This window comes from Lynx rufus, unplaced genomic scaffold (genome assembly GCF_022079265.1).
Source record: "Lynx rufus isolate CCGP_SWC_20201006 ecotype Redwood Valley unplaced genomic scaffold, mLynRuf1.p SCAF_25, whole genome shotgun sequence".
In the NCBI taxonomy this organism is placed as follows: Eukaryota; Metazoa; Chordata; class Mammalia; order Carnivora; family Felidae; genus Lynx; species Lynx rufus.
In genome coordinates this window covers 6483639-6555244 of record NW_025814840.1, presented here as the reverse complement: position 1 = coordinate 6555244, position 71606 = coordinate 6483639, and the positions used below count along the sequence as shown (strand labels likewise).

The following is a 71606-nucleotide window of genomic DNA, read 5'->3' as shown; positions in this document are numbered from 1 at the left end:
TTTCTGAACATTGATTTTATATCCCATGACTTTAGTGAATTCATTTATCAGTTCTAGTAGTTTTTTAGTGGAATCTTTAGGGTTTCCTATATACAGAATCATGTCGTCTGCAAACAGTGAAAATTTTACTTCTACCTTACCAATTCAGATGCCTTTTCTTTCTTTTTCTTGTCTGATTGCTATGGCTAGGAATACCAGTACTATATTGAATAAAGGTGGTGAGAGTGGACATCCTTGTCTCGTTCCTGACCTTGGGAGAGAAAGCGTTCAGTTTTTCCCCATTGAAGATGATGTTTGCTGTGGGTTTTTCATAGATGGCCTTTATTGTCTTGAGGTATGTTTCCTCTAGACCTACTTTGTTGAGGGTTTTTATCCTGAATGGATTCTGTACTTTGTCAAATGCTTTTTTTGCATCTATTGAAATGGTCATATTTCTCTCATTGATGTGATATATCACGTTGACTGGTTTGTGAATATTGAACCACTTTTGCGTTCTGGGACTAAATCCCACTTGATCGTGGTGTATGATTTTTTTTTTTAACGTATTGTTGGATTCAGTTATTACTAGTATCTTGTTGAGGATTTTTGTATCTGTGTTCATCAGAGATATTGGCCTGTAGTTCTCTTTTGTTGTGATGTATTTATCTGGTTTTGGTATCAGGGTAATGCTGGCTTCATAGAATGAGTTTGGAAGTTTTCTTTCCTTTTCTGTTTTTTGGAATAGTTTGAGAAGAATTGGTATTAAGTCTTCTTTGAATGTTTGGTTAGAATTTGCATGTGAAGCCATCTGATCCTAGACTTTTGTTTGTTGGGAGTTTTTTGATTACTGATTCAATTCCATTGCTGGTAATTAGTCTGTTTGAATTTTCTATTTCTTCCTGCTTCTGTTTTGGTAGATTATATGTTTCTAGAAACTTATCCATTTCTTCCAGTTATCCAATTTGTTGGCATATAATTTTTCATAATATTCTCTTATAATCCTTTGTGTTTCTGTGGTGTCAGTTGTTATTTCTCCTCTTTCATTTGTGATTTTGTTTATTTGGGTTCTGTTTCTCTCTTCTTTTTTTTTGATGAGTTTGGCTAGAAGTTTATTAATTTTATAGATTTTTTCAAAGAACCAATTCTTGGTTTCATTGATTGTTCTATTGACATTTTAGTTCCTGTATCATTTATTTTTACTCTTATCTTTATTATTTCCTTCCTTTTGTGGGTTTGGGGTTTCCTTTGTTCTTTTTTTTTTTTATAGCTCTTCTAGGTATAATGTTAGGTTGTTTATTTGAGATTTTTCTTGCTTCTTGAGATTGGCCTGTATTGCTGTCAATTTCCCTATTAGAACCATTTTTGTTACATCTCAAAGATTTTGGACCGTTGTGTTTGCAATAGCATTGTTTCCATGTAATTTTGTATTTCTTCTTTGATTTTTCGGTTGACCCATTCATTGTTTAGTGCCATGTTATTTACCCTCTGTGTATTTGTGGTCCTTCCAGATTTCTTCTTGTGATTGATTTACAGATTCATAGCATTGTGGTCAGAAAAAATTCATGGTATTATTTCGATCTTTTTTAATTTGTCGAGACTTGTTTTGTGGCCTATTCTGGAGAATTTTCTGTGTGAACTTGAAAGGAATGTGTGTTCTGCTGTCTTAAGATGGAATGTTCTGAGTATATCTGTTAAATCCCTCTGTTCCAGTGAGTCTGTCCTTCAAAGTCACTATTTCCTTGTGGATTTTCTTTTTGGATAATATGTTCATTGATATAAGTGGGGTGTTAACTTCCCCTACTATTATTGTATTATTATTCATTATTTCCTTTATGTTTGTTATTAACTGTTCATGTATTTGGGTGCTCCCAGTTTGGGTATATAAATACCTATAATTGTTATATCTTCTTGTTGGATTGTCCAATTAAAATTGTCCTTCTTTGTCTCTTGTTACAGTCTTTGTTTTAAAGCCTATTTTGTCCAATGTAAATGTTGCCACTCCAGCTTTCTTTTGATATCCATTCACATTATAAATATTCTCCAACCCCTCACTTTCAATCTGCAGATGTCTTTAGGTCTGAAATGAATCTCTTGTAGGCAGCATATAGGTGAGTCTTGGGTTTTTTTTTTTTTAATCCATTCTGTCACTCTGTGTTTTTTTTAATATTAAAAAATTTTTTTAAATGTTTTTATTTATTTTTGAGTGAGAGAGACAGGGCGTGAATAGGGGAGGGGCAGAGATGGAGGGAAACACAGAATCTGAAGCGGGCTCCAGGCTTCGAGCCGTCAGCACAGAGCCCAATGCCAGACTCGAACTCACAAATCGGGAGACCATGACCCGAGCCGAAGTTGGCGGTTAACCAGGCACCCCTATCCTATGTCTTTTGATTGGAGATTTTAGTCCATTTATATTCAAAGTAATTATTGATAGACATGTATTTATTACCATTTTGTTACTTGTTTTGTGGTTGTTTCTATAGTTTTTCTCTGATCCTTCTCACTTTCTTTCAGGGTTTGTTGGCTTTCTTTAGTAATGTATTTTGGTTTCTTTCTCTGTTCTTTGCATATTGTTAGTACTTTTTGACTTGTGATTACCATTAGGTTTATATATAACATTTGCACAGAGCAGTCTATGTTAAGTCGATGGTCATTTAAGTTTGAACCCATTCTTTACTCCTGTCCTCTTCATGATTTAGGTATATGGTGTTGTATTTTGCTTCCTTTTATTTTATGTATTCCTTGTCTAAATTTTACAGAAATACTTATTTTTACTCTTCTCTTTTTTTACTTTTCATACCTTCACTTACATTCTTTCCTTTCCATTTAATGAGTCCTCTGTAATATTTCTTAAAGGGATGGTTTAGTGGTCGTGAACCTTAGTTTTTGTTTGTCTGAGAAACATTTTTTTTTTTAGGAACTCTTTATCTCTTCTATTCTGAATGATTGCCTTGCTGGATAGAGTATTCTCAGCTGCCCATTTTTCCTTTATAGCACTTTGAATATATCCTGCCACTCCCTTCTGGCCTGCAAAGCGCTAAGAAATCTGCTGATAAAATTGTGAGAGTTCTCTTGTATGTAACTGTCTTCTTTTCTCTCGCTGTTTTTAAAGTCTTTTCTTTATCATTTTTGCCATCTTAATTACCCTGTGTCTTGGGTTGATTTTTTTTTTTTTGGGGGGGGGATCTCTGTGTTTCCTGGATCTAGATATCGATTTCCTTCTCCAGATTAGGGAAGTTTTCAGCCATTATTTCTTCAAATTAGTTTTCTTCCCTCCTTTCTCTGTCTTCTTCTTCTGGGATCCCTAGAATATGGACAATGTGGTGTTTTTTTCCACAGGTACACCGTGTGGACAGGAGATGCTAAGCATCTGAGATTTATGTAGAGGGAATGAATTACATCAAAAGATGTTGTCACTTTGTCCCTGAAATGACGATAAATGTAACGGCAGCCTGCTTTCCCCCGATCCGGCTTCATCGTCGTGTATGGCAAACAGGTCAAATTTGTCACTGCCAAACGCAATAAATTCACACCCTGGTTTTGGAAAAAGATAAATCATCAGAGAATAATTTCCAAATACTCTGCAAAGGTTGTATAGCCCCACATTGTTTTTGTAAGTGTAGTAAAATAGGGACAATTTCAATTCCTATCTTATCTAAATTTCAAACCCTCTAGATGTTTAGAAAATAGCAAAGGACTCCCCTTCTTCCCAAGGCTGCGTGTGTCAAACTAATGGGGAGATCCTTCGAACCACCCGTGAAGAATATGCCGAGAAAATAACTGTGCTCTAAGGCTTAAACACGCAGAACCTACCATTCTTGGACATTTACATTCAGCCTAATTAACATAAGAACTTGTTCACATCAGGCTACTGAGTTAACAAAGCACTTAGCAAAATGTATGTCTACGTGAACCTTTCAGCTAGGTAGGTTTCTGTCAGCCTCCATTTTTCTAATAAGGAAAACAAAAGGGAGGGACTAAGGTCACTGCTCAAAAAGCCTCAATCTTCAGATTCCAAATTCCAGTCCTTCCCATATACTGGATCTTTTGCCTTTCTCTTTTGCCCTTTGTATTGAAGACACCACTGCAGTAAATTTGGGGAGACGAATCCTGCAGCCCCAAGGAGGGAGAGGTTATCTACCTTTTCCTGTGAGAAAAGCAGGACTGTCGATATTGCTGGAAATAAGGGCATGGTGAACCCCTTGGGGACGAGAGCCATGGTGCACCCTGTACCATACCGTCTTCCCCTTGTGCTCGGCCACTCTGTTCAGAGCTGGGACCTCCCTCATGGAAGGAACCTGGGCTTCCCATTGTAGTGAAGTATATCTATTAGTCTTCTTCTCAAACTCAACATATGACAGGTACAGAAGGGGTTTACTAAGAAGCAGCCTCTCCAGGGACGCCTGGTGGCTCAGTCAGTTAAGCGTGTGACTACGGCTCAGGTCACGATCTCACGGTTCACGAGTTTGAGCCCCACGTCGGGCTTTGTGCTGACAGCTCAGAGCCTGGAGCCTGCTTCTGATCCTGTGTCCCCCCTCTCTCTCTGTCCTTCCCCCACTTTCACTCTGTCTCTCTCTCAAAAATAAACATTAAAAAAATAATTAAACAAAACAAAAAAGAAGCAGTCTCTCTGGCTTGGAACAGAAGGAGCCTCCCTTCTGTTACTTAAGGTTTAAGGTCAAGATTCAACTGAGGCATATGGAAAGGTAAATCTATAAATAGTCAACTGATAATGGGACTGCTTTGGGGTTCAAAGGTATTTTTCAATTTCCTTTGCAAAACCTGTAAAGTGGTAAGACACCACCATGGCAGCTCTGTGTACTTAAAACTAATTTTTTTTTTCTGATCTAATGAAGAATTCATTATGTCAGACTACTCATCACTTTGAACTTAAAAAATGTTCCCAGAGGCAGCTTGGCATACACAGTGTTCAATGATTGGAATGCATATATTCTCCAAAGGGAGGTATGGTGCTCACTTTTGTGAGATTTAGCTTGGACACGTTCTTAGCTGGAGGTAACAGAATCTACTCCAGAGGAAAGGCATTTATTAGGGGTTAGAGATAACTTGCCGAATCTTGGCGAAGGCTCAAGGCAGAGAATTGGGGTTGAGCTTCCTGCAAAAACTCTCCAACTTAAATATAGACCTGAGCTGCTAAGGGATGGGCTGCTTTGGTCGTGGTCATGGAATAAGGAAGTGGCTGAAGCCACCACACTGCCAGCTCAAAGTCAGGCTGCCATGGTCCAAACCAGGAAAGCAGGTGTCCAATACAGAGCCCCTCTCCTCAAGTGGCTCAGTGCTGAATCAGAGTCTCGCATGAGTGCATCTGAAAGGCAGAAATGAACCTGTATCTGGAACCCAGGGCACATGAGTGTCTGGTGTTGGCATGCCAGCTGGGTTGAGTGAAGCCCTCTGCGATGCCTGCCACAGTGCTTCCCCCATTTCTCTTCTCTCCACTGGTGTATTAAAGAGCAAAGCTTATTTCCCATCCATCTAGCCTCCTACCTGTCCTTATCTATGACTCATCCATCCATCCGTCCATCCATCCATCCATCTGTCCAACCATCCAACCATCCATCCATCCATCCATCCATCCATCTGATTTTTGCGCTTCCATTATTATTATTATTATTATTATTATTATTATTATTATATTTTTAAAAATCTGTTTCAGGGATGCATGGGTGGCCCAGTTGGTTACGCGTCTGACTCTTGACTTCAGCTCAGGTTGTGATCTCATGTTTCATGGGTTAGAGCCCCGTGTTGGGCTCTGCACTGACAGTGTGGAGTCTGCTTGGGATTCTCTCTCTCCCTCTCTCTCTGCCTCTCCCCCCACTCACTCTCTTTCTCTCTCAAAAATAAATAAACTCTAAAAATCTGTTTCAGAATGGGTCTAAAAGATAAGGACTGTTTACAAAGGTATGACTACAATACCATGATCACGGTAACATTTTTAATAATAATCCCCTAATATCATCAAATATCTAGTCAGTGTTCAAATCTTCCCAAATGTCTCATCGTTTTCAAAGCCAGTTTGTTTGAAGTGGGTTCTAAATGATGAGGGTTTGGGTCTTACAGTGTAAGTTGGTGGGCATGTCTCTTCAGCCTCTTTTCATCCACAATTTCTTCTCCTTTGCTCCCCTCCCCTCCCCTGCCTTGGCCGCTCTCCTCCCCTGCTCTTCTGCTTCCCCACCTCTCTCTCTTTCTCTCCACTTCCAATTTCTTTGTTCAAGAAGCTGGGTCATTTGCCCTACAATCTTTTGCCATCTGGATCGTGCTTACTGTATCCCCACATTGTCCTCTGATAGTTGTTTGTCTTTCATATTTTCTACAAACAGACCCTCAGATCTAGAGGTGGATCCAGTTTAGGGTTACTTTTCGGTAAGAGTATTTGAGAAGTGAGGGTGCATGCATCGCTCAGAGGCTTGTGGTAGTCATTTGTCTCTCTCTTTGGTGACTTAAATCAGCATCCAGTTGGCGATCGTTGCCTGGTTCCATCCTTTCACTAGGGGTCTGCAAAGCATTTAGATTCTTGGTGTGTCATTCCTTCCTCGTTCATTGGCTCGGATTCTTCAAGTGTGAGAAACTCTCTCATCAACGATTTGGCTTTCCCAAGATACCTCTATATAGGAAGAGCAGAGTACATTCTTGATTTCTAGACCTCCCTCCCTTTTTCCTTCCCAGTTTTCAGAAAAACAAATTGGAATTCATTATTTTATTTTGTTAAAAAATTTTTTTAACGTTTATTTATTTTTGAGAGACAGAGCAGGAGCAGGGGAGGGGCAGAGAGCGAGGGAGGCAGAGAATCCAAAGCAGGCTCCAGGTTCTGAGCTGTCAGCACAGAGCCCGACGTGGGGCTTGAACTCACGAACCAGGAGATCATGACCTGAGCCGAAGTTGGATGCTTAACTGACTGAGCCACCCAGGTGACCCTGGAATTTGTTATTTAAAAATTTTTTTTTTCCGGGGCGCCTGGGTGGCGCAGTCGGTTAAGCGTCCGACTTCAGCCAGGTCACGCTCTCGCGGTCCGGGAGTTCGAGCCCCGCGTCAGGCTCTGGGCTGATGGCTCAGAGCCTGGAGCCTGTTTCCGATTCTGTGTCTCCCTCTCTCTCTGCTCCTCCCCCGTTCATGCTCTGTCTCTCTCTGTCCCAAAAATAAATAAACGTTGAAAAAAAAAAATTTAAAAAAAAAAAAAAATTTTTTTTTCAACGTTTTTTATTTATTTTTGGGACAGAGAAAGACAGAGCATGAACGGGGGAGGGGCAGAGAGAGAGGGAGACACAGAATCGGAAACAGGCTCCAGGCTCCGAGCCATCAGCCCAGAGCCTGACGCGGGGCTCGAACTCACGGACCACGAGATCGTGACCTGGCTGAAGTCGGACGCTTAACCGACTGCGCCACCCAGGCGCCCCTGGAATTTGTTATTTTAAATGCAGCATCTTTTAAAGGTAGTCAATGAGGTTTGGGTTTTTTTTTTTTTTAAGCATCATTATGACATCATGGATCTAGGCAAATTTGATTTGCTTCAATCTTCTGCAATTATCTTTTTAAAAAATTGATGTCCAGATTGATGCATTTGAGAGCGAAACTCTAGTTCTTTTTGACACAATTCTGATCATCTTGCTCATCATCTTGACTTCCTTGACTTCCTTGATGGTCTTGTTGTGACATCTGTTTAACTATCTCCGTGAGGGAAGGGACACATATATGACCTGAGCCAGGCCAGTCAGATGCTGTCTCTCAGGAACTGAGCCCTGAACAGACCTAGGAATGAAAACGTGTTGCAGGTTTCATTTGTGTGTTTCTTGCCCCAGACCTAGAACCAGCCATTTCTTCAAGGATTGCTTTTTTGTTTTTGTTTTCATCTTGTTTTGTTTTATTTGTTTGTTTTGTTTTGTCTTAAGCAAGAAACAGTATTTAGAGACCACAATCTGGATGTTCTATGAAATAACATATGTTTTCAAAAAGTAATTTATTCTTCAATTATCCCAAGAATCAAAGGATGGAAAAGGATGAGATGATTAGCATGGGGCATATCCTTGCAAAGAGGGTTTATTTAAAGGCCATCCAGACAGAAATAAATAGGAAGTACACATTACAATATTTGCAGTGATTTTTATCTTCCCCTCACCCCCAGGGGGTCTGGCTGTTTTTTTGGGTGCTTCAAGTCCCCTCAGCTCAACATGGCTCCTACCCTGGCCCTGCCATGGTGCTTGGCATCTTCTCGATTATTCTCACCCCTCCATGTTGAGAGATGGGTCTTCAAATGTCATCTGGGAGAAATGATACATGATGTAACACCCTGGTTACAATGATCTTACTGGACTAGACTGTGGGTCACCTCCTAAATCTCGGTGTGAATGAGCACAGCAGGGCTCCTTTCCTTGGGGAGGGAGGTGATGGGAGAGGACCGGCCGGGACGGTGGGTGCAGCCTGGAGGCCCTCCCACTGCAAGGGAGAAGGGAATGTGATGGCAGGTCACTAGGAGGTGTCCGTTGTTTTTACCTGCCTTGATTTCATTTTGGAGATCTATCCTTCCCTCTTTGGGGATGGTCTTGTTGTGACATCTGTTTAACTATCTCTGTGAGGGAAGGGACACGTATATGACCTGAGCCAGGCCAGTCAGATGCTGTCTCTCAGGAACTGAGCCCTGAACAGAGCAACATACAGACCTAGACAGCCGGAGTGCATCCATCTCGATGGTGAGGCCCTGGTTTTGTTTTTTTTGCTGGTTGGTTTTTTTGCCGTAACCATCTTTATTATCTAGATTGATTTTGACTGTAGCTCCTACAGTATTGGGATAAATTCCACATTTAAACATCAGGGAAAGAAGAAGAGAGACAGGCGAAGATGAAGCAGAAATGTGGTTCTGTGGGGAGCCACCCACGATGCCCCAGACCTCAGGACGGGGGCTGTGCTCAGTCCATTGCTTGTCTATTTGTTTTTCATTTCTTTTCTTTTTTCTTTGATTTAAATCCCAGTTAGTTAGCATATAGTATAGTAATGATTTCAGGAACAGAATGTAGTGATTCATCACTTACATACAACACCCAGGGCTCATCTCAACAGGTGCCCTCCTCAATGCCCATCACCCATCTAGCCCATCCCCCACCAACACCCCTCCAGGAACCCTCAGTTTGTTCTCTGTATTTCAGAATCTCTTATGACTTGTCCCCTCTCTGTTTTTATCTTATTTTTCCTTCCCTTTCCCTATGTTCATCTGTTTTGTTTCTTAAATTCCACATATGAGTGAAATCATATGATACTTGTCTTTCTCTGACTGACCAATTTCGCTTAGCGTAATACCTTCCAGTTCCATCCACGTAGTTGCAAATGGCAAGATGTCATTCTTTTTGATTGCCGAGTAATACTCTATTGTATATATATATACCACATTTTCTTTATCCATTCATCCATCGTTGGACATTTGGGCTCTTTCCATACTTTGGCTATTGTGGTTAGTGCTGCCATAAACATGGGGGCGCATGTGTCCCTTCGAAACAGCATACCTGTATCCCATGGATAAATGCCTAGTAGTGCAATTGCTGGGTCGTAGGGTAGTTCTATTTTTAGTTTTTTGAGGACCCTCCACACTGTTCTCCAGAGCGGCTGCACCAGTCGGCATTCCCATGATGGCGACGCTCTGTAAAGATTGTTCAGGACGTCCTGCCACCTGGATCTGCCCTGATCTCTGGCTTTCCAGAGCCTGTGTCTTCACCTGATTTTCTGCCTTTGAGTGGATTTATTTCTCTCTCCTTCCTCCGCTGCTTAAGTTAGCTAGATTTGCCCTCTGCTGCTTGGCACCAAGAATTCTAATATAAATGCATGAAAGGAACCCTCATTTACTACCATAATCTAACCCGTGCCCCACTATAGCAGAGAGCTAGCTGAGCGACATTATGAAATGCCCTGTTGGAAGGCCCTTAGATCTTGAATGTTTCCTTTGGAATGTCAGGGGCTGGTCTCTCTTGACCCTGCAAGGAATTCAGTGGCCTATGTGTTCTTCCAACTGCTTCCTGGACAGCTGGGATCTAGCAGGGAAAAAAGGAAATAGGGGTTTCTCTATTCCTTCCTCTCTTTGTCTCTCGTGGGCCATTGTTTACCTTCATGCTGCTCTATAGTATACCTGCTTCAAGAGGTGGGTTTTCCCCAATATAGAAATGTGCATGGCCCTTACAGACAATACCAAGAATCGAAAAGATGAAAACAAAACTCATAGTCTTATCACCAGATAATTACTTCTTAACATTTCGCTGTGATTTCTTACAGTCTTCGCTACCACAAATAGATAAATAATGTTTGAAAAACAGGATTACAGGGGTGCCTGGGCAGCTCAGTCGGTTGGAGCATCCGACTTCGGGTCAAGTCACGATCTCACAGCTAGTGAGTTCGAGCCCCGCATCAGGCTCTGGGCTGACAGCTCAGAGCCTGGAGCCTGCTTTGGATTCCGTGTCTCTCTCTCTCTCTCTGCCCCTCCCCTGCTCATGCTCTGTCTCTCTCTCTTTCTCAAAAATAAACAATAAACCATTAAAAACAGTTTATAAAAAAAATTAAAAATTAAAATGAACAAAACAGGATTATAATGTCTTATAAATTTAAAATAATACAGTAACTTTTTCCAAGTCATTAAATTATTTTCTTCTATATCATTGGTAATGGTTGCACATTATTCACATGGGCATTGTATGTCCATTATTTACATTCTTAGTTCATCTAAAGCCTCATCCTTTTCTTTTTACGTTTATTTATTTATTTTGAGAGAGACAGAGCAGCAGGGGAAAGGCAGAGAGAGAGAGAGAGAGAGAGAGAGAGAGAGAGAATCCCAAGCAGGTTTCACACTCTCAGTGCGGAGCCCAATGCAGGACTCGAACTCATGAATCGTGAGATCATGACCTGAGCTGGAATCAGGAGTTGGACACTTAACTGACTGATCCACCCGGGCACCTCTAAAACCTCATTCTTTTTGTATACAAGAATCTAAAAGTTAAAATCACTTTTCTCTTCTGAGATCAGTGTAAACGCTGCCCAATGGGACCCATGACCCACACTAATGTCCAGCATGCATCATCATTCCCTCCTTGTCTCTGGGTGAGTGACCAGTGGTAAGTAAAGCAAGTACTCTTTTTGGTGAGCCAGGCTGTAGACCTCGCACAGAACTTGTACTGGAGAGGTGTGTAAGGGCTGAAATCAGTGACCTTCAGTCCTCCGGATCCTTTGCAACTTCTGTCTCAGTATCAGGTTGTCCCAGGGGAGGCAGATAAGGCTCTTGTTATCAATACCCTTTAATCTCATCCTGCACCAAGCCCACAAAGGTATGCTAATGAGAACCCTAACTCTCCTGGGCATGACTGGGAACCTCTTTCTTCAGTATGTTTCAGAACGTGCTGAGAACTCTGGGCTGAGCAACGTGCAAGGGGAAAGGAACGAGATTCTGGGCTGTCATTTGCTTTGCTGGGATGTGGAATTTCTTTTGACAGGTTGAATCAGGTAAGAAAGTTCTGTTTTCTTGGAGGGAGAGAGAGGGATCTTGAATCATCCCCTTGTCTTAGAGATCTTGATGAAATCCTAAAAGCTCCACTCCATTTCCTTAGCTTTGGGAAACCCATTTTGCCAAGTCATTACCTTTTCCTTCCACAGTCTTGTAAAACAGAGACCTCAACATGGTAAAGATGTGCTGAGGGGCTCACTGTTGTCATAAAGCCTCATCACCGAGCTTGCAGAATTGCACTGGATCAAGTGAGAACCAGTGGGAAATGCCAAACCTTTTAAGTTACAACCACTGGCTCAGCAATCCGTGGTCCATTTGCATTCTGAAGGCAGACGAGGCATTTGCTTTCTTTCACATTTGCCTTCAGATTTGGGGTCATCAAGGAAAGATAAATAGTGCTCACTGGTTAAAAAAGAACATTAAAGGTTGGCATTAATTCTGGCAACAGGGTGGTGAGACCCAGGGAGGTACATCATTGAAATCCGAGTAGGCGGTGCAAACTTTAGTGTTAAATCAAGTGCCATTGTGGACTTGTGTAAAAGGCTGGTGGTGGTGATCACTTCAGCCCAATAAAACAAGCAAAAAAGAAAAAAGTGTTCTTTTGAACCACGTCTACTTGTTGCACAGGCTCCTAGCACGTGGCCACGTTTACATCTGCAGCGCGCGTGTAGACACTCGCGTTGGGAGATCCCCCTGTCGGTCAGCCATGTTTAGTTGCCCTGTCAGTCCTACAATCCCAGCCGGCAGGAAGCCTAATGAAACCAAAGCTTTGAGAAAGAACTGGGTATACTGGGCTTGAGGTTGGCCACTGAAACAGCACCTAAAGACCAGTAAACTTATTTGGATCATCAGAGTTTCAGAGGCATATTTTAGAGGTGTCTCCTGACTCCTGGGGACTGGCCAGTGAATGTTGGGACCAAGATCAGAACTCATTTGTGTTGCCCTACATTTGAAATTGTCCCTAACGGTGGTGGTGAAGGTGATGACAGTGGTGATAAGTGGTTGAGGAAAGCCTGCTAATAACCAAGAGATTTGGGAAGATGTTCAAGTCTCTTTGTCCACTTCCAGTTCAGCCCTACTTCTGAAGTATTTGATGTTAGACTGCTTTTTAAACTCTAGTCCAGGGATTGCTCAATAAAATAACTACAAAGACCAGGTAGTAACTTAGATGGAAAAGATCCACTGGGAAGAGGTTGTGGTAGGCTGGAGAAGGCATGCTGTATCTATCTAAAGGTCACAGTAACTACTCGGTTTTACGAGGCTTCTGGCTCAGTGTTACCATGGTTTATGAAACGTGAGAGAAAACCTGAAGGTTTAGATTTGTAACTGTGGACTCTCTTCCAGATGGACTGTAAGCTCCTCCATCTTGTCAACTAAATCAAACTGAAACAGAAAATTGGGGCGTGCTAAGCCCACCCATTTGTTGCCAATTTACAACTCTTGGGGGGTAATAGCATCTTAATATGGCTGCATATTACCCATTGTGGGAGCAAGTCCTGGACTCTAATCCCGTCTCATTGCTCAGGCTTCCTGAAGTATGGGTTAAGAAAATGGGTTCCAAAGTTTGTATGTGTGATTCCAATAATTTTTTAACACTAGCTTCATAAAATTCCCCTTGAGGACAGTGAGGAGCAGAGTCTTTGCTATTTTGGGACCTAATGATAAATGCAAACACCATAAACACCTATTGCAGTCTATGGGACGAACGGATTATTACTGCACCATCTCCTTTTTGTAAGAACTCTATAAGATGGGTACTAAAATTATCGTCATCACCACATCCTTATTTACAGACAGAGAAACTGAGGCTCAGTGTTGGGGAGGATTTCCCAAGGTCGTCCAGTAAGTGGCAGAAATGAGCTTTGGACTCTGGAGTTAGAAGGCAGAATCCAATTTTTATCCACCATATTATACTTTCTCCCACTACCTGATATGGACTTTTAGCTTCTATAGCCTTGCTGAGTAACAATGAATCCTACTCCTAAAATATCTTCAGGCATCTGTAAGGTCATTTCCTGCTGTGGTAGAACACAAGAGCATTATCTTTGTCCCCATCCTTCAACAGGTTTGCAAGATGTGTGAGATCCTTCTGATGACAGAGAGGGAGATTTTCCTGATGTCTGGCTTGAGACCAGAGATGGTCTTCCGTGTTGGTTTCTCATCAAGTAGGAATTGAAAGTTAGCAAATGGAGTTGCAAGGCCAAAGTTATGTGTTTCACCTCCTTGTAGACAAGGTAGTTTTCCCAAGGCCATGACCACAGGGGACAGCCCTAACTGCAGCCAGCCTTCTCACAAGAGCAATCAGCCCTGTTGACAGATGTGTTCCAACCTAGGCCCGTGTGCAGATGGCTTCATCACCATAAATGAAAGCTGTATGATACAGCCAAGGAATACAAATAGATTTTTAGCTTCATTGCCAATGCCAAATGATGGGTGGTTCTCTAGAACGAGCGCTGTTCCAGGAAGTGTTTGGAAACCACATCTGAGCTTATCAAAGAGTGCTGTAATTGCTTGGTCTTGTCTGCCATGGCCCCGGATGTGATAGGTATGCTCTGTACTTGTCCTCCCTGGTGTATAGTCCATTCTAGAAGAGCTAAGACATCTTAACCTTGGGCAGCGCAAAGCATATGTGTTGTAGTTTGTGGTTCTGCCATTTTCTGCCTCTTCCATTTCTGCTTTTCCTCAGGAGACATGGCCAAACACAGCCTCTCCACATTAGAGGCATTCCTGATTTTCCTCCTCGTGATGATGACTGCTGTGACGGTAGCCCTCCTCAGCCTCTTGTTTATTACCAGTGGGACCATTGAAAATCATAAAGGCAAGTTGTCATGGGCTCCCTTGGATGCTATTCCTAGCCTGTGGGAAATTTCTGGATGACTGGGGACAAGGAACAGTGCCTGGAACAGTGCCTGCTGATAATGCCAATAACAGGGCAGTTCAACTGGTATGTAAGCAGCCCGGGATGGCCACCGAACCCGTCCATTAATTGTACTTTCTGCATTGACAGCAATTGTTATCAGGCTTACCTTTGCCCCCAAGTAGGCAGTTGACAGGCACTCTGCCATGGGCTTGTCTCACTTCTCCGCTGACCTAAGCCCAGTTCAGAATTCTTCAAGGCCCAGTAGTACGAGCATCCCCGGCCCCCCTCCCCCCAAGCCTCTTCTCTTGCTCTTTGCCTTTTCTTGGGCATCATCTTCTCTTGGGAACAAAAGCAGAATGAAAGACCCACTGAATATCGAGTAGTGCTGAGCTTTAGAGAAGGGGGCCTTGAACTCCAATTCTCATGAGGACCGGTCAAGTTCTGTAAAGGAGGTGGGGTGGGGAGGGGAGCCGGGGTGGGGGAGGTGAGATTCTGGTGAAGGGGGTCTGCAGCCCCTCCTGAGTGTGAGCTGTTAGTTGAAATGGTGTCTCATGGATTCAGATCTCCAGAGTTTGCAGCAGAAGCTGGAAACTGGAGGATTTAGGCATCTCCTGATTTTTTTTTAATATTGGGAATGAATTTAGTTTTTGAAAACGATGCAGGCTACATTTGCGGGCAATATTGGGGCCCTGGGCATTTGATGGAGCCCTGCCTTTGTGGTGGGTTGCATACCTGGTAAATGAGTAGAAACGATGGGTGGCTGTTGAATGCTTTGACCGAAGTAAGGGGAGGGCTAGCTTTAGGCCAGAGAAAGAGCCTGATTTTTTTCAGCCTAGTTTTCTCTCTTGTGGCTTCTTCTTCTTTCTGGTGTAGTGTCTACCATGAGCCTGCACTTTGAACTCCCTGTAGACACAGAGGGACAGAAATCCTCTATGCCAGCAGTGTGCAGGGAAGGGGCATGGACTCCAAGAAAGGAAAGCATCCATAGGACTTATTCAGTTTTAGCTCTTAAAGTTAGAGAATCCAGAGGCTGAGACTCACGGAGGTGATCAATGATTATGGTCACTATTCTCATAGTAGGAGCGGCTGTTTATTGTACGGTCGCTTTGTGTCAAGCACTGTGGTCAGGAGTCTACATCCCTTTCCCACTTAATTCTCATGAATCTTCTATAAAGGTAGGTGCTAGTCTTAGTACCGCTTTCTGGATGTAGAACTTGAGACTCTGAGGTCATAAAGAAATTGCCCTTGGCCATTGGACCTGGTTTGGCTTTGGGTGATACCCCATTCCTATGTTAGTATCAATAAGGCAAAAGTGACTGCCTCCTTCCTTGCAATACTTGATGTCTTGTGGAAAACATGGACTTGGTATTGAGAAAATGTGGATTCTAACTCCATGTTGAATATGGATGAAAGAACATTAGATCCTTAGTTGGAGGATCTGGTGTCTACACCTGATTCATCCCGTGTTCTCCATGACATTGTGGTTACATCACTTCTCTGGGCTTCAGGATTCTTATATGTAAAGCAAAGGAGATCAGACTAGATGATCTCTAGCTTCTCCTGAGCCCCTAAATTCTAGGATCCCAGGGACGTCAGCAGCCAATCTCTTCACCAAGTACTTTTCTGAGCACTAAGGCCTGTGACAGTGACCTCCGTTGCCTTGGCCACCCTGGCTGTTGTCTGGGGTGGAAACAAACAAACAACATGCATGTGTAAGATATCTCAATAGGTAAGTAGAACCAAAGCTATATTCTGGCCATTATTCGAAATTTTTGATATGTGTTAACATATCTATTGTTCAAAACAACCCTAGGAAGTTAGCGTATTAGGACTGCCTCTCTTTTCTAGATGAGAAACATTGAGGTAGAACAGGTAAGCGATTTCAGCTGGTATGTTCAGCTAGTATGTGGTAGAATCAGTTTTTAAACCCAGGTTGTTTGTTTCTGGTACCTGCTCTTGTAGTCTTTCTGCCATTCTGTTTCCCTTGATATTCACGTATGTGTGTGTGTGGACACATGTGTGTACAGGCACGTACATAGATGGTGATATGATTACAATAAGGTGCAACTATGTTGAACGTGCAGTGATCTCATCTGTATTCCAAATAGAAGGCTTGAGAAGGTTGTGGGTGCAGAGTAGAGACAACAGGGGGGCGGCCTCCTGCCAGGAGGGTTGAGCTGCCTCTGGGTGTGATGGAAATGAACCAACTTGAAGGGAGTCTTGGAGCTCGGTTGGTGGAACAGAGAGGAGTGGGGGTCTCCGGATGGAGAGAGCCGTGGAGACAAATCCCCAGAGGCTGGCCCCTGAGGAACCTGGCGCCTGCTTTGTGTGGCTGGAAAAGTCCATCAGGAGTGAGTGAAGGGCCATGAGTTTGACAAGGAACAGCTTGTGATGAGAAGCGGATGGACATTTGACACAGGCCTTGATTGTTAGGATGACACATCTCCAGCTTACCAGAAAGATCCTCCTTAGGGTTGTTGTGTACAACAAGTTCCTGAGAGGTTTCTTTCTGTTTATTTTAAATATAAGACAGTATATAAAGATTTTTCCATGGGAACCTGAACCTCTGTATTCTAATTGATGCCCACAGATAAGTGGACTGAACTGTTGTTTCTTAAATGTTCTGCTTTTAGATTCAGGCGTTCCGGTCACCCAGAGCCCCCCAAGCACGCCGGGCTCCACGGCCACTCAAGGCTCGACGCTCACACATGGCTCCACAGACACCCAGGGACCTCCGGTGACCACCACCCCAGAGCCTCCTCTATTTCAGAACTTCAGTGGCTACCATATTGGTGTTGGGCGAGCTGACTGCACAGGACAAGTAGCAGATATCAGTTTGGTAGGCAAATCATGGGCTCCTCAAGGAGAATGAAACAAGTACTTTACTTTTGCCACTTGCACCCTACACTGATTCCTTATGATTACATCATTGTCTTCCTCCTTTTTCATTGACTTCACTGCTGTCTAACACTGTGAATATCGTGCCATAGAGAGCAGAGGGGCCATGCGTTCAACCACAATTCCTTTATAAAGTCAGTTGGCCACTTTTTTATGAATGGAACTGCTGTCAAACTCTTGTACCACCAGGGATGGGCTGGTACCATAAGTGATGGAAGCAGGCCTCTCTGTGAGCTGATAAGAGTCTAGCGAACCCTCAAGGAAGTGGTAGGGATTATGGGACAACTAGAAAGTTCATGGCTTTAGCAATTGTTACCATGGAGGGCTGCCCTATCCTACAGTTTGTTCAAGAGAAGCTGGAAAATTTCTGAATTGAACACCTGAGGATCTAAGTCTGTCTGTGGGAAAATACAGGCAACTCTAGTCAAAACTGGAAACCTAGTGTCGGCCAACACCACGCAAGCCAAGTGAAATGCTTCTGTGGGTCAGGTGTGGCCCATTGGCTGCTGGTCTGCAACCTCTTGGCTGTGATGGTGGATTCACTCATATCAACCTTTTTCTAGGAAGCTAGAACGTGAAGTTGTCTGATGAGATTTTCTCCCTCCTACCAAATAACCCTTGATTCTAGGAATTGTTCCCTGATGTCTATTCTGAAAAGTGGCTCTGGAATGAGAACCCTGAATGAACATTCCTATGAGGGGTAAAGTGAGCGATAGAGAGAGCATTCTGAAGACCAGGATATAACTTTACGGGTGGGTCTTATGACATGGTGTGAAGGGGGGGGTGGGAGATAGGTGGATTTTGTCTGACTTGGCTGAGGAATGGTCACCAAGGTAAAATCCAGGGGGTGGTACCCTCAGAAAAAGATCATTGGGGTGCCTGGGTGGCTCAGTCAGTTCAATGTCTGACTCCTGGTTTCAGCTCAGGTCATGATCTCGTGGTTTGTGAGATCGAGCCCTGTGTGCTCTGCGATGACATGCAGAGCCTGCTTGGGATTCTCTCCCTGTATCTGTCTGCCCCTCCCCCACTTGTGCACACACTCTCTCTCTCTCTTTCTCTCAGAATAAATAAACTAAAAAATAAAGAGATTATTGAATCATAAAGAAACCATTTTCTTCTGAAAAAAAAAAAAAAAAAAGAAAGAAAAGAACATCATACACCAAACAACCAAAGTGAGGGAACCTTCAGTCTTTAGACGCGCCTGGGTATATGGGATGATGGTAGGGGAACTATTTCCTTCTGTAATATCTCAGGCAGGAGAAGAGAACAGAAAACCCTGAAAGGTCTCCGGTGTGGTAACGGAATTCCCAAGCCATGCCAACCCCTTCCTTGCCCGTGGGCCTATGGATGGCTTCTGCCAAACAGATAACTACTTTGCCTTTGCATTTTTGTAACAGAAGAGTAAAGCTTCTCTTATGATGTTGGCTTTATTCTTGAAAACACACGTTATCATCTCACTCAGAGCCACAGTGTCCTGTGGATTGTGTTTTTCTTTCCTACGTGGTCTCTTTTTGCGTGGTTGTGCTTGGTTCTCGTGGCAGGGCAGTGAGGCAGAGGGGCCCTGACTTTCTCTTCCTTCTAGATGGGCTACAGCAAAACTGGCCAGAATGCACGGGGCATCCTCACCAGACTGTACAGCCGTGCTTTCATCATGGCAGAACCAGATGGGTCCAATCGAGTGGCGTTTGTCAGCATCGACATAGGCATGGTATCCCAACGACTCAGGCTAGAGGTAAGTGATTGAGGTGACAAAAGAAATGACATGTGATTTAAAAGAGAAGTCTGTGGGTGACCTTGAAAGTAACAAAGCCCTCCTGGCTTCTCATCCGGTGAGATTCTACTGCCCTCCACGTTATTAACTCTCGACAATCCAGCAGACAATTATCCCACAAATAATTTCAGTCTGCGCCATCTTGGTCAAAACTTGCTTTCAATTCTGCTGATGACTCATTGTCATTATTAACGTTAATGTGTTTTGAAATTTTATTGTGTTCTGGGTGATCTTCACATACATTCTCTTATTTAATCCTCCTAATTAGAATCCTGAGAGCGCCAACTAATCACTAACCCTTCCCTCGAGTTTTTATACGACTGAGAATAGATGCAAGGAGCCAAATGAGAATGAAAACGTGACACTGAAATGAGATTGGCCATAAATGTCTGAAGCTGGGTGAGAGGTAGATGGGGGTCTCATTATGCTCTTCAGATTATTTTTGTACGTGTTTGAAAATTTCCATAATAAAATTAAAAAAAAATACAATGTTAGTGCTCTCACCCTTTAAGTGCTATTGTAGACTATGGCAGGCTCTTCTGTGATTTTTACCTGAATTGAGACCATGTCACCCCACCGTGGGAAAGGTTGAGCTTAGCAGAAAGGTGCCTGTGGGTCCTGGGCAGGCAACCGTAAGATGCACAGAAGGAGAGGGAGACATAGGGTGATGGGCTTGGACTTTCATGTCTGCCTTTCTAAGCCAGATTCTTGGCCCTGACCCAGTTATATTTTCTGCATGGGATCGGGTCACAGGAAGAGAATGTGCTCCCTTAACGTTTGCTCACACCTTCACGAAGGTAAGGGAGATGAGGGTCTGGACTATCCAGGACAGTGACAATCAAATGCCCGCTATTCGTTGTCATGTTCCATCAGCCTCATCTGTTAAACGCTGTTACTCCTGCTGTGTGAACGAGCCAGTGAGAGAGATGAGGGAGGCCCTCAAATATTTCTCCAGTGTCACTCTTTCTTGGGGAATGTGGTGGGATCCTCCCCCATCTACAGACGCTCAGGAAGCAAGATTACATGTTTTCCCCACTCCTGCGCTTACAACAAAACTATGCAGGGGGTCTGTTGTTCTCTCCACTTTATGGATAAGGTAATAGAGTCTTAGAGAAGGCAAGTAGCTCTTTCAGTTTCACACAGTCAGCAAGTGGGACAGCCGGGTTCTGAACACACAGATGCCTGATGTCAGATCCCATATTCTTAAAAGTGACGTTATTCTATTATCTTGCAGGGAAAAATGCATTGACCACCTGCTTTTTGCGTGGCACTTTGCTGGCAATTTCAGAGGGTACATAGTCAAAGGAGTCATAATGCACGTTCCCTATGAGCTCACTGCCCAGTTGGGGATAGGAGGAAGGGAGTGTAATAGAAAAACACATGAACTATAGTTCACTGGAGTAAAGTTCAGTGGTGTGTAATCTACTGAATAACAAATAGCTCCGGAATATGGTGGTTTAAAACAATAAACATCATCTAGGGGATTCTGGGTGGCTCAGTTGGTTAAGCATCTGACTCCAGCTCAGGTCATGATCTCATGGTTTGTGAGTTTGAGCCCCACATTGGGCTCTCAGCTCTCAGCGTAGAGCCCCCTTTGGGTCCTCTGTCTCCCTTTCTCTCTGCCCCTCCTTCCTCCACTTGCATGCTCTGTCTCTCTCAAAAATAAATAAACATTAAAAATAGTAATAGGGGAGGGGAAACAAAAATAATATAAAAACAGGGAGGGGGAGAAAACAGAAGAGACTCATAAACATGGAGAACAAACAGAGGGTTACTGGAGGGGGTGTGGGAGGGGGGATGCGCTAAATGGGGAAGGGGCACTAAGGAATCTCCTCCTGAAATCATTGTTGCCCTCGATGCTAACTAACTTGGATGTAAATTTAGGAAAATAAAAAATAAAGCAAGTTAAAAAAATAATAAACATCATCTCATACATTGTGTTGATCAGGAAATCAGAACTGGCTTAACTAGGTGGTTCTGGCTTAGGATATCTTGAAATCAAGGTGTTGGCAAGGGCCACAGTCATTGGAAGGCCTGATTGAACCACTTCCAAGATGACTCACTTGTGTGGCTGCTGATAGAAGACCTCAGTTTCCCACTTTCCAGATCCTTGCGGCCCAGAACTGTTGCTTCCCCCAAAGTGAGTGACTCGAGAGAAGGAGAAGTGAAGAGGCCACAGTTGTGCTCAGGAGTTGAGCTTCCAGCATATTCTGTCCATTGGAAGCAAGATACCAGGTACATTTCACACCCAGGGACAGGACAGCAGAACCTCCCTTCTTACCGGGAGGAGGAGAGAGGAACTTGTGGGCACACAGTGATTTAAAACCACCACAAGGGGAATCCGAAAATGGAACGTAGGGGAAAATTTCACAGTGGATGTGACATTTGAATGGACAAAATTTTAGTTTATTTTAATTCCAGTATAGTTAACGGTAGAGTTATATTTCGGGTGTACAGTCATTCAACAATTACTGAGTGCTCATCAAGTCAAGTGAATTCTTAGTCCCCTTCACCTGTTTCACCCATCCCTTCTCTCATAACCCTCTGTTCATTCTCTATAGCTAGGGTCTGTGGTTTGGTTTGTCTCTCTTCTTCCCTTTGTTCATTTGTTTTGTCTCTTAAATTCCACAGACGAGTGAGGTCATATGGTATCTATCTTCCTCTGACTGACTTCTCTTAGCCTAACACTCTCTAGATCCATCTATGTTGGTGCAGATGGCAAGATTTCATTCTTTTTTTTTGAATATTGAAAAAAGTTTTTTTAATGTTTATTTCTGAGACGGAGACAGAGCACGAGCAGGGGAGGGGCAGAGAGAGAGGGAGACACAGAATCCAAAGCAGGCTCCAGGCTCCAAGCCGTCAGCACAGACCCCGACATGGGGCTCAAACTCATCAACTGTGAGATCATGACCTGAGCCAAAGTCGGATGCTCAGCCGACTGAGCCACCCAGGTGCCCCAAGATTTCATTCTTTTTGATGGCTGAGTAATATTCCATTGCATATGCATACCACATCTTTTTATCTGGATGGGAGGAATTTTAACTGGTTAACGTGGCAGAGGGAGGGATGTAGCCTCCTTTGCAGGCACAAGGCTTCCTGCTATTAGGACCCATGTAAGCATGTAATTAGAAATACACCTAGCAGGTATGTTGGTCATAATCGTAGAGGGTCTGGGATGCCGGTTTATTTTGACTTCTGTTAAGTGATGGGGCTTCTGCAAAAACTTTTGAGTGGAGGAGTAATGCAAACCTAATTTTGCTTCAGAATGATTAATCAGACAGCAGTGTTTGATGAAATAGACTGAGGCTGGAGGCCAGGACACAAATTGGCAGCTTTGCTAAGTTAATACGAAGGCTCTACTGGTGAGGATCTAGTTGGGAAAATGGTAATCACACTCGGTATTTCAAACAGAGGAGATTGAACACAGGGGAGTTTTACAACATGTTGGAAGGCTGCACGAACTGGAAAGGGAAGGGAAGCTCATGGGAAAGATGTCAACTTTGCCTGGACATTTCCCCTGGACCGCGTGAGGCTCGCACAAAGGTCTTCAGTCAGTGCGGTGGCCGTGAGGCTACCTGGTAGTAAGAGGTCACCTTAAATGCAAATGAGGTTTGAGAATGAATAAAAATAAAAGCTAAAACTTGCCTAGTTCCCGCGATGAGTCACGCCTGATGGCTCCACGTACATTAATGAATTCAATCCTCCAAACAACCGGAGGAGGCAGGTGCTATCATTATGTCATGTGACAGGTTGGGAAACAAACACGAGCTGCAGGGGATCAGGGAACTTGTCTGCGGAGCTGGGTGGATGCACAGGCATCTCGGTGCCAGTGCCCACACTTGTTACCACGACGCTTACCACTTTTCTCAAGGGTCGGAGATGGCTCTCATGGGGATATGGTGGGGTCATGAGAAGAAATGGGAGAGTCAGGGGTGGACTTTGGGGGTGGAATGGGGAAGGGAGAGGGGATTAATGTGTTGGACTGCAGAGGTTGTGAAGTCAACAGTCCACCATTTCACCATCCCTTCCTATTTTTACTTTCCCCGTGCAATCTGAGACCCGGTGGGAAGGCCTTTAAATGAACCCACTCTGTTATCCCAGGCTAACCCAAGGGAAAGGGTGAGGAATAAATGTAGCTCAACAATTGCCTTCCCGCTTCCTTATAATACCTGGTTTTAGGCAGGTTCTCAGCCTCAGCTTTGAGGACTGATGACATTTCCAGCATGCAATGAAGGTTCTGGAAGATCTCTGAGCAGTGAGACAGGGCAGAACAGAGGGGCTTTCCGGGTCTTTCTGCGGCAGGTTCCCAGGTGTGTCAGTAATAGGAAACTGAATGGAAACTGAACACAGAGGTGAGCTGTAGACCTTAAGGTAACTTCTTCATTCTGTTGAAACACCCCTCCTCATGAAGTAGGTAACATGCTATTTACCATGGCTGCTGGCAGACGTTGTTACTAGATGATTGAGTTTTTCTTTTCTTTTTCTTGAAGCTCCATGGGTCTGAATTCACATTGGAGCATATAGGTTAGGATAGAAGTTTTGGGAGATGTTTGTGGTCTTTCTCTTTTGTTTTATTTATTTATTTATTTATTTATTTATTTAAAAAAAATTTTTTTTTTCAACGTTTATTTATTTTTTGGACAGAGAGAGACAGAGCACGAATGGGGGAGGGGCAGAGAGAGAGGGAGACACAGAACCGGAAACAGGCTCCAGGCTCCGAGCCGTCAGCCCAGAGCCCGACGCGGGGCTCGAACTCCCGGACCGCGAGATCGTGACCTGGCTGAAGTCGGACGCTTAACCGACTGCGCCACCCAGGCGCCCCTCTCTTTTGTTTTAAAATTTGAGTGCCATAATTTTTCTTCCTTTTTTTTTAATGTTTATTTTTCAGAGAGAGAGACAGACACAGAGACGGAGAGAAAGAGATACAAAGCACAAACGGGGGAGGGGCAGAAAGAGAGGGAGACACAGAATCTGAAGCAGGCTCCAGGCTCTGAGCTGTCGGCACAGAGCCCGATGTGGGGCTCAAACTCACGAACTGTGAGATCATGACCTGAGCTGAAGTTGGATGCTTAACCGACCCAGCCACCCAGATGCCCCCATAATTTCTCTCTTGCTAAGACCTCGATTCTTGTGTAAGCCCAAAGAAGTACACTTGCTATAAAACCCTAACATTCTCTGGGAATAAAAATGGGATGGGGTTAGGAGAGCTTTAAGGTTGACCAGAAGTTCTTTCTCTTTGCTACCTTCCTGTCTTAGTTACAGAACTGTGAGCACATTAGCTTTTCAGAGCAGCCTTTAGTCGAGCTTTCATGGTGCCCCTTTAGCGATGGGCTTCTCCTTCGTGAGTGGAGTTATTACTGTTTTAGAAGAAGACATAGGGTGATGAAGAGTGTGGTCTGGATTTGGGTCACACAGGAGCAACATGGAGACTTACTGGGATGGAGAATGTAGGCTACTTGGTCAGAGGGTGTTGGTCTGGTCATGTCATAGTTCCTTTCACATTTGCCTGGCATCACAGGATTGTGTATATGGACGTGGTAACCTAGCAATCAGTGTGTGGGACACGGATTAGTTAATGAGGCAACACTGTTCATAAGATGTTCCTCATTCAATGACCACATGAGTAGAATGAGGGTGGGGTAGCTCTTCCCCTAAAATAGAAGAGATTGGTGGTTGTATTTACGCGGGTTAAGTATATAGCCTGTAAGTTGCACGCTTCCCAAGCGTGTTCTGGGACCATCTTGCACCAGCTCATGAGGGCTGGCTGTTAAATATTCAAGAGCTTGGGGGGGGGGGCTCGTTGTTAAATTTTGGAAGCTTGAAATTGACTGGGGCAGGGAGTATTTACACCAGAGAAACTGACAAGCGATTCAAATGAGAGCTTTTCGTTTCCCGCTATGTGACGGTTGATCAGCCTACCACTGCCTGTGCCACACGCAGAGCAGACAGCGTTGCTAATCAGAAAAGGCACTCTTTCTTGCTAAGCCCAGGTTTGGGCTCAGGATCCTTCTCAACACCACGCGTCTGAGAGCCACCACCAATAGACGGGACTAAGTGTGTGACGTAAGTGATATTTGCGATCCCTGCCGTAAATGCACTGTCATTACTGTGCCGGGTATTAACTGACAGTATCTTACGTTGAGGAAGGTCGCTTTGGGTCTGACACTTTTGCTAGATCATTTTAATGATTTTTGACATTTAAAAAAAGTGAACAGGGGCTTCTGGGTGGTTCAGTCAGTTAAGCGTCTGACTTCGGCTCAGGTCATGATCTCAGTGTGTGGGTTCGAGCCCCGTGTCGGGCTCTGTGCTGACAGCTTGGAGCCTGGAGCCTGCTTCAGATTCTGTGTCTCCCTGTCTCTCTGCCCCTCCCCTGCTCACGTTCTATCTCTCTCTCTCAAAAATAAATAAATATAAAAACTTTTTTAAAAAGTGAAAAACAATTTTTTGTTAATATTTATTTTATTTTATTTTTTTTTGCAAGACCATGAGGGGCAAAGGGAGAGGGAGATAGAGGATCCAAAGTGAGCTCTAGCTAGTGAGCTCTAGCTCTAGCTCATCGGGCACAGAGCCCGATGTGGGGCCCGAACTCATGAACCCTGAGATCATGACCTGAGCCAAAGTCAGATGCTTAACCAGCTGAGCCATCCCGGCACCCCTTGACGCAAAAAAAAAAAAAAAAAGTCAAAACATCTTTCCCAAGGAAGCCACAATAACACCCAATATCAGGTTGAAGCTGATTAAAGCAGAATCAGAAACAGGTTCTCAGCACCAGGGATTTTTCTCTCCATTGTCTTCGTGATACGTCTGGGCCCCGTGAGCACACTTATCATGCGTTTAGATGTTCACAGTCGTCCTGAATTACCGCTCAGGATTTCTGTGGGTCAGGAATCCCAGGGAGGCCGAGCTGGGTGATTCCGACTTAGGTTAGAACCGAAGTCACACACACACGCCCACTTCCGTGTCGTGGGTTGAACTCACGCGTCGGCTGGGGCTGCGGGTGTTGGAAGGCCTGGCTGAGGCCGAAGGGTCTACTATTCTGAGGTGGCTCACCCGCCTGGCTAGCGAGTTAGTGCTGACAAGATGGTTCCTTTCCGATGGGCCTCCCCACAGGGTGGCTGGGGTGTCCTTAGGTCCCCGCGGTTGCCTGCCCCCAGACCAATAAGGGTGACAGTATATGTCAGGGAGCATGGAGTTCTTCATTTTGGGCAGGGAGGCGGCAAGGGGCCCTTACACGACTGTCTGCTGCTCCCGGGACGCTTTCCATTGGTGTTGCTCAACCGGCTTACGCTCTTGGGTGGAAGGCAGCCTCTCTGGAAAGATGTTTCCTCATTGACACCCCTTACTCTTTTTCCCCACTCAACGACATTTGTCTTCAGAGCACTTATCACTGTGTGATACCATATTACGTGCTTCTTTGCTTGTTACCTTTCTCCCTCATTAGAATAAACGCTCCATCAGGGTAGGAACCTCAGATACTCCTAGTGCTCAGATATTAACCTCATATCGCTCCTAGTGCCTGGATAGTAATAGCAAGTGTGGAACGATGAATAGCAAACCATACTGGTTCTGCAGTTAGAGAGATGTGGACCCAGGTCGTGGCTCTCACATTTACTCGGTCGGCGGGCAAATTATTTTTCTTCTTTACACTTCAGTGCTCTTAGCTAAAAGATGCGGTTCCAAATATCCACCTCTGGGGCTCCTGGGTGGCTCAGTCGGTTAAGCATCCATCTCTTGATTTTGGCTCAGGTCATCAACTTCACGAGATGGAGACTGCACGGGGCTCTGGGCTGACAGTACGGAGCCTGCTTGGGATTCTCCCTCTCTCCCTCTCCCTCTGCCCCTCCCCTGTTCCCTCTCTCTCTCTCTCTCTCTCAAAGATAAACAAACATTGAAAAAAACATCTACCTCTTGGGGTCGTTATAAAGATTTTAAAATAACATAATGTGTGTCCTACCTAACACTGTGCTTGCATACGGTGAGAGTCTATGAAACGTTAGCCTTGATGGTTACTGGTTTTGTTGAAGTTGTGCCTACGATGAGACACTTCAGCACCGAGTGAAGGGCCACTCGACAGGGGTGCCATTGATATGGATCCTTGATTAGACTCATTGGAGCCTTTTCCATAGTGAGTTGCTATGTTATCCCTCTTCTTAGTTCTGTTTTTTTTTTCTTTTCTCTTGAAGGTCCTGAACAGACTGCAGAGTAAATATGGCTCCCTGTACAGACAAGACAACGTCATCCTGAGTGGCACTCACACACACTCGGGGCCAGGAGGGTATTTCCAGTATACTGTGTTTGTAATCGCCAGTGAAGGATTTAGCAATCGCACCTTTGAGTACATGGTCACTGGCATCGTGAAGGTAGGCAAAAGGCCCCAGAGGGAGCTGCCCTGTCCCTTGTTCACAAGTGTTCAGGAGTGGTTTGCTGTGATATGGAGAGAGTCCTTATAGGATGTTGCCCTGAGCAGTCTCAGCACCTGCCCCCTCCGTTCCTGACTCCCCAGGAGCTTCTGGTCTCCGAGGCACTGACTGATTGAGAGGGGTGAGTTCCGTGCAGTGAGCCTCCTGCAGGTGTCCAAAGGGACAGCAAACGTTTCCTATGTCACCCTTACAACTGAGAGGGCCCTACCGTCTGTTCTGTGTGCAAAGTCACACAAAAAGGAAGCCATCAAGGAACCAAGAGTCACTGCAAGTAATTCCAATCTCGCCTCCTAGTTCCCAAACAACATGACAGGGGACCCACTTCATAAACACACGCCCTTATTTCTCACGTCCTCTCTGAGAGTTCTAGACGGCATGGTCTTCCGTGTTCCTGGCTTGGGCGCCTCTTTCTCCTCTCTCCCCATCTTGCAGCTTATTACTACCTCCCACAGGGTCCTTTCTCATGTTTCCCTCATACCTTTCCCTTCTAGATTTAGTCCCTCTCTACTTTGTCTCATGAAGTCCCCCCCAAACCTGGCGATCCAGTCGGCAAAGGCAGAAATGTCTTTACCACGATGTTTTCCAAACCGTGGATGGTAATTCATGGCTGCCTTCCTGAAGTCAATTCCATGGGTTGCAAGAAGCATTGAATGAACAGAACTAAAGTAAAACAGATCGGAGCCTATCATGGTGCAAAACATACGGGAAGGGTGTATTTTGTGAGCTTCTGTTTTAGCACACATATGTCGACGTGTATTAAGTTGTGATGAAAAATGTTTTGCTTATGATGGCTTTGAGTCAGAAAAGTGTGAAAAACTTGGCCTCAGAGGTTGAGGGCAGGGAGAGGACAAGGAGGGTGGGACACCTTCAAGCTAACAAATCCTGGTCCTAGGTCGGGGGGAGTCGCTCCCGGTTTGGCCAATTGAACCTGCGAGCAGTGCCTGACTCAGCGGCTCTGAGACAGTCAAGTGACCTTCCCAGGTCACGGCAATTCTTATGTCTCAGCCTTGAGGCCATCTGTGTGCCCCCGAGTGACACTGGCCGTGTGGTTCTCTAGCTCTTGTCCCATAGCAGGGGCAGCTCAGAGACCAAGGAAATTGTCCACAGCACTCCTCTGTTTCTGTTGACTAAATCCTTATCCAACAGGATGTCCAAATTCACAACTGGCTCTCTCTCTCTCTCTCACTCTAACCCACAGAGCATTGAGATGGCGCACAAAAATATGAAACCAGGCAAAATCTTTATCAACAAAGGAAACGTGGAAGGTGTACAGATCAACCGAAGCCCCTCTTCTTACCTTTGGAATCCTCTGTCAGAGCGAGCCAGGTGAGGGGCATTATCACAATAAAATCATGGGTTTCCTTTAGAGATCAGCAACAAAAATCTAAGGATGCAGTTGGTACTCAAGGAATGGGGTGGGATCCTGAAAGAGTAGTAAAGCTAAAGTAAAGTTAAAACATGTTGATCATCTAAGACTGGCAGAAATAAAAAGTGAATGTGGTAACACACGCCAGCCCGTGCACCAATCGGCCCGCTCTGCTGGCGTCTGGGGTCAGCGTGAATGTTGGAAGGACTCCCAGTTTTGCAATCGGGCACGACTCTGGTTCCATCTCTGCTTTATCACTTCCTAGTCATGTGACCTTCAGTGATTTACTTATAGTAATTTATTGCCTCTCAGCTTCTTCTGTAAAGCGGAGATGAAAATGTGCACAACACGTGTTTATTAAATTAATGAATAGCTCTTTTTGTTAGATCGTTCAGCAGAAATCGTCTCCATCCAGGAGAATGTAGCAAGAGAGAAGACATAAAAGGATAAAGAAGCAGGAACAAAGAACAATAAATAAAACTAGCACAATGGAATGGAACTAAGGCCGGTTGTTTGTTTGTTTGCTTAAGTGCTGACCCAGGTTTGCCACAGGAGAGAAGCCCTTGACTGCTGTGGCACAGTGAAATAATATCTCACTTTCAACCTGACCACCTGGCATTTTACATTTGTCTGCGTATTTTTCCATCCATTTCAAAGGAGTTGAGTTTTAGAAAACATAATCTGATTTCCCTTGAAAGGCCATGAAAGAACGCTTGAAGCTACAGGTCAGGGATGGTTTTGATGTTGCATATTCCCTGCTATGTTTAAGAGATTCCGTGAAAATTTGACCGGAGTAGAAATTTCAAAGACAAATCCCTTTTCTAAGAAACACCTGTATGTTCTATAAGATCACGACCATTACATAAAGATGTCAATTTCATCTCCAGTTGGCTGACCTAATGCCACTAAGTGTGATGCTATTTGCAAGCCATTTCTTTAGCTGAGGACTGAGGTCCTGGATGTGGTTCATAAGACCATAGCACATCAGGAAACCTCGCTCACTGAAGGCATTTTGATTTTAGTTTTTGTGTCAGCTTCTACTGTTGGTCATACAAGAAGCCCAGGCTCTAACTAACATAGAAGTGACTGCGTTTCTTTGTTTTGACTAGGTATTCTTCAAATACTGACAAAGAAATGATCATCCTAAAAATGGTAGATTTGAATGGAGTTGACCTGGGCCTTATCAGGTACTCTGTTTACTTTTTTTGCTTTTCGTCCTGTCTGGATAGCTTTCCTTAATCATGGAGGTGGGGACGGGGAGGGGGGTGTGGGAGGAAGAGACTAGAATAGTGGCAGCAGCGGCTGGGAATATGTTGAGTAGTTAAGAGTCCAGACTTGGGAGTCAGACACATCTGGGTCCAACCATAGATCCTGGGGCAAGGTTCTCAGCTTTCCAGGGCTCGGTTCCTTACCTGGAAAACAGGGCTAATTAAAGGATGACGTAAATGAGGGATTCAGGTAAAGAAGTGTAGTGTAGCATCTGGGATATGACATAAGGATTCAGTCAATACCAGTGCTTATTACTCTATCAAGATGTCGTATGTGGAATTTCTACGATGGCGGACCGTTATCTCTTAGTAAAATGAGAAAACTATCTGACCAACCAGGCTAAATGATTATGGGTTTGAGATGATTTAACTGTGTTTTCCTAAAAGAATGAAGTCAAGTCTAATGTAGGACGATGCCAATTAGTGATGGAAACAGAATTGAGGCCACCTGAAGGAAGCAGATGAGGTGAAATTACAGCCTGGCACAGGTTTTAGTTCAGGATTATACGTAAGAAGACGTGTGGATTTTTTTTTTTTTTCATAAAGAAGGCATTTGCATTCATGTGTGAATTTTGTCCCTGCAATTGGACTGACTCAGGAATTGACTGGCTGGGTAACAGCCCCAGGTGCCTTGATGCGCAGACGTCCAAGTGATGGAGGATGCCTGAAGGAAGTGTATGATGGCTCATGGGAGCTACAGTTAAATGGCTTGGGTTTGCTCTGTGTTGTCATCGTGATGAGCTTTGTGACTTTGGCCAAGTGACTTAACTGCTCTGTGGCTCAATTTTCTTTCTTTCTTTCTTTCTTTCTTTCTTTCTTTCTTTCTTTCTTTCTTCTTTCTTTCTTTCTTTCTTTCTTTCTTTCTTTCATGTTTATTTATTGATTTTGAAAGAAAGAGAGAGCAGGAAAGGGGGAAAGAGAGAGAGACAGAGACAGAGAGAGAGAATCCCAAGCAGGCTCCACACTGGCAGCAGAGCCCAATGTGGGGCTCGAACTCACGAAATGTCAGATCGTGCCCCGAGCCGAAATTAAGAGTCTGATGCTTCACCAACTGAGCCACCCCTCAATTTTCTGACTTTAAAAGTGAGGGATAAAGTGAGTCCTTAAAATGTTGATAATAAGCGTGAGTAAAGGTGGTAGGGGCCTATCAGGTACGATTATGAAATACTTAACTGAAAGGGTCTATGTAAGTCAAATTAATAATTAATTAAAATTAATAAGAGGTGAATGAAAACATTAAGGACTGTGATCAGTACTGGCCCTGTAACCAGGTGGAGAACAGCACGGTGGTGAGGAGTTCTGGTTTTAGGGGTAGATTTTAGGACTTGAGTTCAAATCCCAGCCTTGCCACTTATTAACCTACTTACACCTCAACTATTCCATTTGAAAATGGGAATGATAATGCCTCATAGGACTGTTTCAGGATTAAATGACATAATACATGCAAAGTTCTACTCTGTGTCTGGCATAGAAAAGAGTTTTATTATTTTGGTTAAATGGTAAGCAGAGTAACATTCTACTTCTAAGAACTCCATTGTTGTCTCCTCAAAATGCTTGACGTTCTTTTTATGTATTTTCTTAAATGTTTATTTATTTATTTTGAGAGAGGGAGATAGAGAGTGAGGAGGGGAGGTTCAGAGAGAGGGAGAGAGAGCATCCCAAGCAGGCTCTGCACTGTCAGCGCAGAGCCCGATGCGGGGCTCAAACTCACAAACTGTGAGATCATGACCTGAGCCGAAACCAAGAGTCGGATGCCTAAGTGACCAAGCCACCCCGGACGGCCCTGAATGTTTGACATTTTTAGCATTGGAGTTACTTCTTTGGGTGTCAAGTGAGGTCACTAAAAACTCCCTGATAAAATAAACTTTATTATGTGGGTTGACATGATAGAAGTTATTCTTCCATTATAGTGAATTCATCTACTGATTAGTTGCCAACTGGTGTTGAACACAGTGGACTTTCTTTTTTAAAAAAATACTTTTATTTATTTTTGAGAGAGAGAGACACAGAGTGTGAGCGGGGGAGGAGCAGAGAGAGGGAGGCACAGAATCTGAAGAAGGCTCCAGGCTCCGAGCTGTCAGTATAGAGCCCAGCGCGGGGCCCGAACTCACGAACTGTGAGATCATGGCCTGAGCTGAAGTCGGACCCTTAACTGACTGAGCCACCCAGGGGCAAACACAGTGGACTTTCTAAATGTGTGCTTGGGGTATGTGTTGTGATGGGCATGGTCCCTATCTCGAAGGCTCTAACAGACTAATGGGGTGATTGGGGCAGGGGACAGAGACAGGCAAGTAATGACAACATACATCAGATGGCCATCAGTGCTGCCACCTGGCCATCGATCAATGCTGTGGGAACTTGGAGGAGGTAGCAGGGATACCTGAGAGCATCGTAGAAGTCATGAAAAGACAGTGAGCTGGGAGGCCAGATAATGGGCTATGTCAGGGAGGGGGTGAGAGAGGAATCCGAAAAGGTGAGCTAGCTCCAGATTGTGGGGCACTTTGGTGGGCCATTTGGTTAGGAGACAGTCAGGATACAAACATGTATCTCTGATGAGTTAGAGAATTCCACATTCGCTGGGAGAAGGAGCCTTTTTCCTTACAGTTTCCACTTAACTCTTGGCTGAATGACTGAGATCGTCTGTGATTCCCTCTTATTAGTTTCTGAATCCTTTAACGATGCCCATGGAAGACTAAAAAATGTTGTCCTTCTTCCAGATGTTCGTGGCTTCCTCGCATATAACTATATAACATATCTGGAAGTCCCAGGGCCAACCGTCAAGGTTATAGCAACTCTCCTCCATCTGCTAGGCTTAACACCCTGCAATAACTTGCTATTGTTTTTGCAGCCACCATATGTTATCCTTGACATAATTGCTCGTGCAATTGCCTCTTGTTGCATAGTGGCAATTGCTCTTTGAATGCATTAAAAATGATCCAAAGCATAAAGCCAAATCTGGGCTGCTGAGTAACTAAGCCACCAGATGTAGGTGCCTGCTGTTAGGCAGAATCCCAAGGCATGAGGAGTTTGGAAGCCTAGAATCTCTGACTGGAGGAATATGGGTGTCATTTGCCTCACAGTTCAGCTAAGGGCCAGGTAGGTGACGTGGCCTGCCCAGTGTCGCAGCCAAGACTGTTCTCTTCATGCTGGGAACCATATTGAGGTCCACAATTTCTTCTTTCCTACCTTCACTTTTGGTTTCATTTCTTCATTCGGCGAGTCCGCACCGGAAACCTACTGGGCACCACGCAGGACTTCCCAGTCCTTGGAATGGTGCTTTTCCTGGCCCTGAAATCAGGAATCAAATAATACCCACGCCCGTGTTCCTTGAGCAAGTCCCTTAAGTTCTCAGAGACTCAATTTCCATATTTCTCAGATGCAGATATAACCTCTTCTCTCCAGAGATCATCGATTTATTTACTCATGTATTAAATGGTGTAGAATATATGTGTCATGAACTGAGCTCGTCCTACGGATACACTGATGGGCAAAAGTAGATGGCGTTGTTGCCCTCAGAGAATTTATAATCTCTTGGTAGAGACAAGAGGTTCCAAACAGTCCTTGAAATATGTGTAAGATGACAACTGGGTTAAGTGCCAAGAAAGGAAGGTGCATAGCATTGTCTTAAAGGGATGTGACCCGGGCAGGGAGACTGGGAAAAGCTTCCCTAAGGAAGTGATAATGGAGCTAAAAACCAAAGGAAGATTGAGAATTATTTGTAAGCCTTTTATTTTTATATACATTCCAGCTAGTTAACATACAGTGTAACATTAGTTTCAGGTGTGCAATATAGTGATTCAACCTTCCATACATCACCCGCTGCTCGTCACAAGTGCCCTCCTCAATCCTCATCACCTGTTGAACCCATCCCCCACCCACCTCCCCTCTGGTGACTGTCATTTTGTCCTCTATGGGTAAGAGTCTGTTGGGGCGCCTGGGTGGCTCCGTCTGTTAAGCGTCCGACTCTTGATTTCAGCTCAGGTTGTGATCTCACCGTTTGTGAGTTCAAGCGCTGAGTCGGAGTCTGGAGCCTCCTTGGGATTCTCTGCCTCCCCCTCTCTCTGCCCCTCTCCTGCTTGTTCTCTCTCTCTCTCTCTCTCGTAATGAATAAATACACATTAAAAAAAGAGTCTGTTTCTTGCTTTGCCTTTCTCTCCCTTTCCTTCCCTTTGCTTGTTTGTTTTGTTTCTTAAATTCCACATATGAGTGAAATCATGTGGTATTTGTCCTTTTCTGACTGACTGATTTCACTTAGCATTATACTCTCTAGCTTCACCCAGGTCATTGCAAATGGCAAGATCTCATTCTTCTTTTATTGTTGAGTAACATTCCATTATATATAGATATCTATATCATATATGTATATCACATATGTATATATCTCATATCTATCTATATCATATCTATATCATATGTATCTTATATGCATATATATAGATATATATATCACATCTTCTTTATACATTCATCTATCAGTGGACTCTTGGGCTGCATCCATATCTTGGCTATTGTAAACAATGCTGCTGTAAATATCCAGGCGCCTGTATCCCTTTGAATTCATGTTTTTGTAATCTTTGGGTAAACACCAAGTTGTGCAATTGCTAGGTCGTAGGGTGGTTCTATTTTCAATTTTTGAGGAACCTCCACACTGTTTTCCAGAGTGGCTGCACCAGTTGGCATTCCCACCAACACTGCAGGAGGGTTCCCCTTTCTCCATATCCTCACCAACACTTGTTTTTGTGTTGTTGATTGTAGCTGTTCTGACAAGGTGTGAGGTGACGTCTCATTGTAGTTTTGCTCGGCATTTCCCTGATGATGAGTGATGCCGAGCATCTTTTCATGTGTCTGTTGGCCATCTGGAGGTCTTCTTTGGAGGAATGTCTATTTGTGTCTTCTGTCCACTTTTTTAATTGGATTATTCATTTTGGGGCTGTCGACTTTTATAACTTGCTTATGTATTTTGGATACTAAGCCTTTATTACATGTCATTTGGAAATATCTTTTCCCATTCCGTAGATTGTCTTTTAGTTTTGTTGGTTGTTTCCTTTGCTGTGCAGAAGCTTTTTATCTTGATGAGGTCCCAACATTCATTTTTGCTTTTATTTCCCTTGCTTTCAGAGACATGTCAAGTAAGAAGTTGCTATGGCTGATGTCAAAGAGGTTGCTGCCTGTGTCCGTCCTCCTCTAGGATTTTTGTGGTTTCAAGTCTCACAGTTAGGTCTTTAATCATTCTGAGTTTATTTTGCATATGGTATAAGAAAGCGGTCCAGCTTCTCTCTTTTGCATGTTGCTGTCCGGTTTTCCCAGCACCAATTATTGAAGAGACTGTCTTCTTCCATGGGATATTCTTTCCTGCTTTGTCAAAGACTAATTGACCATATGGTTGTGGGATGGAGAGGGCTGCAGTTAGCACATAGGACCTTGGTGCACAACTTACAAAAGCACTTTCTTCTCTGGGCCAAGGTGCTTAGCTCCGTGAGCTGAGTGGGGGTTGGATTTCAGCCTCCTCTTACTCCCTTTGCAACTCATCTTTGTGCAGGGCACAACCTGCATGCTGGACATGGCGGCCCAGGTTTGAGAGAATAGAACTTGGGGTGGGTTTATTACTCTTTTAGAATATTCAAGAAGCTCGATTTTGCATTTGGCTTTTCTTTTCTCCTTCAGAGTAGGAAGTGCATAGTGTCCCAATGAAGAGGTCCTAGAAAGTTCCTCAATTACCCAGGAGGAGAGAATGATTATAATATTCTATATTACTCTGCTGTTTATTGATTCACAGAGCATAGTCAAGATGTATTATTTTTCATCCCTAGGAAACAGAGACTAGGAAATTTTAACTAACTTGGCTATGGAGTAGGATAAAATCTCAAATCTTTGGACCTTCCGTGGTACCTTGATTACATTATGCTGACTCCAGCATGGCCCTGCTTTAGCTGTGATGTAATCATTATTTAGAAATGTTTATTAACAGGGACGTTAGTTATCCATTTATATCTGTGCTCTTACTTCTTTTGAAATTACCTCGACCTAACTTCGCTCTTTGGAACTTTGCTTGGAAGAATGTTGTTTGGACCAGATAAAATAAATTGTGAGGGCCGCTTTCTTATATTAAAATGATGACCTTTCTGCATATCTTTACAATACTCATCTGTTCCCATCGCACTTTGGTCGCTGTGACAAGCCTGGTATTTTAATCGCACATATTTCAAAGGCCAGAGGAGGAAAAATACAGCATCTTCTCACTCTGAGATTCACATCACTTTTCCGAATGCTTATTTTTTCAGTTTTGTAGAGAAAGGCAAATTCAATTAATTTTCCAAGGCCTAAAATAAATGAACATAAAGGCATGAAATCAATACGAATTCAAGTCTAATTAGCAGACTAGAATTCTCAGCAATTGCTTTCTCTACAGATATTATTGTCGGCCCCTGATTGAGAGAACACACCTGATCCCCCTGTGTGTTCCTTGGCGCGTAACACGATGCCAACCACATTCTTCCTGCTAACAAGTTCATGTTGGTTGAATGAGAAGAACAATTGTCATCTCTCCTTGCCTTTATCCGTTACGCTGCGGCCAGAATGACCGTCCGTCCTCTAAACCCATCTTGATGCCTTTGCTACAAATGAGTTTTCTCCAGTGATCCCTTTGCTGAGTCCCTACTCCTCTTTTAAGACCCAGCTCAGATGTCGCATCTTCTCCCAAGCATTTCTCAGGGGCAAGATGATGCCTTGCTCACCTCCACGTCTCCAGTGCCTGGCACAGAATCAAAGTTAACTGTGTATTGAATGAGCAGGTGAATGAACGGAGGGGATAGAGCCAGTATCCCACAGCAGATTAGAACTTGGGCTCTGTGGTCTGACAAACCTGGACTCTTAGACCTGCTTCTTGACTTACAACGGGTGTGACCTTGGTCAGATTACTTACTGGCTCACTCTGAGACTTCGTTTCCTTGGCCATAAAATAAGGACAATGATAACATCTGCCTCCAAGCATGCTTTTAGGATGAAATGAGATCCTGTGTATAAAATCCCTCACCTCATCAGAGCGACATGACAGTCCATGTTGATAAAATTGTTCCACAGGCTTCCTTTGATTGCCCTAGAGAGATTGCAGTCTGGCTGAAGCTGGCTGACCTCAGGGCAATCATATTAGAAGTGTTCTGCTTGGGGAGCCGTGGGAAGGTCATGGCCACCACCCCATTTTCCTTCCAAACTAAATGGAGTAAAACTGTAAAAAGACAGACTCCCAACTAACTGGAAAACACTAGTTGACTAGAATTTTCTCTGGCACCTGAGTTTTAGGAGAAGGAGACAAACCCATATCCGCAAAAAGGAAACTAGTATAAGGATTTTTTCAGAAGAGAGAAATTTTGCAAGTAACTTTAGGGCATGAGCTCAGAACCACCTTTAACCTAATCTTCTGTTCCTTTACATGGGGGCAATACATACCTTGGGGAACAAATTTAGCTCATAGGCTGGTGATTGGTTTGTTCAACACTGTTTAAAAAAATTCTAAATGGATGCCAACATGAAAAAAAACACTACTATAGAAATTTTCAAATATATGCCAATTTAGAGTGATTAGTCTTTGAGTTTCCATGTAACTATTATCCACCTTCAGTAATTAGCACTATTCTGCCACTCTGTTTCATCCCTCCTCTCCTTTTGTTTTGCTTTGGAAGAGTTTTAATTTTTCTCTTTTAATGCTTATGTTTGGAGAGAGACAAAGACAGTGCGAGTGGGGGAGGGGCACACACACACACACACACACACACACACACACACACAGAATGTGAAGCAGACTCCATGTTCTAAGCTGTCAGCACAGAGCGTGACGTGGGATTTGAACCCACGAACCGGGAGATCGTGACCTGAGCTGGAGTTTGACGCTTAACTGGCTGAGCCACCCTTGCTTTGCTAGAGTTTTAAAAGCCAACACCAGATAGCAAATCATTTCACTAATATATATTTCAGTGTATATCTCTATCAGGGAAAAACGTAAAAAAATATAACCATAACCCATGATCCCAACCAACAAAATGAAAAATAGTTTCTTGATATGCTCTAAAACCTAGTCTGTGTTCAGTTTTCCCTGATTGTGTCAGTAAGATCTTTTTATAATTGTTTTATTTGAATCAACATCCAAGTAATCCGCCCACCAACTCCATTTGTTGGCTATGTATGTTAAGTCTCTTAATCGGTAAGATTTCTCCTCCTTTTATTCTGTGCTATTTACTTCTCTCTTTCTTTTTTAATGAAAATTTTTTTCTTCTCTTTTTTTTTAATTAAAAAAATTTTTATTTGGGCGTAGTGGACACACACTGTTATATTCGTTTCAGGTGTACAACATAGAGACTGGATGATTCTGTGCCTTGTGTTATGCCCACCACAAGCGGAACTCCTGTCTGTCACCACAGGGCACTGGTACACTGCCATTGACTCTGTTCCCTGGGCTGCACCTTCCACCCCCGTGACGTACCCCTTCCCTAACTGCAAACCTGTGCCTCCCGTTCCCCTTCAGCCATTTTGCCCAAACTTCACCCCTTTCCTCTCATGCCATTTACTTCCTCAAGAGTTTTTTAATCGAGGGGTGCCTGGGTGGCTCATCGGTTAGGCATCCGACTGTTGATGTTGGCTCCGGTCGTGATCCCAGGCTCGTGGGTTTGGCCCCGAGTCCGGCTCTATGCTGAGCACAGAGCCTGCTGTGCTCTCCCTCTCTCTCTGCCTCTCCCTCTCTCTCTGCCTCTCCCTCTCTCTGCCTCTTCCCTGCTCACAGGCAGGCACGTGTGCATGTGAACGCATGTGCACTCATTCTCTATCTCAAAATAAGTAAATAAACTTGAAACATAAATCGATAAATATTTTGCAAAATCATGGATTTATCAAAGATCTGGAAGCTCTGGCTTGCTCTCATAAGGCAACATTTGGCAGCCGCATAGTAGAGGCTACGGTCTTTAGGCCCATGCAAGTGCCTCCGGTAGAGTCTTTAGTAGACCCATAGTAGAGTCTTTAGGCCCATGCAAGTGCCTCCGGGTATCCACAGTCCACACCGGTCCCCGTGGCACCAACCAGCTGAACTCATCCGTGTTGCCTACCCAGCCCCCGTGGGCCTTGTGCTGGCCATCTCTGACCTACGTATACAACTGTTGGGCAATGAGAACTGAATCCTGAATGATGACCTTGATGTTTAAAAACATCCCTAGTCAGTAAGTAAATGTTCAGCTTTGTGAGCTATATTACTTAGGTAGGAATGTAAGCTGAAATGTTTTATAGAGTCGTCAGCAAAGAATTAAACCAACAAAAGATTTTTTTTTTTTTTTTTTACAAATCCTACATGGGCCTGAAAGTTCATGAATTAGCATCTCTCTTTTCTTGAGCATTCATTCTAGTTAATTTGCTTTCCAGCCTTCCATTCTGTATCTTTTTTATCCACGTGGAGGTTCGATCCTACAAAGGCCATTGGACAAGGTGTCCCAAGACCCCAACTTTAGTCTTGGTCCTCTATGACCGATGAGCTACCATTTTGCTTCTCTGAGACACCTTGCCGGGTGGAGGTCATAACTGCCTGGGCTCCAGGGCCGTTGTGAAGTGCAAGTACGGTAACAGATGTGAAATTAGTTTGTAGACGTTGTGGCTCTATACTTAAACAGGTATTACTATGCATACGGCTAACATCAAATTATGTATAACAGCCTCTTTCACACCTCTGTGCGCTTACTGTGTTGTTCCTTCCCCCTGGAATGCCCTTAAGAATTAATTGCTAGTCATCTGTGGTCCCCAAACACTTTATGCCTATTTTTTATAACGTTTGTCACACTGTACTAAAGCCATTTGTTTGCATCGTTGTCTGACCCTGGGTGTAAGGAAGCTTCAGTGTGTTCAGAACTGGGCACACGGCAGGGTCTCCGTAAAGGTCTTCTGAATTAGATAGGGTTGACTTCAATCATTGTTATGAGCACCTGTCTTGAAGGACAAGGTCGGCACCCACACAATGCTTTAGGCATATCGTCTGATTGCTGACCGTTCAGTTTTGTATTTTTGACTTACGTAAATGCCTAGACTTTTTGAGTATATTATTCGTAAGCTAAGCTCATCATCAGTGAAATAACCTAAATGTGAAAGGCCTACCGTTGAAAACGTTTTTGTTTTGTTTTGTTTTGTTTTTTCCTGCTGGAGAAAACCAAAGCTCGCAGGCATTGTTTTGACTCCATCACCTGGTTCTCTTCCTGAGCCGAGGGCTCCTTTTCTCTTACAGCTGGTTTGCCATCCACCCCGTCAGCATGAACAATACCAATCACCTTGTCAATAGTGACAACATGGGCTATGCATCTTACCTTTTTGAGCAAGAGAAGAACAAAGGATATCTACCTGGACAGGTGAGATTTGGGTCATTGAAAACATCATCTTAATTCATTAGATCCTCATTTGTACAATGCTCAGAATAGCTGATTCACATCTTCAGTGTAAAGTGTCATCAGGCACGTCACATACTAATATGCTTGGATAAAAAGAATTCTCCATCCTCCCTGAGAGGGGAAGAAAAATTAACAATGACTGTGTCAAATGCTGCTGACATCATAAAGTTGCAATTAGTTAGAGAAGGAAGGACAAGCTCAAGATTTTTGCAATACGTGATACTTTTTGATTGGCTTGGGAATATGATCAACCGGGTTGATGTTAACTTTTCTCTTCAGAGCTATCAAAGTATTAAGTACCTTCTGAGTAGTGTTAAGAACCTGAATGAGGACGGGACAGGTGATGAATCTTTTCTGCGGTCCAGATTTCCCTGTTAATGGCGAATTTCCTTTTAAGGAGTTTCGTCATACTTTCTTTTTTTTTTTTAATTTTTAAAAAAATTTTTTTTCAACGTTTTTTATTTATTTTTGGGACAGAGAGAGACAGAGCACGAACGGGGGAGGGGCAGAGAGAGAGGGAGACACAGAATCAGAAACAGGCTCCAGTCTCTGAGCCATCAGCCCAGAGCCCGACGCGGGGCTCGAACCCACGGACCGCGGGACCGTGAGATCGTGACCTGGCTGAAGTCGGACGCTTAACCGACTGCGCCACCCAGGCGCCCCACGTCATACTTTCTTTTAATAAGCCCCAAGGGAGAAACAACCCTAACCCACCAGACTTGTTATGGTAACTTTGAAACGCAATGAGGGATGGAATCAGAGATGGGGGCCGGAACTCAGTCCATGTGCCTCAGAAATCTCCTCAGCTCTGTGTCAATTACTGACTACAGATAGCTAAGCGGTTGGGGGGGGAGGGCTGCTCTGTTGGATCCTAAGGTCCAAGTCCCAAATGCCAAAGAATATAGGACAATAAGAACCCCAAGCCCTTGACTAGGATAAATATCTAGAAAGAGCAATGATACCAAAGTTATTAGCCCCATGAACATTCATAGTGATCTTTTAGCTCCTGACTGATAAAATTCTATTTTTTTTTTTTTCATTTTAGCGTGCATTTTAGGGAAAAGAAAGGAACTTCCCATTTATGATCACTGGCTGGGGGCATTTTGAGATAAGTTATCTTTGGTGTAAAAAAAAGACACATGATCTCCAATACCTGCTTATTTCTTTCCCTAAGAAAATTGAAGTCATGGAAGGTAGAATTAGATCAGCTGGGTTGAGGTTAAAGTCTTACACCATTCAAAAAGGTTATGTGCTGTTACTTCAGGTTGAAGAGCTAAAAGAAAAGATACACGGAGGTAGATCTGGATGGTGAATGCTATATTTAGGTTCGGTTTTGCCACAGGAACATCTGGATTCATATTTTCTTTTTAAGCCAGTAGGGATATTTATTTTTCAAGGAGAAAGGGACCTCTCAGCTCCAGATACAATACCAGGAAGGAGTTTGATGAGTCAGCATTTTATACCGTGTTGTTGTATGCTGTGTTTCTTGTCAAAATGTTTGTGTCTGTGGCACAGAGTTGAAACTCTCCTATTTGAAACAGCTTTATTGATCGTTGGAATATCATGAGCGTGATAACATGTATGCTGACTGCAATGTGAATTTTTTCGCAAAGTTTCTCAGAATGTCCTACCTCCTCCTTTTATTGTGCTCAAATGGTTTTGAAGAGTTCCCCAGAGTGGATGGAATGTTTGTGTTTTGAATGGAATTCATTGTGGGAAATAAGAATAAAAGGCAGTTGGATGTTTCTTTTGGCAGGGACCCTATGTAGCAGCCTTTGCTTCATCAAACCTCGGAGATGTGTCCCCCAATATTCTGGGCCCGCATTGTGTCAACACAGGAGACTCTTGTGATAACGCCAATAGCTCTTGTCCCATCGGTGGGGTAGGTAATTATGACATGAGATCTTTGTGTTTGCATCTCATGTGCATTTTAAGTATTCACCATTAACTTATAATTGTGTTCTCCCCAAGTGCACCCAGGCCTACTGACCTCTCAGGAGCACCCACTAAATTTCGATTGGATAAAATTCTAGTTCTCCATTGGATTGACTCTTAAGTGTTTTGAATGGTGAGGCAATTAGTAAATGTCAGAGATGAAATACCCTTGCCCAAACTTGGACAGTCTGAAACATTTCACCTTGGCATTTCTGATATCACAAGTTAGTACCAGAAACTGCTTGCCTGAGATGTTTCTCACTTGTGAAGTCTACAGCATTACACACACACACACACAAAACACATCAACATTTTTTTTTCTTTTCTTTAAAATCACAAACAACAGGGGTGCCTGGGTGGCTCAGTCGGTTTAGCGGCCAACTTCGGCTCAGGTCACGATCTCACAGTTTGTGAGTTCGAGCCCCGCGTCGGGCTCTGTGCTGACAGCTCAGAGCCTGGATTCTGTGTCTCCCTCTCTCTCTGCCCTTCCCTTGCTCATGCTTGCTCTCTCCCTCTCAAAATTAAATAAACATTGGCATGCCTGGTGGCTCAGTTGGTTAAGCATCTGACTTCTGCACAGGTCATGATCTCCCGGCTCATGAATTCGAGCCCTGTGTTGGGTTGTGCTGACAGCTCAGAGCCTGGAGCCCACTTTGGATTCTGTGTCTCCCCCTCTCTCTGCCCCTCCCTTGCTCGTGCTCTCTCTCTCAGAAATAACTAACTAACTAGCTAACTAAATAAATAAACAAACATTAAAAAATAAAAATAAAGTCACAAACAACAAATCTTGCTGTCAAAACTCACACAACATGGAAAACCTAGAGGGCAGTAAAAAGTGAGTTCCTCTTCATTCCCTTCCTTCTCCCCCCTCCCAGGAAGTTACCACTATCCCACCTCTTCCTATATACTTGTCCACACATTCACGAACAAAATTTTACAACTTCTTTGTTGATTTTTTTAGTGGGACTGGGATTCGAGTTTTCCACCTGCTTTGTTGTCTTTAAAATTGTTTTAGGGCTGAACACAGGTCTGTGTGGCAAGATTTAAAGACTTACTATTATTAGTATGGCTTTATTTAGGCCACACCGTCATTTATTTCATTGTTTCCCTGCCATGTTCATTTAGATTTTTTCTGCCTTGACGTGAGAAGCAGATCGTAGTTTCTGGGCTCTTGTTCTTTGTGTTTATAGAACATGTCACCTGTGATATGACTTGTATTAAATGTCATTTCTGGGCTATTTATTCTATTCCCATCAATTCTACCCAATGGGTAGTAGAGCGTAACAATTAGAGTTTTCTCTTATATATTACCATTTTGGTATAGAAAGTCTTCCTTTGTTACTCTTCCTTTGCAAAATGTTCACACATCATTCATTCACATTCGATTTCAAGATTACTTGTTGAATTCCATCATTCAGAGAGGAAACGTTTAAATAAATTATGGTACCTGTTTGCAGTAGAATATTATGTACTAACAAACTGTACTGTGTTGGAATATTGAATGTGGGAAAAAGCTCACAGTACACAATGTTGATTTAGAAAATCAGTATTTGGGGGGCGCCTGGGTGGCTCAGTGGGTTAAGCATCCGACTTCGGCTCAGGTCACCATCTCACGGCTCGTGAGTCCAAGCCCCGCATCAGACTCTGTGCTGACAGCTCAGAGCCTGGAGCCTGCTTTGGATGCTGTGTCTCCCTTTCTCTCTGCTCCTTCCCATCTGGCACTCTGTTTTTCTCTCTGAAAAATAAATAAACATTAAAAAAAATTAAAAAAAAAAAAGAAAATCAGGATTTAATCTTTTATATTGATCACGATTGCAGTTTTGAAAATAAATGTATTGTAGTGAAAAGACAAAGTGAAACCCACTGAATTGTTAACCCTGGCTTTCTCTGTTTGGCATTACTATGGCATTACGGGGGGGGGGGTTATTCTGTTGATTTTGTTTATTGTTTTTATTCTATTTATATACTTTTGTAGTTTTTTCCTACAAGGAGAATACTTTTAATCAGTAAAAATTATCACAGAATCACACCCTCTCCGACGACAGAATTCTCTTTCTCTCCATTCCATTCCATCTGTTAGATTTGCTTCCCTCATGATTGCAAGATGGCAGTCAGCACTGAGGACGGTATATCCTTTTCTCCCCCCAAATATGGCAGGAGAGAGAGAAAACCCGTCTCTAACCATGGAATAAAAGTTCTTTTCCTTCTGATTGGGTCACGGGAGGTACATATCCATTCCTGGACCAAAACGGTTGCAGGGGAAATAGTGTGCTGACAGGCTCAGGCTGGGGTCCCTGACCAATCTTGGGGAGGGCCTAGGGAATTAACCACGGTCGTCTTAGACTTACCTGGGCTGGGAATGGAACCGTTGACTGTGAAAGAAGCGATGCCTTTTTGAACAAAATCGTGATTCGCTTGAGAAACAGAAAGAGGGAAGTGGGCAAATGTTGCCGTATCTCTTGCTTTCGCGTAGCTTCTTTCAGCAGATTTTTTTTTTTTTTAACTTCAGAAACTAGCTTTCATTAAAACAAAGATATATACTTGTTAACAATGCAAACAATGTTGAGAAGTTCGGGAAACGAAACAGGTCAATGCGCAGCCTCTAACTCCACGATCCACCTGTTAAACCTTAAATGAACATTCTACTAGGCAGCCTTTTTGGCTTCCACGCTCCTACGTGTCCGCACAGTTGTACACAAATGAGGTCACACTGGGAATGCTGTTCTATAGCTGCTTTCTTATTTCCCGCGAATATACTTTATTTTTTTCAATTTATTTATTTATCTTGAGAGCAAGAAAGAGAGAGAGAAAGCAGAGGAGGGGCAGAGAGAGAGAGGGAGAGAGAGAATCCCAAGCAGGCTTCGCGCTCAGCATGAAACCCAACACGGGGCTCGAACCCACAGCCCCGGGATCGTGACCTGAGCCAAATTCATGAGTCGGACGCTTAACCCGCTGAGCCTCCCTGGCGCCCCTCCAGTGAATACACTTTAAAACATCCTTTAAACGAATGGTACAGTTTTCAATTTTAAGTACCGTAAGTTAGTTCACCGATCCCCTCGTGATGAATATTTTCTTTCCTTCCCTCCTCTCTCCCTTCTTTTTTCCTCCCGTTGCATAAATGGACTACGTGTGTCATACATATTTTCACACGTGTATGAGTTTCACCTTAGGACAAATTCTTGCGAGCGAATTTGCTGTTCAAGGGAAAGCACAGTTCCCATGGGGGTGACCATGAGTCCTGTCCCCAGCCACAGTGTGTGAGTGACCCTTTCCCCAAAGCCTCCCTGATGCCTGGTTTATCGAGCGTTCAGTCTTTGCCAACAGAACAGGTGGAGTTCCTTTTTGTAGTTTAAATGTATATTTAATGATTCACAGGCTGGAATGTATTTTAATGTTGAAGAGAGATTTACATTTCTTTTTTGCAAATCACCTATTTTCATCTGTGTTCCACTGTGTATCCAGTAGGATTTTTTTTTTTGCTTTTTTCCTCCCAGATTTATTGAGATGTAATTGAGAGATAACATTGTATCATTTTAAGGCATACACTGTGATAATTTTGATACACATATAGGATGCTTTTTACTGCAAATAAGAGAAAACCCAACTCCATAGGGATGAATCAGAAGGTTATTAAGGAGGTGTTCATCCGCATTTTCTTGAAATGCTTTTTAATTTTCAATTATAGTATTTAAGTATCTGGTCAATGTCAACATTTTCTGGGGTCAGAAGGGAAGGATAGAGCCAGATTTATCTACCGATTTTTATTTTTTTCCAGTGGGTCACCTATGTGTTCCAATATAACGTTGACTGGGTTTCTGATTGGCTCAGATTCACTTGTGATTTTGCATTCCTTGAGATAATTGCTTCTTTCACTAAGAGCCCGTCTTGTCTCCCTGTGTTGTAGTCTAGCACGTGCATCGCTATGGGACCCGGACACGACATGTTCAACAGCACTCAGATTATCGGAGAGATCATATACCAGAGAGCAAAGGTCAGCCACGGGCCGGCCTCGTTCATGTTCATTTAACTTTGTTCTTTCAAATCCACGGGCAGCGCTCCTTACAGAGATGGTAATGGTAAGAGACAGCAGGAGCCCGAGCTGCGCCGTGGAGTCTGGAAGCCTGCTGTTCCAGGCCCGCGAGGAAGGCCGCTTCTGAAGGCACAAGACCCCCCCTCTCGGGCTGCCCCTCTGACTTCCCCGAGGAAGTGCTTTTAAAACCAAGGAGGCAGAGAAACATTCTGTTGGGGCCAGAACGCTTGCTTCCGACAGCATGGTGACAGACGGTGTAAGGATTCCAGGTAACACGGTGTCAGACGTGACCAGATGGATCCGGACCCACCGGGCCGCCTGGCCACCCTTCACTCCTTCAGCGTCAAGGCCAAGCAGAGCCATTCGCTGCTGCTCTGGAAATTCGATTCAGATGACTCCCTAGGCTTCACTACGGCATAGACTCTCCATTTTACATTTTCTTCTCTTTCCTTTTTAAAACATTTTTTGATGAGGACAGAATCTGGTCTTCAGTGAGATTACGAGGAGTTGCTCTCTGCTTCTCCCTCTGCTAAACTTTGGCTTCCATTTTCCCCCAAATTTTGTGTCAGCTCCTATGGGGACAGATATCGGATTTTTTTTTTAAGTTTATTTGTTTATTTTGAGAGAGAGAGAGAAAGTGTGAGTAGGGAGGGGCAGAGACAGAGGGAGAGAATCCCAAGCAGGCTCTGAGCTGTCAGCAGAGCCCGGCGTGGTGCTCGAGCCCACGGACTGTGAGATCACGACCTGAGCCGAAGTCGGACGCTTAATCGGCTGAGCCACCCAGGCACCCCAGATATCTGATTGGAAAGACAAAGGATGGGGGGCCTGGGTGTCTCAGTCGGCTAAGTGTCCGACTTTGGCTCAGGTCATGGTCTCACAGTCCGTGAGTTCGAGCCCCGCGTCGGGCTCTGTGCTGACAGCTCAGAGCCTGGAGCCTGTTTTGGATTCTGTGTCTCCCTCTCTCTCTGCCCCTCCCCCACCTGTTCTCTCTCTCTCTCTCTCTCTCTCTCTCTCTCTCTCAAAAATAAATAAACATTAAAAAATACTAAAAAAGAAGAACAGAAAAGACAAAGGATGACTTCAGGCTGTGGTATCCCCCATAGTTAAATCTCTTCCTTTGCCTGGCTCATTCCTACCTTTGCTGCGCGTGCGTGTGCACACACACGTGCGTGTTTAAGTAAATATTTTGCTCCAAGGGTTCTAAAATGTTTCAGGAGCAAGTAAGGAAGAGCTAAAGTACCTTTAAAGCCATTAGACAGCAGCCAGCCTAGTTGCTGCACTTCCTGCTTTATTACTGTGGCATCATCAGAGGATTGTTCTAAATGAACAGATTCTATTTAGGGGAGGCACCTGTGACACACTTCAGTGTTATTGTCCTGGGCCCGCGAGTCATAGGGGTTCGTCTCACAGGCTGGAATCTCTTCTCAGCAAGGCACACCTTTGCTTTTCGTCAGAAAGGCGGGCAGCAGCTGGTGTTACCCACAACTCACCTGAGAGCCCCCACGTGGCCGTAGGAGCGAGGATGGGGACAGAGTGGGGACAGTTAGGTGTCAAACAAAGGGGGCATGTGCTGAGGCGGGACTGGCCTGCCGTGTCTGGTGCAGATCAGTTTCTGAATGCGATGTCTCCCATTTCCCTGCAAGGTTAAAAAAAAGCGTCAATTCACCCTGAAGGGAAACACAACAGAACAGAACATCAACGCGTGGATGGTGGGTGGGGCAGACGACGTGGGTCGTGAAGTCTTTCCAGCTGTCCTTTGGTGGTAGGGAACTCACTCAGAGAATCCCTGAGGTTGAGCTCTCCTCCTGGCCAAGCCAGTGATGGGCCCACCTACTCCTAATCTTAAATTTTCTTGACCATCTTTCAAGAGAGATGGAGGCCTTTTGGTGCCACGGGCCGTATCCCTAGACTTTCGTGTTTGCGGGGAGTAGACACAGGTCAATGGTCTCAGGGCCGCCACGAGTCTGGGAAGCGACTGGAGGTGGCAGAGGGACCCACGTGGGTGGTGGCCGTTTCTCAGCAGCCAGCAAAGCTTGGCTGAGAGATGCTTTTCCCAATTGGTGCTTACGGGGTAATGTCCGTACTGTTCATTTTAGCTCTTCCGCTTTCAACAGCGAGCCTGTGTGGGTTTTCTAGGAACTGTATGCCTCGGCCTCCCAGGAGCTGACGGGACCACTGGCCGCGGCCCATCAGTGGGTGAATATGTCCAACGTCACCGTCTGGCTCAACTCCACCCACACAGTAAGTGTCCCTGAGCCACACTGGTCATGCCACGAGGGGAGAGCTCTGGGCTGATCTCAGTACTTACGGAAGTTCGACTTCTGTTTCTTGTTCTGTTGACCTCTCATCTTTGTGTCTGTTTAACAATCTTCCCTTTAGGCCCAAACCTGTAAACCTGCCCTGGGCTACAGTTTCGCGGCCGGCACAATCGACGGGTTCGGGAGCCTCAACTTCACGCAGGGTGAGGGGGCATGTCGTGACCTCTGTGGTTCCGGGCTCTGAAGCGTCAGGGCTCTGAAGGGCTTCGCTACAGCCATTACGTTTGTCATTTGTTACTGTTGCCTTTAAACACAGGGGCATGTGTGCTTTCCAGGTGTGCGTGTGACAGCCAGATTTCCCAGGGATGGGTCTCCTGGAACGCAGCTTGCACGGATTCAGATAGAACGGGAGTCAGCTTTTCTTTGCATTTCAGAGTATGGATGGATGTTCCTTTTTTTTTTTAATTTATTTTTTTAACTTTATTTTTTAAATTTACATCCAAATTAGTTAGCATCTAGTGCAACAATGATTTCAGGAGGAGATTCCTTAGTGCCCCTTAACCCATTTATCCCATCCCCCCTCCCACACCCCCTCCAGTAACCCTCTGTTTGTTCTCCATGTTTATGAGTCTCTTCTGTTTTGTCCCCTTCCCTGTTTTTGTATTATTTTTGTTGCCCTTCCCTAATGTTCATCTGTTTTGTCTCTTAAAGTCCTCATATGAGTGAAGTCATATGATATTTGTCTTTCTCTGACTAATTTCACTTAGTCTAATACCCTCCAGTTCCATCCACGTAGTTGCAAATGGCAAGATTTCATTCTTTTTGATGCCGAGTAATACTCCATTGTATATATACAGCACAATTTCTTTATCGTTTCATCCATCGATGGACATTTGGGCTCTTTCCGTACTTTGGCTATTGTCGATAGTGCTGCTGTAAACACGGAGGTGCGCGTGGAAAGTGCTTTCGTATTTTCTTTTGATTTCCTCCTTGACCGTTGTCAATTTATGATCATGTTGCTTCATTTCCACGTATTTGTGAGTTTCCCAAATTTTCTTCTGTAATTTATTCCTAATTTCATTACATTGCGGTTGTAAAACATACTTTGTATTACTTATACCTTTTGACGTTTGCTGGACTTTGTTTCATGGCCAGCCTATAGTCTATCCCGGACAGTGCCTATATGCACTTGCACGGAGTGTCTGTTATGTTCTTGCTGCGTGGACGGAGGTATCTGCGGGTACCTGTTAGGTCCACTTGGCTTCTAGTGCTGTTCACCTTTTCTATTGTTGGTCTTCTGACTCGTTGTCCCATCTATTACTGAAACTGAGATTCTTTTTTTTTTAATGTTTATTTATTAGTTTGAGAGAGAGAGAGAGAGCAGGGGAGGGGCAGAGAGAGGAGACACAGAACCCAAAGCAGGCTCCAGGCTCTGAGCTGTCAGCACAGAGCCCGATGCGGGGCTGGAACCCAGGAAGCATGAGATCATGACTTGAGCTGAGGTTGGATGCTTAACCAAATGAGCCATATTACTGAAAGTGGGGTTATTAAAGCTCCAGCTATTATTATTGATTGTCTCTTTCTCCCTCCGTTTCTGTCAGTTTTGGCTCATGTGTTTTGGTGCTCTGTTAATAGGTCCATATATGTTTATAAGTGTTATATTTTCCTAATGAAATATAGATTCTAAGTTCATAGGTTTCAGAGTTAATGTAACTTTTCCCCAGATTGTTGCTTTCATGTGTGATTTTTTTTTTTTTACTCTGTGTGTGTGTGTGTGTGTGTGTGTGTGTGCGTGCACGGGCACACACATGTGTGGATATTTAGGTGGGGAGTTAAGAGAGGCTCTTTCTTTGGATCACAAGCCAAACAATCAGGGCTTCAAGTTGGAGATTGACGTTTTTAGTTTCTACAATGGGAAGAATGTGATTTAGTTCGTAAATCTACAGTTAATTATATCATTTTGTTTTTATTTGAAACATGAATGAGGAAGAGCAGTGGAAACAAAACCTTAAGGACCTTGAACAAAATACATTCTTTTATCCTATTGGCCACACCAAGGATCTAATTAAATAATGACTCCTATTTTAGGAAGCACAGGAAATTTTGCCTCTTCTCTTATTCAATCTGTTTGGCACTCTTGGACAACAACCTTCATAACATCTTTGTAATGAAGTCACTGCTGTGCATTTGTCAAAGTGATGACATTTTTTTCAGAGCGTTAGAATCAAATTAGTGATAATATTCCTAACAGGGACAACAGTAGGGGATCCATTCTGGGACACTCTTCGGGATCAACTCCTGGGCAAGCCATCTGAAGAAATCAAAAGGTGTCATAAACCAAAGCCAATCCTTCTTCACACTGGAGAGGTAATGAATTTTGACTATGATGGTAAACTTAGCATATTGTCATTTTAAAACTTACGAATTGTCAGAGACAAATGATAGATCGTTACTGACATGGGAGTTCTTATTCAGATTTCACCACATCAAATTTTTAATATTAAAAATATGTGTATTGAGAATCACACTCTAAGGAGGAGAGGCATGATTATTAAATATTGTGACTTAGATTTTATGATAAATAACTGAAACGACTAAAACAGTGGAAAAGGAAAATTAGATCAACATCTACCTTATTCAGGATTCATTGATGTTGACTCCAGGAAACGAGTTCAGACACAATTCTCTGCAGAGGAAAACATCTCAGGTCCCATAAAAAAGGACATGTCCATACCTCCATTTTCTCACAATTCAGGCAACATGTTTAACTAAAGCAATATTCTTTTAATACTGCTTTGGACCATGGATTTTCACATTCTGATCATCAAAACTTCACGTTGGTGTTCCTAATGTAAGTTGCTGATGTGGAAAAAATTTTAAATAGAGTTTTTTTCTTCCTCTAATATTCAATTAGCATTCTTCAGGAAGAAGAAAGAGAGGAAAGGAAGGGATAGAGGAAAAGCTTCCACACTAATCTGATTATGGAAAAGGATAGATTGTCTTGGAGAAAACTTGGAAGGCAAGGCAAGACTTGGTAACTGGACTCAAAAGGGAAGTCATTAAGCTAAGCCATTCCCATGGTGGTAGAATTACTTATTCACCTTGCACACTCCTCTCAGGCTTATCTATTGCACATTGCGATTCTACCATGCCAGGTCCACCAAAAACTTCACGGATGAGAAAGCAAGTTCAGGTCAATGGGGCATTGGCATGGAGATCCATATGTTATGACCAGATAGAATATTGAATACTACCTCCTTAATTAGAAAGAAAATCTGTGGTAGGAGGAGAAAGCACCGAAAACAGCTGGAAACATTTAAAATCCTTTAATAAAGGGAATTCTATGAGCATCATCTGTCGCTTGCCCATATAGAGAGCAATACCCTTTCACACAGTTTTCACATTTGGGGTTTTTTAGCTGACAAAACCGCATCCGTGGCACCCAGACATCGTTGATGTTCAGATGATCACCGTTGGGTCCTTGGCCATAATTGCCATCCCTGGGGAATTTACGTAAGTTTTCTTTGTTACTTTGTAGTTAAGAATGTAATTACTGGGTATGTGTTTCTGTTGCAATCACTTCTTCTGGGGGGGGCGGGGAGATAATTCTGCGCTGGCTCCTTTGTATCTCACTGTATCATACTCTTTTTTCGGTTTTCCCCACTTGGGATCTTGCGGCAAATTCTGAAACCCTGACCCCCCTTTTATCCCCACAACCGACTCTTCTCTTCCTTCAGCTCCTTGTTCAGATCTCTAAAAGAGATGCCAGTCCTGCTGACCCCAGCTCACACTGTCCTTACCGCCACCACCAAGTCCCCACAGCATCAGCAGCGGCCTCATCATTACAAGGACCGCCGCAATCGCCTTTTCATCCTTACTCTGCTTTCTGGTCCCCGTAGCCACGGTTGCCGTCCCATTTCTTTTATTTGTTTGTTGACCATCTCCCACCCCGCCCCCCCCCCACCCACCCTGGAAAGTGAGCTTCATACCCTTGAATCCTTAGCCCTTAGAAGGGGGCCTCTTGGGGCGCCTGGGTGGCTCAGTCGGTTAAGCGTCCGACTTCGACTCAGGTCACGATCTCGCGGTCTGTGAGTTCGACCCCCGCGTCGGGCTCTGGGCTGACGGCTCGGAGCCTGGAGCCTGCTTCAGATTCTGTGTCTCCCTCTCTCTCTCTGCCCCTCCCCTGTTCATGCTCTGTCTCTCTCTGTCTCAAAAATAAATAAACGTTAAAAAAAATTTAGAAGGGGGCCTCTTATGTGGCAGGTGCTGTGTTTTGTTAAGGATTCAATGAAAGAAGGAAACGGTAAATTCTTTGTAGGCAGGAGCACATACACTCTCAATTTGCCTCAGTTCTTGCTAACATCGAACGCAGACAGTACATTTTTTTTTGGGTCAACGAATGGAAAATGATCGTCGTCTTTGCCAGTGATATTCACGGAGGGCCTTTCCCTCCTCCAAGTCGTCTGTTTTCAGTTGAGGATTTGTTCTGAAGACAGGACAGCCAGGGGGAAAGGGGCTCAAGTTTAGCTCTGCCTTGTCACAGAGCTTGCACGCGCCTTACCGCGTTGTGTTAAGAGCCAGGATCCCGCCTGTCTTTCGCCGCAAGTTTTTCTGTGGTCTTTGCATGCTTTTGGAGTCGGGAACCACTTAGATAACTCTGTTTTCTTGACTCAGGACCATGTCTGGACGAAGACTTCGGGAGGCCGTTCAAGCAGTGAGTTAAAAACGAAATAAAATATGTATACCTTTATATTTGGGGAAGAGAAAAGAATTCCCTAATCCTGCGATCTGATACCTTTTAAATTAATCATTGCTAAGATGCCTAGAGTTTCACACACTTGAAAGTAATGCGTAGAGGGGTGCCTGTGTGGCTCAGTCGGTTAAGCATCCGACTTTGGCTCAGGTCATGGTCTTGTGGTCTGTGAGTTCAAGCCCCGTGTCAGGCTCTCTGCTGACAGTTCAGAGACTGGATCCTGCTTCCCATTCTGTGTCTCCCTCTCTCTGTGCTCCCCCACTCATGCTCTGTCTCTCTTGCTCTCAAAAAATAAATAAAACATAAACAACTTAAAAAAAAATAAAAAAGGAAGTAATGCGTGGAGGTGAATATGAAATATTAGTGGTATAAAAATAAGCTTAAAAATGAGAAGGAAGCTATAATCCGGTTTAAATATTTTATTGCTATATTTATCTATTAATAATTTAAAAATTGATAATGGTTTTACAGATCAAATAGTGCATAACCCTACGTACCTTAATATCTTGAAGTTCTGTCTAAATAAAATCTAATCCATGTTAGGAATTCTGTATTTTATCTGCATTTATGATTTTCTTCCTATTCAGGAAGGTAGTGTAGATGTTTCTAAAATGACGTAATCATACTTAGAGCCGGAAATAACCACTACGGTCAGCTAGTATCCTTCTATTATGCCTTTTAAGGAAACGGGCTTAGTGTCTGTATTTTAGTAATAAGAAGATTCTATATCTGCAAATTCAACCAACCAGTGAGATGTTCTTAGAGCCGCTGACTTGCCCACAGGTAGTGCAGTTACGGCTCTAACTTTTCCCCAAGGCCTCGTGGGTACTTGCACACGGCCGAACAGTTTTGATCATTAGGAACGAGGTTAAGAGAGTCACCTTACACGAGATTCACATCTACGATTGTATGTTAAGTATAACTGGGCCGATAGGATACAGTACAGCGAAGAGCAATTTTATCGGGCTCTACCTTTCCCCCACCAGGAATTTGCAACCTATGGGATGCAGAACATGACCGCCGTCATTTCAGGCCTGTGCAACGTGTATACACATTACATTACCACCTTTGAAGAATACCAGGTAAAGTGGAAAAGTTCTCGTCGCTTCAGTGAACTCTACCCTCATCAAGACCGTGGTGGCAAATGCAGGTTTCCTGTCTAGACTTCCTCAAAGGGGTTTTTGAGTGGTGATTTTGTCTGGGGACAGACGAGAGAATGATAAGCCAGAGGTCGTGTTGGGGAGGATTTGTATCTGGGAGTTTGCCCTTTCCGAGTTCAAGTCAGATTTGTATCCGGGAGTTTGCCCTTTCCAAGCTCAAGCCAGAATTCTGGCCTCACTGACCTCCACTTTTTCTGAAATGAGTTATTTTGTCGGGGGCTTTGGTAATGAGCGCGGGTGCTGGCCTGTCTCGGGAGTCCACGAGGAGGCATACGGTCTACTCCTTGACAAACGTCCAGTGACGCCAGCAGTGAGCTCTGTTGACTCTCCTGAAAGTCCCTGTCTTCTAGAAGATCCTGTTGACTAACGATTCCTAACTGCAGTACACTGGATGGGAATAATTTCCGCTTATCCAGTTTTGCATTCCTCTGTAACCGTTCACGTAGAATTTCCTTCCATTGTGAGAGTACGTTTCAAACAACGATAACACTAGCAGTACCTCTGACTTCGTCACCGATGGGGACCACAGACACGTTTTATATCACCTAGAGTTATTGCAGATTTGGAAACATTTCACTCTCGTTGCTATTTTAAAATCACAGTAGTTTGGGGGAGCCTGGGTGGCTCCTTCGGTTGAGCCTCCGACTTCGGCTCAGGTCATGATCTCACAGCTCGTGGGTCCGAGCCCCGCGTCGGGCTCTGTGCTGATGGCTCGGAGCCTGGAGCCGGCTTCCGATTCTGTGTCTCCCTCTCTCTCCGCCCCTCCCCTGCTCGTGTTCTGTCTCTGTCTCAAAAAAAAAAACAAACAGAAAATCAGAGAGGAATTTAAATGTTTTGTCTAATAGCCTTGAAAATTCAGAATAATAAGTAGATCTATAAACAGTAACGAATGTAAAAATTCCATTTCTGCATTATGAGTCGGAAGGGAGAGAAGAATATGTGAGAAATAAGAATAAGAAGTTCACTGAAGGAGACACAGAAGCTATATCAATGTATCATTTTTGAGGAGGAAGGAAGAAAGGGAGAGCAGGGTGGGGTGGGTAACCCCAGGGAGAGAAAGGCCCAGAAACAGACAGGAACAAGTATACCAAGAGATGAGGAAAGCATGATTTGAGATAGATAACAAGGAGAGCAGCAAAGAGTTCAAGAAAGATGGGGAGGGGCGCCTGGGTGGCTCAGTCGGTTGAGCCTCTGACTTCGGCTCAGGTCATGATCTCACAGCTTGTGAGTTCAAGCCCCGCGTTGGGCTCTGTGCGGACAGCTCGGAGCCTGGAGCCCGCTTCGGATTCTGGGTCTCCCTCTCTCTCTGCCCCTCCCCCAATCGCGCTCTGTCTCTGTCTCTCTCAAAAAATAAAAACAAACATTAAAAAAAATTAAAAATAAAATAAAATCACAGTAGTTATTAGACCTTATTACTCAGTCAGGAAACACAAACATTACTCGTTATTCGATGAAGAAGAACAAACATTATGCTATCACAAAAATGGTCTATGAATGTTTGATTCATGTATTTCAGTCTCATTGGTTTTCTTTGTCAGCCATGTATTTTATTGTATGCATTTAGAAAACATTAACTCTGAGAGGGGTCCATAGGTCTCAACAGACTGCCAAAGGAGTCCAAAGGCACCAATAGGGTTAGGAACCCCTACTGGCTTCCCTTAGGGACACGCTCCTACAAGGACTAATATTAATTAATTTATTCACTAGTTCATTCCACAGATATGTGTTGTGACAGATACTGTACTAGCCACTATCTGAGCATAACAATAAGTAACAATCTGCCCCTCCCCTCACGATTACTAGGATTTATGGTCTAGCGAAAGACAGAGAACAGCAGGTAATCACATTTCTGTGAAAGGGATGCAACAGGGTGATATGAAAACAGAGAGGAAGTGCATTAGTCTATATTGGGCATTTGAGGAATGGAGACTGGCAGATTTTCTGGAAGATGTAACATCTGTGTGAGTTCTTGAGAATGAGTAAGGACTAGTTAGGCAAATAAAATTTAGGGAGGGAGCCGGTATTGGGGAAGCTATGCTTGCAAAGGTCCGGGGGGCACTGAGTTGGTACATTTGTGGGGCCATAGTTCGTGGAGGATAGTGAGACAGGGACTAGTTGATGGAGAGGCATGGGTTGATGCAGCATCTTCTATGCTGTGCCCCAGAAAGAAGGCTTTAGAAAACTGAAGTAGAATTAATTGCAAGGGAGGAGTGTTCTGATCAAATTTGTGATCCAGAAAGGTCACTAGGATGGAAGTGTAGAAAGATCAATTGGAAGATTAAGTGTGGAGGCAGAGAACTGATTGGGAAGCGGTGGTTATGATCCGGGTGAGAGCCGAGGGTTTGGCCACAGTAAAATCAGGAGACCCGGAGGAAAATGAAAGAGTTCAAGAGATGCCAGGTAATGGGAGCTTGGGGATTTACAGGATATAGGATGAGGGAGAGAGAGGAGTCTCGAAGATGTTGGGGGCGGGGGTGGCATTCACTGAGCTGAGGAATGTCGCAGGGAGAGGGGGTGCATTTGGAGTGGTGGGATCCACTTAAGATTTGATAAGTCTGAGGTTCCTGTGGGAAAACTGAAGGCTTGCAGCTCAGCTAAAGGAGAGGAGATGTATCTGGTTGTAGTTTGTAGCTCCATGATGGTTAAGTGTCCTTCTCGGGTCAGCATCCTCACTACCCATTTTCTCCAGGAGTTCCTGAGATTCTCATTCTCCCTCATTGTTTTTTTCTCCTGCTGTGCTCCTCGAGGGCAAACATTTATATTACAAGCACTCAACATAGACTTAAGCTCAGGAGCCGTTCCCCTCTTTCAGAGTAGATGGGCTGGTCGTCCAAGTACCTTAAGCCGAGAGAAGCCACTGCCTTTAACAAGTAGTTGGTGGGAGCCATTTACTTTAGCCGGTATATGGAAATGTCCACCCTCCGTTGTCATGATTAAATCTTGAATGAGGCCAGTTCGAATTATGTGAGATGTCCAGTATCACCCTTCACCAAAGACGTGGGACCTCTGTAAATGGGTCAAGGCATGTAGAACGGTGTACGATTCAGCCCTGCCTCTCCTGCAGGCTCAGCGATACGAGGCAGCTTCTACAATTTATGGACCACATACCCTGTCTGCTTACATCCAGCTCTTCAGAGCCCTTGCTAAGGCCATTGCTACGGTAACCAGAACTCATACGTGTGTGCGTGTGTGTGTGTGTGTGTCTCAGGGGTGGGGAGATGCGGAGGAAAGCCAAAGAAAACCTTAGCCGCAAATGTTCAGTTTCTTCAAAACCTTCATATTTAAAGAGTTTGTAGTTATGAGGTACCTCTAAGAAATGAAACCGATAGTGAATTCAGATTCAGTTAATACATTTTGGTGGTGACAGCTTTGCTCATATGTATTATCTCATGGTATGCTCATGATCGTCATGTGAATATGGCGGTATCATCCCCCCCCCCCCCCCACTTTTCAGATAAGCAAATTGGTTTGGACCTTTCCAAGCTCAAGCCAGAATTCTGGCCTCACTGACCTCCACTTTTTCTGAAATGAGTTATTTTGTCGGGGGCTTTGGTAATGAGCGCGGGTGCTGGCCTGTCTCGGGAGTCCACGAGGAGGCATACGGTCTACTCCTTGACAAACGTCCAGTGACGCCAGCAGTGAGCTCTGTTGACTCTCCTGAAAGTCCCTGTCTTCTAGGAGATCCTGTTGACTAACGATCCTGTTGACTAAGGCTCACCGGCCTTACTCTAACTGTAGCTGGGAGTTGAACCAGTGTTCTCGAATCCCGGTGATGATCCTGCCAATGACATCATGAGTTGAGTGGGTCATTCCTCCTGAGATGCCCGTTTTCCGTATTGTAGCATCTCTGAAATCGGGGTGCACCTTCCAATCAGAGGAATCTTATGGTTAAAATTAGTAGCATGTTTTTACTTTCTTGGTGGTTCAAAAACAATAGTTGCTATAATCAATAGAGGCTTAGATGCAATGAAATGCAGCAGGTACCTTGGAATGTGCATTCGCACGCATCTACCTAGAGTAAGTACATCTAAACAAGTTTCCTTGAAAGAACTCCACTTATGGACATCTTCTTCTGGGATGCAGTTATTAATGAAACTGACTCTGGTGTCAGAAGATTACTCAACAAGCAGGATAAAGGGCATAAAATAATAAACAGATCTTTATATAATACCCCATAAGCCCCAGTAAAGGCTGAGAAAGAATTGGGACATAGCACAGACTATAAAGCCTTTTCAAAGAAAGAGCTTGGTCATATCAAGTTGAAACAATGAAATACCTGTTTCTGTGGGTCCAAAAGTTGGATATTGGCAATCCCATTTTCTTCCTCTAATCGCCGACTGTGTGAAGTTTCAGTAGGAGGTATTTACGTAGGGTCTATTTTAATTACCCCGTTATTGTATTATCATAACACTCCTTCAGCTTCAGCTCTGGTACTTTTTTTTTCAAAGTAGAACTGCTTTGATTTTCATCATAAAGGCTGTAACTAGTTATAGAATATTCAGATGATACAGCAAAGTAGGAACCCATAACCCACCCTGAGAGATGGCCTCTGTTTTCAGAGTTGTAACTTTCATTTACAACTATACGTCTACTGTTCCTCCCGTAGAAATAGAATCTTCAAGTTTTATAGTGATACTTAGGAAGAAAGTGTGGTTCATTTTGTAGACATTTGTGTCACAGTCGATGTTATGCATCTGTATCTAAGATTCGCTATGCGATCTTGAAAAAGAATACTGAGTATCTCCAAGCTGATTTTCCCACTTGCAAAATGGGAATGCCAACCGATATTATGGCCATTGAAAAAGATTAAGTATATAAAGTGAGGATTAGAGTACATTATGAAGGACTACTTAAAATTTGAGATCAGCGTTGCGATGGCACTATTAAAGGTGACAAATGTGGAAAACATAGGTTAAACCAGTCACGATATATGCTGATCTTAACTTTTAACTTAAAAGAGTGTTGATTGTATTTTTTAATTAGCACAGAGAAGGGTCTAGGGAAAAAAAAGAAAACTTGGTACTGACTCTGGATAAGAGAGGTACAACACTTCTTAAAAGTAAAAGAGCTTAGGGGCGCCTGGGTGGCGCAGTCGGTTAAGCGTCCGACTTCAGCCAGGTCACGATCTCGCGGTCCGTGAGTTCGAGCCCCGCGTCGGGCTCTGGGCTGATGGCTTAGAGCCTGGAGCCTGTTTCCGATTCTGTGTCTCCCTCTCTCTCTGCCCCTCCCCCGTTCATGCTCTGTCTCTCTCTGTCCCAAAAATAAATAAATGTAAAAAAAAAAAAAAAAAAAAGTAAAAGAGCTTATCGTGTGTCCGGCCCTATCCAAAGTCACGCGATTAAGGAATGGCGGTCCCAGGATCTAACCCTGAGTAGTGCTTACACTCAGATAGCTGAACTATACTGCCTTGGGCAGGGGGGCGGGGTGAAAGTATTGCCTATGACCCAAATTTTCCTCTGGCGACCAAAGTTTACATTCTGGATGTCTAGACTCACGTCTTAGCAAGTTCCCCCACATCTTGTTAAAGCTGTTAGCTCTCAGAGCGAGGATGTGTGTGTGGGCATTTCCTTTAATGAACGCATTTCTGGGAGGTGGGAGCCTGGGGAAAGGGGCTTTGACTCTACATTGTGTGCTCCTTAAGCAAATGCTCTCTGTTCTAGGACACGGTAGCCAACCTGAGCAGAGGTCCAGAGCCTCCATATTTCAAACAACTGATAGCCTCATTAATTCCCAATGTTGTGGATAGAGCACCACTAGGCAGAAATTTTGGGGATGTTCTGCAGCCCGCGAAACCTACATACAGAGTGGTAAGGCTCACCAGGAGATCCAGAAGCCTGCGTCTGGGGATGGGGGAAAGATACTGTCTAATGTCACCAACTGCCTCTAATCATGATGCAGACCAGCTGTTAGCAATGATTTTGAAAATTGTTCTTAACTCTGCAGGGCCTCTGCAAACATCAGAATGGGGAAATATTTATTTTTCAGGTGGTCATCATGTAAAATCAAATTTCCAAAATCCAAATTATTCTTTTCTTAATGTTTTCTTTTCCATTTTCTTAAATGAACGAAGAAAATTCATTTTCTTAATGGATGGTCATGGAACCATTTGTTGGAGCTAAGAAAAGTCTCTAAAGTCAAGGACAGGAAGAGCGCGTAGAAATGAAGCAGGATTATGCCACTATTTTACATTGATCTTGTGTCCTGCAACTTTGCTAAATCATTTATCTGTTCCAGTAGATTTTGGGCGGGGGATGTGGATTCCTTACACATTTCTACATATGTATCATGTCATCTGTGAATAAAAACAGGCTTCCTTATTCTTTTTTGGATTTCTTTTCTGGATGCCTTTAATTTTTCCTTATTGCACTGGCTGGAATCTCCAATACGATGTTGAATAGAAGTTGTAAGACCGGGCATCCTTGTCTTGTTTCTAATTTTAGGAGGAAGAGTATTTAGTCATTAAGTATGACATTTTCTTTATGATTTTTGTAGATGCCTTTTATCAAGTTGAGAAAGTTCCCTTGTAGGCCAATTTTTTTCTCTTTTCTCTTTCTTTCTTTCTTTCTTTCTTTCTTTCTTCTTTCCTCTAAGAATAGAGGTTGGATTTGTTTCAAATGCTTTTCTATGTCTTCTGAAGTGACCATGAGGGATTTTGTCTCTTATTCTATTCATATAGTGTATTGCATTTGTTGATTTTCAGATATTAAATAAATACCCTTTAGTAATGGTGTATAATCCTTTCTATATGCTGTTTCATTTGGTTAGTTAATATTTTGCTGAAGTTTTATACTCACGTCCATGAGGACTTTTGCTGTCTTTTCACATGTTGTCTTAGTTGCCTTTTGTGTTAGGGAAACACTAGTCTCAAAGAATGAGTTAGCAAGGGTTTCCTCCTGCATTTTCTGAAAGTGCATAGAACATATTGGTATTATTTCTTCTTTAAATATTCTATCAGATTTTTCAGCAGAGCCACACAGACGTTGGCTTCTCTTTATGGCAAAATTTTTATTTGCTAATTCAATTTCCTTACTCCTTATAAGCCTAACCAGATTTTCTATTTTTTCTTGAGTCAATTATGTATCTTTCTCAGCATTTAATTTGTCTTGAGGAATCTTTATCTTCCTAAAAGTTTGGATCTTCCTAGGAATTTGCCTGTTTCATGTCAGTTGTCTACTTTGTTGAGATAAAGTTCATAATAGGTTCTCACAATCCTTTTCATTTCTGTAGGGCCAACAACAATGTCCTTTCTTTCTTCCTGATTTTGATAATTTCTGTCTTCAAAGCTCTAGCTTTTAGCTTCATTGATTTTATCTTTTTTTTTTTTTTTCTGTTTCTATTTCACAGATTTTTGCTCTGGTGTTCTGTATTCTTCCTTCTGATGGCTTTGATTTTATTTTGCTCTTCTCATTTTTTAAGGTTGGAAACTCTTCTTATGTTTGAGTGTACCTTTTTTTTTTAATTCCTCTGTTGATTTTTAAAAATGATAGATATTTTTAATTATTTTTCTAGCCGTTTTCGAGACTCAAGAAGTCTCTCCTCTCCACACTCTACACTTGGTAGTTGTGACAGCAGGTGTATAGAGGTTCTCCCCACACCAAGCAATTCTTTAGTCCTCTGCAGACACCCCGTTGGTGTCCTACAATTGAATTCACTTCTGACACTGTCTGCTGGGGGTTGGCACATACTCCACAGGTTGAGGGCTCAGTCCCACAGACCGGACCCCCCAGCCCCTCACGCTTCAGATACCAACGGCGAATCTAAGTTGTCGCATCTGCTTCTGACCCATTGGCTATGAACTGGAGATCCCCATGAGCCCCATCTCGGGTTAAGTAACTTGCTAGAACAGGCTTAGAGAACTCAGGAAAACAGTTTACTTGCTAGGTTATACACAGATACGACTCAGGAACAGCCTGAGGGCAGAGACGCAGAGAGGGCAAGGGGTAGGGGAGAGAATGTGAAGCTTCCATGACCTCTCCAGGAAGGGCCCCCTACCAGCTTCTCCAAGCATTCGCCAACCTAGAAGCTCTGATGAACCCTAGACTTGAGGGACTTTTATGCCGATTAAATCATCAGCTGTTGATGATGAACCCAACTCCCAGCCCCTTTCCAGTCCCTGGAGATCAGGGCGTAGGACTTGATCCTTTCAACCGTCTAATCACCTTTTTGATTACCTGGCACCAGCCCTCACCTTGAGGCTATCAGGAAACCCACACCAAAGGCCATGTCACTAAGGTGCAATCAGACCCATCCTTCGGGGATTCTAAGGCTGGAAATGTGCCAGGAAATGGGGGCAGGAAGGGAGGCTTAACTGACTGAGCCCCCCGCCAGGTGCCCCTAGAATATTTTGAATTGAGCCCACGTATTTACCCTTCGGGTGCTGCTTACTGTTTCTGAGGAATTTGAGTTATTGTTACCATCTAGCATCATTTCCTTTCAGCATGAAGAACTTCCACTGGTATTTCTCGAAGGGCAGGTCTGTAACAACATAATCTCTCAGGCTTCATTGATCTGGAAGGGCTGTATTTTCCCTTTATCTCTGAAGAACATTTCGCTGTGTTCTTGGTTGCCAAATGTTTTTCTTTCATCGCTTTGAATGTGTCACACGGTTGCCCTGTTCTTTGGTCTGTAATGAGAAGTCAATTGCTAATCCTGGGGTGTGCCTGTAAGTAATGTTATATTTCCCTTAACTGCTTTCAAGATTTTCTTTTCTCTTCTTTTTTTGTCTCTGACTGCCACCTGTGTGCTACAATGTATCTAAGTATGAAACACTTTGGGATTATCCTACTTGGGATGTGTTGAGTTCCTTGGCTCCTCAAGGTAACGTTTGTCAAGTTTGGGAAGATTTCATCCATTATTTCTTCAAAAAGAGTTTTGTTTATTTCTCTCTTTCCTCTAATTCGGGGTCTTCTGTTTTGTGAATGTCAGTATACCTGAGGTCCCGTGTGTTTTTGGTTTTTTTTGAGGCTTTATCAATTTTCCTTCACTTTTCTCTGTCCATTCTTCTGATAAAATAATTTGTAATTGATAAATGCTAGTTCACTTATCCTCTCTTCTGTCATCTCGTGTTTGCTAGTAAGCCCTTACTGAGGAATTTCTCACATCAGTTGTGATTTTTGGTTCCAGAACATCTGATTGGATGCTTAATCCATCTTTAAAGTTACTTCTCCTAGGGTGCCTGGGTGGCTCAGTTGGTTGAGCATCTGCCTCTTGATTTCAGCTCAGGTCGTGATCTCATGGTTCATGAGTTCCAACCCCACATAGGGCTCTGTGCTGATAGCGTGGAGCCTACTTGGGATTCTCTCTCTCTCTTTCTCTCTCTCTCTGCCCCTCCCCCCATTCTCTCTCTCTCAAAATAAACAAGTAAACATTTTTTTTATTAAAAAAAATAAAATAAATAAAATTGCTTTTCTTCACTGAGGTTCTCTAGGTCATTATCATCATAAGAATTTCTTCAGTTCTTTACACATAATTTCTATTAGTTCACAGAACATCCTTATAACAGCTGCTTTGAAGTTTGTGTCTGGTTTAACGACAGTGTCTGGGGGCACAGAAAGTCAGTTTAGATTGCTGCTTTTTCCTCTTAATATGAGCCATATTTTCATATACGCACATCTCATCATTTTTTGTTGTTGAATCCTGGATGTGTTTTGCTATATTGTAGCAATTCTGGATTCTGGCCTCACCTCTCCACCCCCGGCCTTGTTGTTTTTGTTTGTTTGTTTGCTCATTGAAAACTTGACTAAATTAGTGAGCTCTGTCTCTCTTAAGTGTGGCTCTCAAGGTGTTGCCCCCGTAGTTACCTCACTTAGTGTTCAGCCCAACATTGATCAGAGTTTGTGCTTGGATGCTTCAGGGAGTAAGAATTTCGGTCTCTGCGGACACAGTCTTCTCTTGGCTTCAGGTGGTTGTCTTACAGAGTTGAGAGGAACTTCCCACACATCTCCAGAGTTCTCTGTCTCTGTGGCTCTCCTCTGTCCGGTGCCCTCTTCTCTCTGTCACTCTACCTCGTCAACGCAAGACTTCCTGGCCTTCGTGGACTCCACAAGGCTGCCTTACTTTGCCTGAGCTCTGCCTCTTTGTGCTGTGAACGGCACGCTCTGAAGGCGTTAAGTTGGGGCAATGGCAGGGCTCACTGTGTCTGTTTTCCATCACTCTAGGATCACTCTTTCCATTGCTTGTTTTCCTTGCCCTGCAACCATTGTATAATACACACCTGTCCAGCTCTTCTGGTTGTTTCCAGTGCGGGGGATGGGACGGGGGGGGAGGGGGAGACGCACACCGTATCATTCTGCCTCGTATCTCGTTCATGCCAGTGTAAGCACAAGCCACTCGTGGGAAGTTTTGATCGCTCTTATGGAAGTCAGTCCATTTCCTATATGTGTGTTGGAGGGAAGTGTGAGAAAATAGCAAAGGCTGAAGAAGCCGCTTTAATGCGCTGTCGCTGACATGAACCATAGCTCTGTTTTCATCTACATCTGAATATACTAAAGGCAAATACACTGGCGAAAAATTGTAGAGCAATTTACTGGCCCCAAATTCCTGTGTCCACTCTTGCAAGGGCATGTTCTCTGATATTCTGAGAAGATAACTCACTTGGTTAAATAGAATAAAATCTGTACAGGTGCCCAGCATCCTAGAACATTTCATAAATCATGGCCTAAATCTGAGCCCAACAAAGAATGCTTTTATTAAAACTCATAAAATGAGTTTTTATTTTCAGGGAGAAGTTGCCGAAGTGATATTTGTAGGCGCTAACCCAAAGAATTCAGCAGAAAACCAGGTAAGCATCAATGATTCTTTTTATAGATTTCAACCCACTTTTCAGTCTTTGTTTGAAAATCCTTCCAGAGGTTAACAACATAATGACAAAATATTCCTACTTGATTTTCATCTTATTTTTTTAAATTTTTTAAATGTGTATTTATTTTTGAGAGAGGAACAGAGAGAAAGAGAGAGACAGGCAGAGACAGAAGGAGACACAGAGGCTCTGAGCTGTCAGCACAGAGCCCCATGCAGGGCTCAAACCCACAAACCATGAGACTGTGACCAGAGCCGAAGTCTGATGCTTAACTGACTGAGTCACCCAGGTGCCCCTCATCTTATTTTTTTAAGTGTGGGAAATTTTTCAGTAGGAACAGTAATGTAGAATTAAGTCTGGGAAAAAAAGCACGTGGGAAACATTTAACTGGCTCTGCTTAGCCTCACATGTTGCACAATACAGAAAGAACTGCACTGACTCTTGAGAAGCTATAAATTTGAGTACAATCCCATTTATGTATTCCAATTTAGAAACCCTACTAAATTTGGGAAAATAATCAAAGCGCCAAGGATGAAGTGTATCTTTGGTTCCTTCCTACCCCTGTTTTGGCCCCTCTCCTCCAGGATCCTGGCCTCTGGTCCTACCTGTACTGTCGTGGAGGGGGTGCCCTCCTGGGTTGGAGCCCTTTATCTTGCATTTGCCATTTTCCTATTCTTTACTACTGGCGCTAATTGGATATTTATTTCTTTACCTCAAAAAATGACACAAGAAATACATGTTCAATGTAAAAATAGGCAATATAGAAGGTTTTTAAAACAGAATAGGAGGGGCACCTGGGTGGCTCATTGAGTTAAGCGTCCGACTTCGGCTCAGGTCGTGATCTCATGGTTTGTGGGTTCAAGCCCAACATCGGGCTCTGTGCTGACCGCTCGGAGCCTGGAGCCTGCTTTGAATTTTGTGTGTCCGTCTCTCTCTGCCCCACCCCTGCTCGTGTTCTGTCTCTGTCTCAAAAATAACATAAAAACATAAAAAAAAATAGAGTTCGAAACACCTGTCTTTCCATAAACGTTTTTAGGGTAATAATTATTCATAGTTTGTTACATATCAGTTCATATTTTACTGTTTTTATATCCACATAGAAGACACATGACAAAGTGCACATATGTAATATGGCTATTAATAAAATGAATTCATTTTACTCCTCTGTAACTCCTTTAGAATGTTCTCATAACTACCCAAGCAATAGCTAGATATGTTCTAGTTGTAAAAATTCAAACAACAAAGAAAGCTGTAGAAGAAAAGGAGTAAGTATACAAAAATGATTTCGAGGTCAGGCTTTTTTTTATTGTGGTCGAGGGTACATTTATTCCGTCCATGAGCCATTCTTCCCAGGGACCATTGTTACTTACAACCCCAAACGCCTTTTCTCCCAATCCGCCTTCCATTTCCGTTCATTGAAATCTCATTATTGCTGTGATAATAATTGTGGCAAGAGGACATTGGCAAATACGCCATTAGGGAAAAATGTTCTACTGCTTGGAAAGTCAACACGCACCTGTTTGCAATAATTTCTCTAGGCAAACTCTGTCATAATATTTGCATGTTTATAGCATTGTTTTCGGGAGATCTCAAAGTGTGATTGCAAAACTGCAGGATTAATTGTCATTTGATATCCTTAGGGCGGAGAAAGACTAATCATCACTATTGCCATGGAGAAGCAGGAGAACAAAATGCTTAGAGCACTGTAATGAGAAAATAATTAATTCCTTAAAATATTTTTTTTGTAATGTTTATTTATTTTTGAGAGAGAGAGACAGAGCACAGGCAGGGTAGGGACAGAGAGAGAGGGAGACACAGAATCTGAAGCAGCCTCCAGGCTCTGAGCTGTCAGCACAGAGTCTGACACGGGGCTCGAACCCACAGACCGTGAGATCATGACCTGAGCCAAAGTCGAATGCTTAACTGACTGAGCCACCCAGGCTCCCCTAGAATTAATTTCTAAGGAGGCCCTGGGACTCAGCACACGACAGTTTCCACTCCCCTCTTTTGTTGGTAATCGGGACCTCCTCACCTCTGCTTATTCTTTTACAGGCGCTAAGTGAAGTGCTCTGTATACATTGTCACCTCGGTCTAATTCAATCCTTACTTCTGTGCATTGGGTTACATTTTATTATCCCCATGTTACAGACGAAGAAACTGAGGCCTAGAGAAAGATCCAGTAACTTGTATGGAGCAGTCGTGTGTCAGGAGGAGTTGTGTGTCAGGAGTTGTGTGTTGGGAGGTGGGAAATGGTAGTCACATAGTTCTCATAGTCAGTGGCCTACCCTCGTTCTCTGGTCCCCACTCTAGACCTGTGTGCCGGGGATCACCCTATCTCCTACTCCGTCAACAGCCTCCCCGATGTCACTCTGCCCTAAATGGCCAGAAGCCATTCTCTTTACAAGTGACCATCATAGTGAAAACTTCTTCATTGAATATAACCCATCAGCTGAGTAATATTTTAGATAATCCCATGGCCCAGTTGTAAATAAGTGATCCATTCACCAGAGTGTTATTTGAACATCTACACGTGACAGGTGTAAAGGACTGTAACGGATAAAAATGAATTAGACACAGGTCCTGCCCTTAAGGGTCACAATCTAAAGATTTTTGGGGAAAATTAGAGATTATGGCCTCTGTATCTTTTAATTTGTTATATCAAATCTGCACTGTATTTGAAGCTGAATTGTTGGTCTGAAATGAATTATTATAGCAATTTTCCAATGGGGGAATGAAACCTGCTCGTGATGTGCTTTCTAGGAATCCATTATGTCAAAATATAGGGATTGCTTTCAGCATCTAAGACAGGAAAGGTTTATGCATCGTTTTCAATTCTTTCACTTGGGAGACATATTTACTAATAATTCATTTACCCAGAGATGGAAAGATGAAGAAACATTCCCATTTTCCTTCCTACGTCTTGAAATGACAAGAGAAAGTCTTGGAATATAGATCAATAAACATGTCATGAAAAGGCTTGACTTAGGCCTTTTTTAGAATCTCGAGTTTTATTCGGTCTCTTCTCTGCCCCAGTTTGCAAAATTTGCTATCAGCTCTAAAATTATGCTCCATTCACTTTTCTTAAAAAAAAAAAAAAGTCATGGTGTGTAACAGCATGGGTAAAGTGACATTCTGAAGACATCGCACAGAATGTAGAGAGAGATGCACCTGAGAATATGGACGAAATTCTAGTACATTTTCACACAAGGTATTGGCAGCTCAGCCTACAGACCACAAGGACGTACTTACAGGCAGGCACCTTTTATGACCGTGCAGGGTCTCATCAAATGTGTCAATTGCGTTTCAGACCCATCAGACCTTCCTCACTGTCGAGAAATACGAGGCCACATCAGCAACATGGCGGATAGTACATAACGACGCCTCCTGGGAGACACGGTGAGCTCGCCTGTTGGACATTTTGTCTTTTGAGCCATGGGAACAGTCAGTCAGTGATGCGGGGAAGACAAATGGGAACACGGGCTCAAGGCCGGAAATTACTGCTATCAAATTCCCATGGAGCCTTCTGGCCATATTTAGTGGATTTATTCGACTCCATTTGGATTCTCTTTCCCTGCGAAACAGTGGGACATGTGCTACTGTCAGGAAAGGTGCTAATGAGGTTGTGGCCTCCGTTTTTGTAAACATCTGTTAATTTTGTTCTTTTCCACGGCCACAGACATTACCCCTGAAGGCTGGCTAGCCTCAGCCATTCTTGCAAATGGGTCGCGAGGCGGGCCTCTGTAGAGCCTGACAGTTCCTTCTGGGAAAATAACAAGAGTCTATGGGCAAAATGATTACATGTTTATACGTGGCCAATGATTCTTCATTGGAATTACTAACACACGAGAAGCTTGAGTGTTTATCTTTTCCTGACTCCAGTGAGAAAGGAATTTGCTTCTGGAGTTTCCTCGGAGAGGCGTATCTCTGTGTTTTCGATACCAAATCCCTGAGCCGAATAAATGTTTTGAAGATTTGCAAGTGGCATCTGAGATAAGAAAATGTTTTTGTTCCCGAGCGCATCCATTTCACACCACAGGACAGTGGCAGGGGAGTGGGCAAAAATTTTGGCAACTTGTACCTGACTCACATCACCCTAGATTAGGTCATTAGTTGCGTGTTGGTTTCCTTCACGTGGTTAACTGAAAATAGAGATGGGACTGTGCTGGGGCCCCTGTGATAGCCAGACATAAATCTGGGCCTCAGTTTTCCTCAGATGTTTAGGAATCTCGGGCACAGATCATTTTTAAACAAATCATAAATACATATTTAGGGTTAAGATAAGATTATATAGACGATAAAAAAGCATGATTTGTTTTCAAAAGCCCCAAATCACAACAGCAGTGAACACTGAGGATACGTATAGGCTTGCTTCTGCCTTGTTCAGCAGCAGCTGGAATGTCACCTCTGTCATGAGAGCACGGGGCCCGTCGCTGAAACACACAGAATGTTGAGAACGCTCTCTCCACCCAGGGAACTTACTGTCTACACAGTTGGGGTTATCAGTCAGTCACCCACTCTATCTCACTTAACTGCAAGAGTATCTCACCCGCTTGAGGTGGTCTACAAGGGCTCGTGTGAGCTGACTCCGTCTGTTTTTGTGACCTCAGCCCCTGTGTCACACTTCGCTGCCTCTTCCTTCTGCTCTTCCGCTGCACCACGTTTTTTCCTGCTCGGAACGCTTCGCACCCTCTGTTCCTTCTACCTAGAATGTCTTTCCTCTGGGCACGTGTGGGTTCAGCTTAAATAACATCTCCGTAGAGATACCGCTGCCATACTTGTTTCGTTTCACCCACCACTTTTAAAAATCATTTCTCGGTTTACCCGTTCACTGCCTTTCTTCCCGCCTTGCCCTAGTAGAACACAAGCTCCATGGAACTTGGAGCCGTGTCTGTCTTGCTTACGGCCATATCCTCGTGCCTCTAGAAAAGAGTCTGGCGCATGCACTCGTGAAGTATATATTTTTAACAAATGAACCTGGCTGGGAGAGGAAGTGTCAGTTGAAGCAGAGGACAGCAAGGGCAGAAACAGTGCCACAGCCGTTCTCAAACAGGAGACATCCCATATTCTGAGTATCGGGTGAGGCTTTTTGGGGATGGACAAGGTTTGGGTGGTTATAAAGGTAGAACAGGTAAGACAATTTCTACAAATGGCTATTAACTAAAGGTTCCCTTCTAGAAAGTATTTGTCCCTGTTTTGTTCATTGCTGCACTCTCAGTATCTAGGAGAGTGCCTGGCTTACGGTTGGTACTCCCTGAATGTTCGTATAATGACCAGTCCTACCTTTGTCGAATCACACCTTTTTAAGAGCAAAACTTGGTTTGTTTGTTTGTTTCCTACCAACAGTTTCTATTGGCACAAGGGATTGCTGGGTCACAGCAATGCGACGATACAATGGCATATTCCGGGTACTGCCCAGCCTGGAATCTACAGAATGAGATACTTCGGACACCATCGGAAACAGGACTTTCTCAAGCCGGCCGTCATACTGCCATTTGAAAGCACTTCCTCCGCCTTCGAAGTTGTAACTAGTTAATGAAAAGTTGACGAATAATTTAACGCGTGGCTGTCCTCCCTAATTTATAAAAATGATTTCACACGAATGTAAACAATTGGGATGACTTCTATAATTGTCCCTGTTTGAGGACAGATAGTTTCCTGTGAATGGGACAGAGGTGTGTGTGTGTGTGTGAGTGTGTGTGTGTGTGTGTGTGACTGGTGGTCTAGAGCCTAACACATGATTTTCCTCGGGGTCTTGCAACTGTTTGAAGGGACAGTTCCCCTTGATATAAAACCTCTGAAAAGTTAGTAAGAGTGGCTGAAGATGTGTGAACAGCGGTTCAAGTATTTATTTATAGAATTATTGAGTGTTAGGCTGGGAAAGTTTAAAGAGCTCATGTAGTTGGAGTCTTCATTTTGCAGATGGGAATGATGAAGTTTCATGGATTTAAGATTCACAAAGGCTACAGGACCTCTCCCCCCATCACACTTTAAAAAAATAGTATTTAAACATCGACCATAAATGTATAAGTCCAATTAGAGGCAATTGGTGTGGAAATGAGCATGTCAGCTTTTCTCGATTTAGCATAGCCTCTCAAAGCGATTACCCTGGACTTGATGTACCTGGTCCAGAGTTGTTGATATTGTTAAATTATTTCTGGCCTTCAGAGGCCAAGTACAGGAAAGTCAGACTTAGAATATTTTGATCATGCCCTG

General features: G+C 43.6%; 1 protein-coding gene across 2 annotated transcripts; it reads left to right on the top strand.

The window, feature by feature from the left end:
- The first annotated feature begins 14155 nt into the window (after nt 1-14155).
- ASAH2 (N-acylsphingosine amidohydrolase 2) lies at nt 14156-70930 on the top strand. Of its 2 annotated transcripts, XM_047088750.1 has the most exons (20): nt 14156-14282; nt 16958-17163; nt 18805-18954; nt 27177-27353; nt 28612-28739; nt 29889-29966; nt 40300-40420; nt 42216-42341; nt 46299-46385; nt 48561-48665; nt 48804-48885; nt 50934-51049; nt 52101-52195; nt 53357-53396; nt 54422-54517; nt 57660-57755; nt 60256-60402; nt 65316-65375; nt 68701-68789; nt 70737-70930. In XM_047088750.1, the coding sequence occupies exons 1-20, from the start codon at nt 14156-14158 to the stop codon at nt 70924-70926; spliced, it is 2316 nt and encodes a 771-aa protein (XP_046944706.1). In that variant the 3' UTR covers nt 70927-70930. The 2 variants fall into 2 exon arrangements, with proteins under 2 accessions (XP_046944706.1, XP_046944707.1); XM_047088751.1 differs by lacking the exon at nt 48561-48665.
- Nucleotides 70931-71606: the final 676 nt, after the last annotated feature.

Excerpts from the sequence above, each read along its gene's own strand:
- ASAH2 (XM_047088750.1), top strand. The coding sequence starts at position 14,156 with ATGGCCAAACACAGCCTCTCCACATTAGAGGCATTCCTGATTTTCCTC. Across the intron at positions 17,164-18,804 it reads AAGTAGCAGATATCAGTTTG|ATGGGCTACAGCAAAACTGG; the intron begins GTAGGCAAATCA and ends TCTTCCTTCTAG. Across the intron at positions 57,756-60,255 it reads TTGCTAAGGCCATTGCTACG|GACACGGTAGCCAACCTGAG; the intron begins GTAACCAGAACT and ends TCTCTGTTCTAG.